Below are 72,089 nucleotides of genomic sequence, written 5' to 3'. Positions count from 1 at the left end.
CTTTTGCAAGTATTTCCTATTAAGAAGATATTCCTAATTAGAATTGTTTGCTATCATATCCCTGTAATTAGCTTCTTTCCTTTCTGTTTGTATTTTCATATTATTCAGGTTTGCCTTATATAGGATTCTTCTCCTATATAAATTGCAATTATTCTTTTCAATGAAAGTATGAATAATAATCTTTTTTCAAGTATTGTTATGGTATCAGAGCACTAGCCAAACGGCACGATCAATTTTTTTTTTCTTTCCCCAAGCCATGGCCAACATCACCCCTTCTCAACCTCCATCATCCAATCCAAACACCTCCACCATTTCTGCCACCTTCACCGAGACAATCATCTGATATTGTTCAACAGGTATTAGCATCAGACACCACATATGCAGTGTGGCAAACATTGTATAATTTATATGCAAGGCCATCCCGTGCTCGTTTACTTGGCTTAAAGGAATCTCTTGCCAATGCACAAAAAGGAACTCAATCCATGGTCACCACCTTAAACTCCGTAGGGTGTACCTTAACCATGGATGATATCACTCTTCACGTGCTCCATGGCTTGCCTTCCGAGTACAATGGTATTGCAGATGCTCTTCGTACATGAGATACTTCGGTCTCATTTGACGAACTCTACGAAAAGCTAGTGGATTATGAAGCATACTTACAATGCAAATCCATCTCAGTTTCTAATTCAGTCACCGTCAATGCAGTGACTTGTGCCAATAATTCCTTTGCTACTCGCACCAACAAAAATCCACGACCTTCCAATGGCCAAGGTCAATCTACTGGTTCTAATCATGCACATCAGTCTGGAAATCAACGTTCCAACAATAGACAGAATATAAATCGGGTTGTTTGTCAACTCTGTGACAAGCCTGGTCATGTTGTAAAGCAATTTCATAAACTTCAAGCAATCTTTCCTTGGCTTGGGAATCAACCATCTTCCTCATCTACCAATGTTCCTCAGGCAAATTTTGTTTCTACCAATAACACAATTGACTCTGGTGCATCCCATCATGTGACCAATGATCTACAAAATTTATCCCTTCACTCAGAATATGATGGAGCCGAATATATAATGCTTGGTGATGGTACAAGTTTAAGAGTGACTCACTCTGGCTCCACATCCTTACCCTCTTCTCATAGACCTCTACATTTATCACATGTTTTATGTGTTCTTAACATGCAAAAGAACCTTATTTCTGTTTATCGATTATGCTCTACCAATAATGTTTCAGTTGAATTCTCACCATGTTCTATTGTTGTGAAGGATTTCAGCACGGGAGCACCTCTAGTAACGGGAAAGCCTAAGGATGGAGTTTATGAGTGGCCTCTTCAGCATTGTTCTTTCTCCTCAAATAAAGGTTCTCTTGCACTCTCTACAAAATTGTCTAATTTCTCTCTTTGGCACTGTCAGCTTGGTCATCCATCGTCCCCTATTGTCCATCAAGTTTTGAAATTTTTAAAGTGTTTGTTCCTTCTAGGTCATCCAATTTTGTTTGCAGTTCTTGTAAATGCAATAAAATGCACAAACTATCTTTTGGTCAGTCTTCAATAAAATCAAAATTCCCTTTGGAATTTATTTATTTCGATGTGTGGGGATCTGCTCCTCTTTCTGATGTCAATGGTTACAAAAACTACCTAATTTTTATTGATCATTTCATTAAATATGTGTGGTTATATCCATTAAAGGCCAAGTCTGATGTTTCTTCTATTTTTCCAAAATTTAAAGCCACTATTGAAAAATTCTTCAATCGTCAAATTATTTCTCTATATTCTGATAATGGGGGTGAATTCATTCATCTACGTAATTTTCTTTCTTCACATGGCATTTCCCATTTCCTTACCCCACCACACACTCTTGAACATAATGGTATGGCTGAACGTCGTCACCGACATATCGTAGAAACAGGACTTACCCTGTTGCATAATGCAAAATTGCCTCTCTCTTACTGGTCCTATGCATTTCAGACTGCCATTTATCTTATAAATCGTGTGCCCACACCTATTTTAAATAATGACTCACCATATTTGCGCATCTTTGGGTCTTTACCCAATTATCAAAAATTACGTGTGTTCGGTTGTCTATGTTTACCTTGGTTCTGGCCATACTCCAAACACAAATTAGAGCCGCGCTCAAGGCCGTGTGTCTTCTTGTGTTACTCTCAAAATTAGAGTGCCTACTTGTGTCTAGATCCCTCTTCCTCTAAAATTTTTGTCTCTCGTCACGTGGACTTTGTTGAGGATCAGTTTCCATTTGCTCAGTTGACGTGTTTTCAACCTCGGGTCCATGAGAATGTTGTGCAAGATTGTGTTCCTCACTATGTGCTGCCTCTTTCTCATTCGATACCACCTGTTCTGGCCAGCTCCTCCACTCCTTCACTGTAGACTGTGGTGCCCAGAGGCATTAATAATTCTTCTGATACAACTGAGCAGGTATGAGCACTAATTTGCTTTCTTCCCCATATGTTGTTTCCTCTTTTGTAGATTCACCACCCACTTCTTTTCCTACTCCTACATAGTCTCAATCCCTACCCATCATTGAAGCTGCAATTCCTTTGTCAAGTGACTCCATTCCCACAAATAACCATCCCATGCTTACAAGAGCCAAAAACAATATTAGAAAACCAATTCAGAACATGTGCTTAACCACTCAAATAACCACCACTTCCCCTTTTCACAAAACCAAAAAAGAGCCCATAACAGTCACTCAAGCTCTTAATGATCCGGATTGGAGGTCTGCTATGCAAAATGAATATGATGCTTTAATGCGTCAAGGAACATGGTCTCTTGTTCCACCAGATTCCTCTCAGCATTTAATTGGTTCTAAGTGGATTTTTCGAATTAAAGAAAATTCAGATGGGACTCTTAACAAGTATAAAGCTAGGCTTGTTGCTCAGGGGTTCACTCAGAGGCCTGGAATTGATTACATTGAAACATTTTCTCCGGTTGCCGAGCATACTACTATTCGCGTACTCTTGTCCATTGCAGTGGCTGCTAATTGGCCTTTGCGGCAGCTTGATGTTAATAATGTGGTCCTTCACGGGCAGCTCATAGAGGATGTCTTCATGGCTCAACCAAAAGGCTTTGTTGATGTCTCTCGACCCAATTATATGTGTAAGCTTCACAAGGCCATCTATGGTCTTAAGCAGGCACCTCGGGCATGGTACTTAGAATTACGAGATTATTTATTATCATTGCTTATTTATTTGCTCCACTGCTAGTGTTACTGTAACACCCCCGTTGTATAGCCTGGTATATTTCACTGTTCCGGAGACCGGTGTCGGTCCAGACAATTAATGGGATTAGGGCCACACTTAAGACAATTTGAGAAGCCATAAACACAAATAATTAGTAATGTTTAATTAGTTAACTATAAATAAGAAAAACAGAACATAAGAAGTTAAACGAGCCGAGTCACGCGATGAGTGACCTCCTGAACGATCAAGTCGTTTTAAACTCAAATTTCGAACCGTAAAAAGTGACGCTGCGGTCCTTAGGACCCTTATGGACACAGTGGAAAAGAGAAAATCACGAAAAAGAACTGTTAAGTCAGTCAAATAATTAGGTCAGGGAGCCGAAAGAAATATGGAATTATTTGCAAACCGGGATGAACCGGCGAGGGGCGATTTGGTCAATTGACCAGAGTGACTCACCTAATCACAAATAAAATCGGAGAAAAGAAAATTTCTGAATCGAGAATTAAATTAAAGAACTAATAGAAAAAAATAAATAGAAAAAAAAAAGAAAAAGAAAAGAAAGAAGTTAGAAAAGTCAAAGATGATGTCATAAAAGATTAATTAAGTTATTTTATTAATTTGGAAATTTTGGTCTTCAAAAAATGGATAAAAATAAAAATTCAAAAACATTTTTTTTTGCTTCTTCTTTTGCTTTTCCCGTAGCTCTCTCCTCTCCCTCTCTTCTTATGTTGTTCCATCATTTTTAAGCAAGAAAAGCTTGGAATTCTTGGTTCCTTTCCATAAATCCTCTAAATCCCAACCTAGAAATTTTATTTACCAACCATAATAACTCTCATAAGGACTTCTTTAAAGCTTGTTATTACTACTTAAGAAGGAGATTTCAAGAAGAAAGAAGAGCAAAGGTTAGGGTTTTGAAGCTTTAAGTGAGGTTAGCATATCAAACCCTTTATTTTTCCATTTAAATGCATGTTTAGGTAATTAAGTGAGCTTAGAACTTGATTTAAATGAAACAAATATGGGAGAGGGACCAAACTGAAATTTGGGCAGCTTGATAGGAGTATGATTTACATGAAATTGATGCATTAGAATGAGTTTAAAAGCTTTGATTAGTTGAATGGTTAAGGTTAAGTGCACTAGTTATGGTTAAATGCAAGAGTTAGTGAGTTTAGGGTTTCAATGCAAGGGTTTATGAATCAAAAATTGGAGAAATGCATAAATGGCATATTTGACCTATTGTGAAATGAAATAATGATCAATTAGGACCAAATAAATTGTATGGGAATGGTGGAAAATTTAGTTAAATTCGTAGGTCAATGGTCATGCTGCTGGCAGCATGACCAAACCCACTTTGAAGGACCAAAACTCAAATTTTACAAGCCTAATGGATATGCCACCAATTGGAGATGAAAATAGACATAAAAGAGCACAACTTTCATTAAGGAACCATGACCAAAAACTGACTAAAACTTGGTGAAACAATTGACCAAAGTGAGTTGATAGCCGGCTGCACCAAACTGACCAAATGAACAGTAACTGTTCATTTGGTCATAACTCGAGCTAGGTAGGTCAAATTGACCTGAAATTTTACCAGCAATTAGATATGATATAGACCTAAAACTTTCATGAAGAACACCAACCCAAATTAGGCCATTAACTCATTCAAATCATTGAGCAAAGTTAAAATTACTGTACTGAAACTCTGCAGAATTTTCAGTGGAGCAGCAATGTTTGGATGGCTATAACTCTCTCTAGAAAACTCGGATTTAGGCGATTCTTGAACCGATGGAAACCTAAGACGTAGTAGAACATTTCATCTGAAGAAAGTTAGACCAAATTATGAACTTAACTTGATCAAATTACTGACCAAAGTTGGACCAAAAATCTGCCAGCACCTAAATTGCAGTATGAGCGATTGCACGTGAACAGTAAACTTATTTTGGCCATAACTTGAGCTACAAAACTCCGATTGAGGTGATCCAAAAATGAGAATACACTTTAGACAATAAGGAACATTTTCTATGAAGGAAGTTTTGTCAAATTCCAATAGTAGATCGACCAATGGAATAGTGCAACTTCGGAGCACAAAACCGAAAATTGGCAATTTTGCCAAAATGACCTATGCTTTGAAAAAGTGACCAAAACTAACAAGTTTAATGAACAAAATGTGGTATGTGGGTGAAGTTGAAGTTCCCATACCTATTAATCCTTAGAAAGTCAATTATTTGACTTGAATAGTGCAGTGAATAGTAACCCGAAACACAAAATTTCGAGAACGTCGAATTTAACACGTTAGAGCTAAGTAAATGCGAAGTTAAAATTTATTTTGGGATTTATGTTAAGTTCTAGTACTGAAACATTGTAAAATTTTGTGTTTCAGTTGAAAAGAATATCGGAAAGGAACCCGAGGAAACGAGTCGAGGCTAAGGGACGACTCGCTTGAGGTTTGTGCACAATAAACCCTATTTAAGCATTTTATCCTTGAAAAATTGATTTATTACGCATTATGAATTTATGAACTTTTGTGTTGCCACCTTGTGATCAAATTGTAACTTTGGAAATGGATTGATTTTTTGTATGCAATATTTGAATGAAATGTTTGAAATGAATTTTTGATTCACACTTAGCATGACAGTTACTTATTATTCCTCCTCCATTTATGGGGTTGAGATCGTTTATTTTCCTCCCTCTCTGGCTTGCCAGTTGAGGTTGTAGATCGGATGAGTACTCATTAGCTAGCTAGCCACCTCCCTCATTGGTTTCGATTAATGGGGTTGAGATTGCTTTGTCGTGGTGTACAACACGGCATTGATCGGAAATTTTGTGTCATGGCTTAAGTTGTGTACGACTTTGGCAACACTGTGTTTACGCAATTGTTTGACTAAACTGTTGTTTAATATATGATTTGACAAAATGAGTTGTTATGAGCTTGATATTTGTGAAATGTGATTGTGAAGTGTTCAAATTATGTTTCATCAATAAATGATTTATGTATCACATTTTAAATCTTTATTGTGCACCACTGAGTATGTTTATACTCAGCGATAGTTTAATTTACTGTCGCAGATAAGAGCAAGGAAAAAGCAGCAGAGTGAGCTGCTACTGAGTTGAAGATCACATCAAGCTTTTGTACGGGTATTGTTTTATACCCTTATGGTTATTTTGATGTAAATCAGTAATGTCATAAGTATCAATGTAAATTGAGCAGTTGTAAATAAATTGTAATAATATTATTTTGGGTTTGTTTCTGTAAATTTAATATTTGTAAACATGAATTTTCTACTTTATGTTTTGTAAATGAAGATATTAAATACTTTGAGATGAGAAATCTTGATTTGTATTGTGAAATTATTTGAAGTGCCTTGATTGAGTTGATTTGAGAATTATTGGTGGTTGGGAGTTGTGAAATATGTTTGGAAGTGCTTTTTACAGGTATTTGAAAACTGTTTCTCAAAATACAGAGGGAACTCACAAAATTTTTATAAAATTTATGCAAAATTTAAATGCACAAAAATTTTTACTAGTCCTTAAGCTTTGAATAAATGGTTTTTAATTCCTACCAAAATGCTCACCACTTCCAAAATGTAAGAAAATTGTTTTAAAATCCCTTGTAGGGTACTTAATGAGTTATCGGTAGGTGAAGTTCGGTAGTTCATTAAGTATTCTACGGGATCATGTTATGCCTTACGGAGGGGTAAGGTGTGACAGTTACTCTCTATTTAGTTGTCTATGTTGATGATCTCATTATGACAGGAAATGATATTAAGTTTATTAATCAGTTTATCAGCAAACTTGGGCATCGATTTTCTATTAAAGATCTTGGCTCTTTGAATTACTTTCTAGGTGTGCAGGTTGTTAGAATTGATCATGGTTTGTTTCTTTCTCAACGGAAGTATATTGAGGACATAGTTGATCGGACTTTAATGACTGGTGCAAAACCAGTTCCTACTCCGCTTGCTGTCGGTAACTCTTTGTCTCTCAATGACAGTGCCTTATTGGATAATCCCTCTGAATATCGTACAATTGTTGGCTCTCTACAGTATCTTGGGCTCACTCGACCAGATATTGCTTTTGCTGTAAACAAGCTAGCTCAATTTTCTACTACTCCTACTGTTAATCATTGGGCTGTAGTTAAAAGAGTTATTCGCTATCTTATTGGCACCATTGACAAAGGTCTGCAATTTCATTGTCATTCTTCTTAGCATGACAGTTACTTATTATTCCTCCTCCATTTATGGGGTTGAGATCGTTTATTTTCCTCCCTCTCTGGCTTGCCAGTTGAGGTTGTAGATCGGATGAGTACTCATTAGCTAGCTAGCCACCTCCCTCATTGGTTTCGATTAATGGGGTTGAGATTGCTTTGTCGTGGTGTACAACACGGCATTGATCGGAAATTTTGTGTCATGGCTTAAGTTGTGTACGACTTTGGCAACACTGTGTTTATGCAATTGTTTGACTAAACTGTTGTTTAATATATGATTTGACAAAATGAGTTGTTATGAGCTTGATATTTGTGAAATGTGATTGTGAAGTGTTCAAATTATGTTTCATCAATAAATGATTTATGTATCACATTTTAAATCTTTATTGTGCACCACTGAGTATGTTTATACTCAGCGATAGTTTAATTTACTGTCGCAGATAAGAACAAGGAAAAAGCAGCAGAGTGAGCTGCTACTGAGTTGAAGATCACATCAAGCTTTTGTACGGGTATTGTTTTATACCCTTATGGTTATTTTGATGTAAATACTGTAATGTCATAAGTATCAATGTAAATTGAGCAGTTGTAAATAAATTGTAATAATATTATTTTGGGTTTGTTTCTGTAAATTTAATATTTGTAAACATGAATTTTCTACTTTATGTTTTGTAAATGAAGATATTAAATACTTTGAGATGAGAAATCTTGATTTGTATTGTGAAATTATTTGAAGTGCCTTGATTGAGTTGATTTGAGAATTATTGGTGGTTGGGAGTTGTGAAATATGTTTGGAAGTGCTTTTTACAGGTATTTGAAAAACTGGTTTCTCAAAATACAGAGGGAACTCTGTCAAAATTTTTATAAAATTTGCGGCAAAATTTAAATGCACAAAAATTTTTACTAGTCCTTAAGCTTTGAATAAATGGTTTTTAATTCCTACCAAAATGCTCACCACTTCCAAAATGTAAGAAAATTGTTTTAAAATCCCTTGTAGGGTACTTAATGAGTTATCGGTAGGTGAAGTTCGGTAGTTCATTAAGTATTCTACGGGATCATGTTATGCCTTACGGAGGGGTAAGGTGTGACAGTTACTCTCTATTTAGTTGTCTATGTTGATGATCTCATTATGACAGGAAATGATATTAAGTTTATTAATCAGTTTATCAGCAAACTTGGGCATCGATTTTCTATTAAAGATCTTGGCTCTTTGAATTACTTTCTAGGTGTGCAGGTTGTTAGAATTGATCATGGTTTGTTTCTTTCTCAACGGAAGTATATTGAGGACATAGTTGATCGGACTTTAATGACTGGTGCAAAACCAGTTCCTACTCCGCTTGCTGTCGGTAACTCTTTGTCTCTCAATGACAGTGCCTTATTGGATAATCCCTCTGAATATCGTACAATTGTTGGCTCTCTACAGTATCTTGGGCTCACTCGACCAGATATTGCTTTTGCTGTAAACAAGCTAGCTCAATTTTCTACTACTCCTACTGTTAATCATTGGGCTGTAGTTAAAAGAGTTATTCGCTATCTTATTGGCACCATTGACAAAGGTCTGCAATTTCATTGTCATTCTTCTCTGGTTCTTCATGCCTTCTCAGATTCTGACTGGGGTGGTGATAAAGATGAACGGTCTTCTACTTCAGCTTATGTTGTCTTCTTGGGCAAAAATCCTATTTCATGGAGCTCTAAGAAGCAACGTGTGGTTGCCAAATCATCGACAGAAGCAGAATATCACTCCATTTCTGCCACTGCATCTGAACTTTGTTGGATTCGCAATCTTCTGTTGGAGCTAGCTATTCCATTGTCTAAGCCACCAGTCATTTATTGTGATAATCTTGGAGCAACTTATGTAACTACCAAACATATTTTTCACTCTCGTATGAAACATTTAGAGATCGATTACCACTTTGTTCGTCAACTGGTTCAGTTGGGTAAACTTCGTGCCTCTCATATTTCTAGTCAAGATCAATTGGCGGATGTGCTCACTAAAGTTCTTCCACGCTCTGACTTTGGGCGTTTTCGTTCCAAGATTGGTGTTTCAGATCAACCACCATCTTGAGGGGGTGTATTAAGGAGATCTTCTGACATATCCCTGTAATTAATATATTTCCCTTTTGCATGTATTTCCTATTAAGAAGATATTCCTAATCGGAATTATTTACTGTCATATCCCTGTAATTAGTATCTTTCCTTTCTGTTTGTATTTCCATATTATTCAGGTTTGCCTTATATAGGATTCTTCTCCCGTATAAATTGTAATTATTCTTTTCAATGAAAGTATGAATGATCACCTTTTTTTTCAAGTATTGTTAACTCTTACGTATCTTAAACCCTGTCAGATACTTTTTTTTATGAAATGTGATCGATAGACAAATTGGGTCATGACCTGAAGCAAGTTGGCTATGTCCCTGCATAGGTCCAAAGAAATCGGGATTTACGCTCAGGTGGATAAGTTGCCATTGCTGTTGCAAAATTTTTCTTGCTTGAATTGTAGAACAGGGAAAATTGAACAGGATCGAAAATTGGCTGTACATCCGTAACAGAATTGATGGCATGGTTAACAGTGTAGAAGTCTACAGTACTGGAGCAGGTAATTGTTAACAGAATTTATTATAGATAACGATCCCTCATCAATTTGCATCCACCACTGAGACTGTCAGATTTCAATTAATAGTTCTCAGCTGGCGGCCTGGGATGGTTGATCATAAATCTAGCACCGCAACCTGCAAGGCACTGCTAGCGCTACCCTTCAAAATCCTTGACCTTCTCTATTATCGCAATCGCCAAAAGTAATAGGATAAAAATGTCATTCATTGCAGCTAGATATCTAGCTCCATGCAGGAGTTAAAGTAAACAGAACTGTATTTTATATTCAGATAAATAAATTTATGCTGGCTTCCGTGCTAGCTAGATGATGTAAACTTGAGGTGTTCAGTTTCCGAAATCTTCAGGATTTTCTGTTAGATGAGTCATTTTATTCCAAGCGTATCAGGATTTTTGTAATTCAGATTTTTCTTTCAGTGATACTGTTCATTGACCAAACAGGAAAAAAAAATTTTACAATGTGGAATTATGGACATTCCCTTTAGTGGAAATCTGTAATACTATTAACTACAAGAAATGCACGACTATAACGCAGGGAAACTTTTTACAATGATCTATCTATCATTTTGTGGGATTTGAAGTAGTAAGAACTTAAAGCAAACTTCTCTTTTCCAAGGTTTGGAACATTTTAACCTAATTGACCTCGAATCGACTGCTTCTTGTATTCAAAAGAAAGATAAAAATTGATCTTATAATCCTAGCCAACAAGAACTGTTATCCATAGACTCGGAATCTTTATTCTTATAAAACCTATACCAGAATAACAATGAAAGTATTTATCCTCCTAAAACCACTTATATCCAGGGCTACCCAATTCTTCCTTCGAGTAGCCAGTGACAGTATGCCACATGGAGTAAGGGCAGATTTATGTCTGCGAGCACACTTCTTTGTCTGGAACTTTTAGAATAGTTGCGTCCACAAAGTTGTAGTGCTTCAACAAACAAGTTCAAGAAATAACTGGCTACAAGATTGACACTTCATTCAAAAAGCTACAGAAAGGTCCAAAGAACCCAAAATAAATAAATAAATAAAATATATCACATTCTCTCATACCATGACATGTGCAAGTCATATCCACGGGCATCTTTTCAGACTTCCAACTTGGATGGAACAGGATGGGACTGGGAATCACCTTGTGGTGCATATTATTCCTCACATTAGGCATATATTGGTGCCACCACAAGCCATTGCTATCAATCTACTCGCATTCATTTCTTGCACCAGGAAAAGTAACAGAAGAGCATGGAAACTAAACGCTTTCTCTCCTCTAACCCCTTTACCAAAGCCATTGAGCTTGCTCCCTCCATTAAAGCAAGAGTATTCTGCCACCCCAAGAGAAGTCCTACCCAGTTTCATTGCAAAAAAGTTGGCGTTTCAACTTCCATTTCATGTAAGTTGTTCTTTATCTTTTTTAACATTATGATACTGACATTCGAATAACATTTTGACTTGATTTTGTTTGTTTAAAATAGGTTGCCATTTATCATCATCATGGTCACCGGCTGGTGATGACAGCCAGCCTTACCTTGAAGCTGATTGGCGATCATTTAGAGCTAGATTAGTCGCCAATGAGCAAGCCTTTTGGCTCAATACTGCGCCTTCATCAATGGATCCTGATTCTGTGGTGGAAGTGGATCATCCTCTGCAAGTCGCAATAGGGTGCAAATGGGCGCATGCCATCCATGAGCCTGAAAAGGGATGCCTGCTAATAGCCACAGAAAAACTTGATGGGGTCCATATTTTCGAACGAACAGTGATCCTTCTATTATCAGTTGGGCCTGCAGGCCCATATGGGATCATACTTAATAGGCCATCTCTTATGTCCATCAAGGAGATGAGATCGACGGTGCTAGATGCAGCTGGGATGTTTTCTGAGAGGCGATTGTTCTTCGGAGGACCGTTGGAGGAAGGGTTGTTTTTAGTGAGCCCTAAAAGGGGCTATGATAATGATATGGTGGCCAAGAGCGGGGTTTTTGAACAAGTAATGAAAGGATTACACTATGGGACTAAAGAGAGTGTTGGTTGTGCAACTGAAATGGTGAAGAGAAATGTGGTTGGGATAGGGGATTTCAGGTTCTTTGATGGGTACTGTGTCTGGGAGAAGAAGCAATTGAGAGAAGAAATAATGGCTGGTTATTGGACAGTAGCAGCTTGTAGCCCAAGTGTAATTGGACTGCAAAATGTGGGCACTCATGGGCTCTGGGAGGAGGTCCTCGGGCTCATGGGCCCAAAAAAGGTTTGGTGACAACATATTGATGGTCCATGCTGTGTAGGTTTTAGGGCATAACGAGGGTAGATCGGGGAGCTTGTAAATGACCTGTATGCCCAATTCCATCCCAATTTCTTGGCTTTAGCTGCAAACTTAGCAGGAAAAAAAAAAAAAATTCTAATTGTTGATTCAGAACCCAGTTGAATGCTAATGTGTATTTATATACTTTTAGTGTTAATTCCTGCAATACTACTAGAAAAGAATAATCGCATCATATTTAATAGATATTATCAATTTTAAATGTAAAATATTTATTTCATAGAAAATGACGTCATCGAGTTGTATTTTGTTTCCAAAGATACAATTCACTTTTTTATTCATTTGATTTTGATTAGAATTTAAATTTAATATTTTATAATTTTAAATAAATTTTTAATATTATTAAATTAAAATTTATATATATATATATAATTATTATCAATTAAAAATTTATAAAATATTTTAAATGTTATAAAAAATAATAAATTTTATGTTTAAAATATTTTAATTAATTTTAAAATATAAAAATCAAGAAAAATTAATAATTTTTTTTAAGTTTTATATCGATTATAAAGTATATGTAAATGTGAATTATATAATAATAAAATTTTTATTAAAATTATTATAATTTTTATGGTGATTTATTTTTATTATTAATTTATATATATTTATATTTTATTTTTGATAAAAAAATAAAAAATTGAGGAAAGAACTAATATGCATGAATCTTTAAAAAAAAAATTGAAGCAAACCTATTTATTAGTGGACTAATATTTAACGGTAGTTTATTTTTTTATCATTAACTCATATTACAGTGTGTGTTATATCTCTGAAACAAAAAAAAAAAAAATCTCCCAAACGCTGGTAAAAAATTTCGAAAAAAAAAAATCCGATCAAATAAATACGATGTCGTGGCATTTTATTTAAGAAGAAAAAGGGCCACTTCTGCAATTACTTGAAAAGAAAATCAAAATAATCCATAAACGCTCCGTTTTATGAAGGTAAAAAAACAGAAAATACTATGTTTGAAAAAAAATAAAGTGGAAAACACGAAGTTGCGAATTCAGGTCTTCTTCCATGTCTCGATGAGTTCCATCGGCCCCATCCTTGAGCTGCCTCCAATTTCCACAGCTGTCCTAGCCTCTTCTCTGATGTGCATTGCTTGATGTCTCAACAATTCATTACCCATCATCTCCTTAATTTTTTCTGCAATATCTGTTCCGTTCACTGCCGTCTCTTCACCCCATCCCCAACTCTTCTCCCAAGTCCCTAATCCAATTTTCTCCGCAATATCAGCATTGATTTTCTGGTCTCCATGTTGGGGCCATGCTAATATGCGCACTCCATTCCATATAGCCTCTGTTATTGAATTCCAACCACAATGACTCAAAAATCCACCAACTGCTGGGTGGCTTAGTATCGCCTCTTGGTTTAGCCAGTACTTCACCACCAACCCTTTTTCCTTCAACTTCTCCATTAACCCACTTCCAATTACCTGACCTAAGTCTTCTTCATCCTCTCGATCAACTTTCTTATCCTTTACCATCCACAGAAACCTATGACCACTAATTGCCAGCCCTTCACCCAACTCTTTGAGTTGCTCTCTTGACATAGCAGTCCTACTACCAAAGCTGACATACACCACAGACCCCGCCGGTTGTTCATCAAGCCATGGTAATGGTTGGATCTTTTCAAATTCACAAGGTGCAAGTGGTCCAATGGCAATAACTGGTGGCAACCCTTCTATTACTTTTCCTTCATTTAGCTTTCTGAGTGGTTCGTGCTCAATACTCTCAAATGTATTGACAAGAATCCCACTTGATTCTGCCATTTTCTTGCCATTCTCCAAGAAATAGGTTTTAAGGAGATTATTCGTGTTCTGTAAAAGTGGCGGGGGAATCCATGATCTGGGTATCGCTTCTAGTCCAGGAATTTTGATGGCTTCAATCTCATCTAAATCAGTTGTGGCTTCTGAATCGATCAAGGCATGGAAGGACATAAAGAGTGTTGACATTTTAGCAGATGATGTGAAGAAAACATAATTAGGAAGATTAAGAGCTTGAGTGATTGAAATAGCAGGAGAGGCCAAGCTCATGTCTGTGATAAGAGCAGAGAGAGGTGGAGATAGTGAAGAAAGCAGGGAAGAAAGAAGGTGAGAGGATTGACAAATTCGTTCCATATGGTAATAGAAAGGGTCTTCTGAGTTGGAGGGATGCTTGTCAAGAGGAAGGAGATGAAACTGCTTTTGATTGATTTCCGGAAAGGAAGCGAAGAAGCGAAATAAGGTCTGTGACTCAGCCAAGGAGACTGTTGGACTAGGAGTGATGAATGTTACTTTGATATTATTGCCTGCGAGTAAAGCAGCAAGCCTAAAGAAGGGTGTGAGATGACCCATGCCTGCACTTGGGAGGAGAGCTATGTGAGCAAGTTTCTGGTCACTGGAACTTAACATTTTTAATTATATTGGCTTTGGTGGGAGAAACAGCTGGATTAATTCTGATCTGAAAATGCTAAGACTCTAAGCCTAAATATATGTGTGTGCATTTGCGCACATGTGTAGAGAAGAGTCAAAAATGGCAACCACCAATTGAACTTTTTTTATAGACAATGCCCTTCCTCAAGAGCAGCTGCGTTGAATTTGCCTACTTACTGGGAGTAAGAGACGAAAATAACAAAGACAATCATATTACGCATACTTGGAGGCCAAGAAAGTTTGAACTGAAATGATCTCCAAGCAAGCAAGCAGATTTATCCACTGTTCACTTCTGTCCAAAGAACAAATTGAGCCAAGCCTGCATCCTTGAATGGTATGTATAGATTTTGCACTATAGTTCCCTTTGGATCATTTGCCCTGTATTTAATCTTTTTATGTTAATTATTTGTCTATCAGTATTTTTCTGGCTCACTTTCATCTCTTTGGTCAAGGAAACATTCTAACTCATAGTTTGCTCTTTAAAAGAGACTCTACTCACAGTTGATTGCTAATGCTATTGGTCATGATTTTTTTGGTGTGAAGTGTAGTCTCTAGCCAAAATGCACATCAGATTTTTTATCCTAAATTATATTGCTTAGCCTCCTTTGATTCTCCCATTAAAATCAAAATCCACATTCTTCCATTACTTTTTTGTACTTCCATTAATTCCTCTCAGAAACAAACATGTTCCCGTGTGTAATTACTTATCAGATGGTGCATATGAGTTGCCCATTACATTGCTTATTTAAAATTGCTCTTTGGTTTCAATCTGTGTGAGTTGATCTGAGAAACTCTCTCTTGCAATAAGCCCTTGCATTCTGTTTTATCGTTGGGAAAAAAAAGGTAATAAACATAATTTCTAGTAATTAACTAATGCTAATATTTTATTCATTTGGAAGAACCTCTTCATACATTGATACCAGGAAGGGATAAAGGTTCCAAACTTCACCCATAATTCAGGTTAATTTTTCAATGATTTCCATGATGGCTTCATCAGAACTTCCTCCAAGTTCAGTAGATTTCCTAGCTTCTTCCCCAACCTTCTTGGCTCTGTTCCTGAGCTCTGCATCATCCATCAGCTCCACAATCTTTTTACCTATCTCTTCGTGCTTCACCAACCTTTCAGTCCCCATACCCCATGTCTTCTCCATTATTCCCAGCCCTGCCTTCTGCAAAACTTCCGCATTCACCCTTTGATCTCCATGCAGAGGCCATGCCAATACAGGTACTCCTCGTTCAGCTGATTCAGTCACAGAGTTCCATCCACAATGACTTATGAACCCTCCGGTAGCAGGATGAGCTAGAATCTTGTCCTGATTCACCCACCCCTTCACCACCATCCCCCTATTCTCTATTCTTTCCAAAAACGACTCTCCCAGCAGCTCTTCCAAACCTGCTTTATCTTCTTTGTCAACTTTGGTTGTCTTAACTACCCATAAGAATCTACAGCCACTTTTGTCTAATCCATATCCCAATTCTCTTATTTGATCATTAGACATGGCTGTCCTGCTTCCGAAACTCACATAAACTACAGATTTTTCTGGTTGGTCGTCAAGCCATAGCAGGTACGGGCTCTGGTCCTTCTGAAGCTCATAAGCTTGTACTGGTCCGATGGGTATAACTGGAGGGAGATTGCTTAAAACTTTACCATTGTTTAGAGCAGCAATCGTTTCAGCTTCGAACCAGTCAAAGGTGTTAACCATAATTCCTTTGGCTTCTGGGACAACTCCGACATTTGCTATTATACTTGCTGCAAGAAGATGATTTGGGTTCAGGAATGGTAGAGGAATACTTGCTATAGAAAATGGAGTCAAGCCTGGAATCTCTACTTGAACAATGCTACTATTGAATTTATCAGGATTGGACACAAGAACTGGAAGGTGAAGCATGAAAGATAGAAATCTAGCAGAGGTGGTGATGACTAGATAGTAAGGAATACGAAGATCAGCAGAAATACGGGCAACACTTTTAGCTACCAGCAAATCACAGAAGATGGCAGAGAGAGGCGGAGATGAGGAAGACAATAAAGGATGGAGAAGATGGGCAGAGCGGCTAATAGCGTTATATTGAATCAAGAAAGGATCTTGGGCAGATGGATTGGAGGAGTGAAGAGGAATAACATCGAATTCAAGATGCTTGACTCGAGGATGTGTGGTTAGAAAGAAAGAGATGTGGTCAGATTCTGCATTAGACACAGTGGATTTGGCAGTAACAAGAGTGACATTACAGTTTCGAGATAAAAGCAGCGAAGCTAGCCGGAGGAAAGGGGTGAGATGGCCCATTCCGGCAGATGGAATGAGCGCAATATGAGGGGAAGGTGTATGGGAAGGCAACATGATCGATGCTGTCGATATAATCTCAGGTTGTAAACTTGTAATCAGTAAGTTCATATGTGGAGTCTTGTCGATTGAGCATATGATAAATTTCACCAAACAGAAAGCAATTGAAAATTATACCCAACTTCCTGCTACCGCATTAATTCAGTCTAGCTAAAAATTTCATTTTCTATTAGAGATTTTTTTTTTTATTTGCATCCCATTAATCATAAATTTAAAATATAAAATATACTTTGGATCTAAATAATAATTTTTTTACTACTATTTAGATTTAATTACAAAAAAATCCACTAAGTTTTTTTTTTAACTTGAAAAAATCTTGTATGGACCGTGTTCTATTTATTGTGTTTAGCTAAAATTTATGATAATAATAATAATAATAATAATAATAATGATAAATTTAAGGAGAGAGAATGGAGATTTGTATGTAAAACAATATATATATATATATATATATATATATATATATGTTATTGTTGTTAGGTGGGTCTGATGGTTGTAGGTAGGTAGAGAGAACGATGGATATACCTTGTGGTAAGTAAGATGAATTATGTTATTGTTGTTAGGTGGGTCTGATGGTTGTAGGTAGGTAGAGAGAACGATGGATATACCTTGTAGTAAGTAAGATGAAAGGTAGACTAGATGTTATTGAAACCACTCAAATGTTCAAGCTTTTTAAATTCCAATATTTCTTTAATAATAATAATAATAATAGTATTGTTGAATATTATACTTCATTTAAAGCCCTTAAAAAAAAAGTATTATTCCTCCTTATAGTTAAGGTAGATTGAATAAGCTTCCACAAGTTTATTTTTTTATTTATTTTATTTAATCTATAATTTCTACGTACTAACTAATAAATATTTATCAATAATTATTCGCATTATATTAATTAAATTAAAAATGAATAAACACTTTTATTATGAAAAATAGTATATTTAATATAAAAATTTATATAAAAATGAGTTTAATAATTATCATATTAAATAAATAAGCAGATATTTATATAAAATTAGTTTATATATATATATAACACTAAAACTTACTATCATTTTATTTTTATAGGAAAGAAAAATAATAAGTAATGTACTTTTTTTTTTTTTTATAAATAAGTGCGTGCCTAGTGTTAGAGCATTTGTATTTGTAATAATTATGCCTACTACAATCAACATTCTTTTGGTAATTTTTAAAATTTGGTGTTGCATTAATTAAAATATAATATCTGGTGATTTTTGTTAATTTTAATATAAGAAAATAAAATAATATTTTAAATTTATTATTTATTTTAATTATTTTCTTATTTTTTATATAAATTAAAATTTTTATCTCTTAATTTTTTAATAAAAAATTTATTATAAAATAGTAAAAATATAATAATATAAAATAAATATTGATTAAAGATATAAAATAATTTGATGTTAGTTAAATCATATGATAACTTTCATCATTTTAAAATATTAATTTTTTTTTTTACATCTTAACATATTAAAAAAATATAATATATTTAAATATTATCTTTATTTAATAATATTCTAAAAAATAATATTAATAATTTAAAAAGCATATAGATAGTAAAAAAAGGATAAACAAATTTATATATATGTATTATATAAAATTATAAATTTATGAAATAAATACATTAATATATTATAATTTATCTAATAATAATTATTTGTTGTAATATTAAAAGGTTAATTATTAAATAATTTATTAATCTATTTATTGCTTAAAAAATAATTTATAATATATAATTAGAAAATTACTAATATAATTTTTAAAGACATTTTATTAAAATGCCACGTATAACTCTAAGACAAATTTGCCACATAACAAACTCATAAAAAGTTTTGTTTGTTTCATATGTAGGTAGATTTATCTTTGGAGTAATAATATATTTCACCATTAGTACATCGAGAATTATTTTTTTAAAATAATTATAATTATATATTTATTTTTATTTTATTAATTTATCATACTATAAAATGGGTTGACATGGCATATAGTTTTCTCTTATATTTGAGTTCTCACTTTTCAAGGATGATAGAGTAATTTTTACATGCATTATATGCCTAATTAATTTTGATTCAAACCATAGTGAGTTTTATTTTAAAATTAATAAATATAATTTTTTATTGATTAGGTATACATTGGTGTAGGTAAAAAATTTATAGGATGATAACCAAAACATTCAATGATTAGCCAAAATTAAAGGCATGTTTAATTTACTTGTTAGATATAATTGATAATTGTTAACTGAAAATTGTTATCGATAGTTGAGAGGTGATAGCTGATTTATATTAAGTGTTTAATATAATTATGTTTAACTGTTATTGTTAATATGTAAAATGACTAATAAGGACATATATTATATAACTTATTTTATTATTGAAATAAAAATAAAATTATAAATTTACTATATTATTTAGTTTATTATTAAATTAAATATATAATTTTTAATTTAATATATTATATCATTTATTATACTATTAAAATAAATATATAATTATTGATTTATTATATTATATTACTTATTTCATTATTGAAATAAAAAAATAATTAAATAACTTTAAAATTTCAATTATAAAATAATAAAGTAATTACTATTATTGATAAAAAAAAAACATATAGCTAATTTTATGTTTTTAAATGTAAAAAATATATATATTTTATAATAAATTAGTATTTTTATATTTTATGTTATTAATAAAAAAATATTTTAACAAAGTTGTGCATTTTAAGATTATAAATAAAAAAAATAAAAGTATTAATAATACTAATTTTTAAGTTACATAAAAAAAATAATATGAACTAAATAAAAAATAAATGGCCTGTTTGGTTTAGCTGTTGAATGCAATTGATAACTATAAACTAATAGTTGTTACTGTTAGTTAATAGCTAATAGTTGGCAGGTAATAATAGTAAATTTATATTAAATGTTTGGTAAATGTCACGACCCAACCTATGGGCCGGACCGGCACTAGGACCTGGGCCAGCCTAAAGCCCTCGAGGCCCGTAGTAAGTCTAACTATTCATTAACCCAACTCTAAGGCCCATTTGGGCCCAATTTCAAGAAATCAACCGGACAGAGTCCGGCCATAAAATAGACCTACCAACGGGGAGTTTTTGACTCACCCGACCTGTAAACACAATAAATACTCAATTGGGGAGCTCACCTCACCCTCCACATACTCATCAGCATAAAAATAAATGGGAGCTCAGCTCCCTCATCCAATCCATCAAACATGCATAGCATATTAAGTTTACAGGTCCAAAATAATAATTTAGTTTACAGACCCATATCAAATAAATATTTCTAACACATGCGGAAATTCTAAGATTTAACAAGTTTATACAAACGTTAATAATCGACCTGCGAGGAAGAAAGCAGGTTAATCTCAAAAATATCCTCCTGTGGCCTGAAAAAATATTGAATAGGAGTGAGCGTTCGACTCAGAGAGTAAAATATCAATTTTAACCATAATCTCTATAACTATCTAAAACTAATGCACCCTGTAGAGTGAAATGCAACATCAACAACATTTCCACATCATAACATCATAAAGGGAATTTGGAGCACTCACACACCCACTGATATCAATCATAATATATGGGAGCTGATCCCCTATACAGCTCTCTTAAATCCAACCTGGTGCCAGCGAAGAACTCAAGCCGGACTTTCGCTTAATAAACCAAATCGGGGGTCCCAGCGAAGAACTCAAGTCGTGACTACCCCCCGAAGGATCGGGTCCCAGCGAAGATCTCAAGCCGTGACTACCTCCCGAAGGATCGGGTCCCAGCGAAGATCTCAAGCCGTGACTACCCGTCCTATCCATAGTCCACACCACATCACACGCACGCCAACGCACGCACACTACTCCAAATTACCACAGCAACATACATGGCACTTTCACAGTTATGAATGCAACATAAATCGTGCCTAAAGTTTATCTACATAGATATATGCATATAAGTGATGCATGAGCATGCTTGAACATATAATAATAGTGAAATTACAATTAAAATTAATATTTTACTCACAGACTTGACAGCGGTCGCTGTGGTAGCTGGGCGGAGGAAGAAGGCTGTCCCGGCTCACCTGACAATCACATTACAATTATTTAACACAATTGACTCAATACAAATCATAAAAAGACCAAATACGTCCTAAGTCGTGCCGAAAATCCGGCAGAATCTCCCCTATACCTAGGACCTACCCAACCTGCAAAAGGGCTTAAAACACACTTTTATATTCGCAACTCATATATCCACAATTCAATCACATCACACAGCCCCTCTTGGGCCCATCAACTCAGTCATCCATCACAATATGTAAAATTTCAATTTAGTCCTTATAATTGATCATTTTTGCAAAAACTACCCAAACAAGTTCTAAAAATTCTAAAACTTTGCCCCGCGGTCCTTAGCAATATTACTAGGCTATTGCAAAAAGAATCATAATTTTCTGAACTACCAAGAATATTTTATGGATTTTTAATCCTATTTAAGCACTAGAAAATTACGAAAAAGCAAGGTTCGGGTTTACCTTTGCTGATTCTGACTTTGGGAACGCACTCGGGATGTCAGACAATGGTGGGGTAGCCAAAACCTCGATCCAGTTCGGAGACTTTTCCGGTGGCGGGTCTGTCTGGCCGAAAATTCACAGACCCAGACAACTGTCGAATTTCCGCGAATTGAGGATACCTACACGAAGCCCACAACACGGGGGTTAGTACATAAATTTTATGAAATTTTCTAAACTCATTTAATTCTCAGAAAAACACTGCGAAGTTCCATGGGACCCACTGAAAAACAGTGTCGGAAAAATTCAAAATTTATGTTGCCGCGAAGCTCTCGACGAGTGGAGCGCTCTGGTACTCTCAGTTTTCTCGTGGGGTTCACGGTTTGCGAGAAATCTAGTCCAAAATTCAAAATGGGCTAAAACTTCCCGGGCAAAAATTGGACAAACCGCTCAATGGATTTCAGTGTTCTTGGTGTCTATGGAAAGCTCTCGACGAGTAGATAGATTTAGACACAAGACCCGGTCCGATTGGTGGCCGGATAGGCCGAATTTTGGCCGAGAAGACAAAGCAGCGCGCTTGCGCGTCGCGTCGCTTCGGGCGCCGTTTTTCGGCATTCAGCGTGGCCGGTGGTGGGGACGACTAGGGATGGCGCCGCGGCTGGGTGGCAGGGGAGGCGGCGGCGCGGCAAGGGGAGGAGGGAGGAGAGAGAAAATGGGAGAGAAGGGGAGGGAGGTCGGGACGCTTGCGGGGAGGAGGAAGAAAAAGAAGAAGACCGGTCCGATTCGACCCGTCTGATCCAGTCCGGTTCGATTCGGTAGGTTCGATTTAGGATACAAAATTTTAAATTTTTACTCTGCCTTGGGACCGAAAACGAGGTTCAAAAATTCTAAAAAAATTCTAGAAAACTCAGAAAAATTTGTAGACTCCAAATATATTTTTATTTTTGCTACGTGGTTTTTAAATAAATTTTTAAAAATCATCAAAGTTTATCTTTTCGGAAAATCAAACCCGATTTTTAAAATCCGAAAAATCTCAAATAATTTCTTAAAATTTAAATAAAATTAAAATATCAATAATACTCATAAAATAATAAAATTTAAAATTTTGGGTTGTTACATTCTTCCCCCCTTACAGAAAATTCGTCCTCGAATTTTACACAAGGCAGAATAAAGTACATGATTACACATTGAACAGATAAGGGTACTTGCTACGCATGTCCCTTTCTGACTCCCAGGTGCACTCTTCCACTGACTGACTCCTCCACAAAACCTTAACCATAGGGATCTGTTTTGATCTTAGCTGTCTCACTTGGTAATCCACTATGGCTACAGGTTGCTCCTCAAATGTCAAGTTCTCTTTTAGCTCTATTACATCCGGCTGTAGTACATGAGAAGGATCTGGAATGTATTTCCTGAGCATGGAGATGTGAAACACAGGATGAACGTGAGAAAGGTTGGGTGGTAGGTCCAACCGGTAGGCAACTGCTCCAACTCTATTAGTAACCTCAAAAGGTCCAATATACCGAGGTGCCAATTTGCCCTTCTTTCCAAATCTCATGACTCCCTTCATTGGAGAAACCTTCAGGAATACATAGTCGCCTACTGCAAACTCCACATCCCTCCGTCTGGGGTCTACATAACTCTTCTACCTACTGAAAGCTGTTTTCAATCGTTTCCTGATTAAAGGAACTACCTCTGAAGTGTACTGCACTAGGTCTACATCATGCACCTTCGCTTCTCTCATTTTCGTCCAACACAGAGGAGACCTACACTTTCTTCCATATAGTGCCTCATAGGGTGCCATCCCAATGCTGGAATGGTAACTGTTGTTGTAGGCAAACTCCACCAAAGCTAGCTGATCATCCCATTGACCTCCAAAATCTAAAACACTCATGCGAAGCATGTCTTCCAGTGTTTGGATTGTCCTTTCGGACTGTCTGTCTGTCTGAGGGTGGAAGGCCGTACTGAAGTTCAACTGTGTGCCAAGTGCCTCCTGCAACTTTCTCCAAAATCGAGAAGTAAACTGGGGCCCTCTATCAGATATTATGGAAGCTAGAACTCCATGCAATCTGACTATTTCTCGAATGTAGAGTCGGGCGTACTGTGCCACCAAATACGTAGTCTTCACAGGCAAAAAGTGAGCTGATTTGGTTAGACGGTCCACAATTACCCATATCGAATCATATCCTCGCGTGGTACGAGGCAACCCGGTCACAAAATCCATAGTGATCATTTCCCACTTCCATTCTGGGATAGGGAGCTCTTGCAGCTTCCCTGACGGTCTTTGGTGTTCAAACTTCACCTTCTGACAAGTCAAGCACTTGGACACAAAGTCTGCTATGTCTCTCTTCATGCCATTCCACCAGTAGCTATCTTTCACATCATGGTACATCTTGGTGGAACCTGGGTGGACACTGTACAGTGTATAGTGTGCCTCTTGCATGATTTCATTTCTGAGATTGTCCACATCGGGCACACATATCCTTGAACCTTGCACTAGGGCGCCATCATTGGCAAATCCAAAGTCACCACCTTCACCTTGCTGTACTCTTTCTATGATCTTCATCAATTATTGGTCTCTGTGCTGGGAAACTCTAACTCTGTCTCTCAAGTCTGGCCTCACTGAAAAATGAGCTAGCACTACCCCCTCATCTGAAAGATCTAGGATTAAACCTTGATCCATCAACTCATGTACCTCCTGAATCAACGGTCTCTTCTCCACTGATATGTGCGCCAAACTGCCAGAAGATTTCCTGCTCAAAGCATCTGCCACTACATTGGCCTTCCCAGGGTGGTACTGGATAGTGCAATCATAGTCTTTCAGAAGCTCCATCCATTTCCTCTGTCTCAAGTTTAAATCCCTCTGTTGGAAGATGTACTTCAAACTCTTGTGGTCGGTGTATATCTCGCACACTTCACCATACAGGTAGTGTCTCCAGATTTTTAGTGCAAAGACTACAGCCGCCATTTCCAAATCATGGGTGGGGTATTTCTGCTCATGCCTCTTCAGCTGTCTTGAAACATAAGCCACTACTTTTCCATTCTGCATCAAAACACACCCTAGGCCAACTCTGGAGGCGTCACAGTACATGGTGTATCCTTCACCACTCATAGGTAGTGTCAACACAGGGGCGGTGGTTAGACACTCCTTAAGCTTCTGGAAGCTCTTCTCATAGTCATCTGTCTAAATGAATGAAACATTCTTCCGAGTTAACTTAGTTAGGGGAGCCGCTATCCTGGAAAAATCTTGCACAAAACGCCTATAGTAGCCAGCTAGACCCAGAAAACTTTGCACCTCAGTGACTGTTGTAGGCCTAAGCCAATCAGTTACAGCTTCAATTTTCTTGGGATCCACTTGAATGTCGTCACTAGAAACCACGTGTCCCAAGAATGAGATGCTTTCTAGCCAAAATTCACATTTTGAAAATTTGGCATATAGCTGGTGCTCCCTCAAAGTCTGCAACACCATTCTCAAGTGCCACACGTGTTCTTCCTCTGTCCGAGAGTATACCAAAATGTCATCTATGAATACGATGACAAAACGGTCCAAAAATGGCTTGAACACCCTGTTCATCAAGTCCATGAAGGCTGCTGGTGCATTAGTGAGTCCAAAAGACATCACCAAGAACTCATAATGACCATATCTTGTCCAGATTGCCGTTTTGGACACGACCTCATTCCTGATTCTCAAGTGATGGTAGCCGATCGCAGTCTATCTTGGAAAAGAATCTAGCCCCTTGAGGTGATCAAGCGGATCGTCGATCCGAGGAAGTGGATACTTGTTCTTCACGATCACCTTGTTCGGTATGCGTAGTCAATACACAACCTCAATGACCCATCTTTCTTTCTCACAAATAGAACAGGAGCGCCCCAAGGTGAAGTGCTCGGACGTATAAAACCCTTGTCCAAAAGCTCCTGTAGTTGCTCCTTTAACTCTTTCAATTCTGCTGGGGCCATCCTGTAAGGTGGCATTGATATGGGGTTTGTACCCGGAACAACATCAATGCAGAACTCTATTCCCCTTTCTGGTGGCAACCCTGGAAGCTCTTCAGGGAAGACATCCATGAATTCTCTGACAACAGGAACATTTTCCATGTTGACACCTTCTACAGATGTATCTCTCACCAATGCCAAATACCCTTGGCATCCACGCCTTAACATTTTTCTAGCACTAATTGCTGACACCAAGTTATATGGAGCCACGCTCCTGTCACCATCAAAGCTAAACTCTTCCACACCAGGTATGTGGAAATGCACCTTTTTGTTCCTGCAGTCTAAAGTGGCATAATGAGTTGCCAACCAATCCATTCCCAAAATTACATCAAAATCAATCACTGGTAGAGGAACCAAGTCTACTGGGAGGATCTTTCCATCCACCACTACTGGGCTATCCGGAAAAACCATATCTACATCTATGTTATCACTAAGTGGGGTAGCTACCGACAAAGGACATTCTAAGGTTGTAGGGTTTCTACCCAACCTCATGGCAAACACAGGGGAGACAAATAAGTGCGTAGCACCCGGATCTATTAAAACATGAGCCTCATAGGAACAGACCAGAAGAATACCTGCCACAACTGCATTTGAAGCTTGAGCATCTTGGTGGGTCAAGGTGAAAACCCGAGCTTGACCCCTACCCTGAGTGGCAGAACCCTGATACTGACTTCTACCTCCTGATCTGCCTCCAAATCCACGTCCCCCTTGTCCTCGGCCCTGTTGTACATCGATCGCTTGCCATGCTGGAAGCACCGGATACAATCGAGGAACATTTGCATGAACCACTGTGACCCCATCTGTGGCTCACTGAACACGGGGTATTTCCTAGCAAAGTGACCTGGTTGGCCACACCTGAAGCATACTCCTGAACCCATCAAACAAGGTCCTGAATGTCCTCTTCTACACTGTGCACAAGGTGCTAAGGAAGATCCTGAACCAGACCCATAACTGTTGTACCCTGAACTGTGACCACTGCTGGATCCGTATCTAGGTCTGAACCCTCGAGGTTTGTGTCTAAAACCACTCTTCTTGTTCCTACTTTTTCCTCTGTAATTACTCTGGCCACCAGCATGCGGAGTACCCATTTGGGAACACTGTAGAACCCTCTGCTCTGTTTTCTTTGCTCTTCCATTGTCATCCACGGCATAGCTAATCTCAATCATGCAGCTCGATCAACCACCACATCAAAAGACTGATCAGACATCATGGCCAGGTTCGCATACCTTCTGTCAAGCCCCTTTAGGAATCTTTTCACCTTCATAATTTCTGTAGCTACTGCTGTAGGGGCATATTTGCTCAATTCCAGAAATTCTGTAGCATATTCATCTACAGACCTGCCATTCTATCTTAAGGCCTCAAAGGCCCACTGCTTCTGATCTCTGAAGCTTTCTGGCACAAACCGATTGATGAACAGTTCCACAAACTGAGTCCACGACAAACCCTCCATCCGAGGTAATATGTAGTCATTCATCCATTGTCTAGGCATAGGCCCCATGACATGCTGCATACACTCTATAAGTCTTCTATCGATCCAATCGCAATTTTGTTCTGCACATGCGGGAATCCAAAAATCGATATGCATCATCTGACACATCATAAGTACCAGGCACCAACTTCTTAAAATTGATTATCTGTTTGTAAGGTTCCCCTCTTGGTGCGGTGGACTGCTGCTGCTGTGGAGGGTGGACCATATACTGCGCTATCATATCGATGGTCCTCTGCAAACCAGCTAGAGTAGCTGCCATGGGGTCCATGGGACCTTGTGCCATGAAAGACTGATCCTGAACTGTTGGCAGCTGCTCTTCTACTTGAGCAGCTCTAGGCCTCCTACCCCGCCTCCTCGGGGCAGGCGCCTCATCTTGTGCTGACACCTCGTCAGACACATCTGGTTCTGGTGTAGTGGCAGCTCTCCTGCTTCTACGCATTTTCCTGATATTCAGCAGCATTAGCCCACAAAATTCAAAATTACTCATTACACAGCTCTATAGACTCATATTTACACACAATATATGAAGCAGAAACTAGAAGCAAAGATGACAATGCAAGACGAATGTGGACCCTATTTTTCCGCATGTGACTCCTAGTAGACTCTTCCCAACACTTTAGATAAACATTCCCTAAGAATCTGGAGCGTAAGCTCTGATACACATTTGTCACGACCCAACCTATGGGCCGGACCGGCACTAGGACCTGGGCCAGCCTAAAGCCCCCGAGGCCCGTAGTAAGCCTAACTATTCATTAATTCAACTCTAAGGCCCATTTGGGCCCAATTTCAAGAAATCAACCGGACAGAGTCCGGCCATAAAATGGACCTACCAACGGGGAGTTTTTAACTCACCCGACCTGTAAACACAATAAATACTCAATTGGGGAGCTCACCTCACCCTCCACATACTCATCAGCATAAAAATAAATGGGAGCTCAGCTCCCTCATCCAATCCATCAAACATGCATAGCATATTAAGTTTACAGGTCCAAAATAATAATTTAGTTTACAGACCCATATCAAATAAATATTTCTAACACATGTGGAAATTCTAAGATTTAACAAGTTTATACAAACGTTAATAATCGACCTGCGAGGAAGAAAGCAGGTTAATCTCAAAAATATCCTCCTGTGGCCTGAAAAAATATTGAACAGGAGTGAGCGTTCGACTCAGAGAGTAAAATATCAATTTTAACCATAATCTCTATAACTATCTAAAACTAATGCACCCTGTAGAGTGAAATGCAACATCAACAACATTTCCACATCATAACATCATAAAGGTAATTTGGAGCACTCACACACCCACTGATATCAATCATAATATATGGGAGCTGATCCCCTATACAGCTCTCTTAAATCCAACCTGGTGCCAGTGAAGAACTCAAGCCGAACTTTCGCTTAATAAACCAAATCGGGGGTCCCAGCGAAGAACTCAAGCCGTGACTACCCCCCAAAGGATCGGGTCCCAGCGAAGATCTCAAGCCGTGACTACCCGTCCTATCCATAGTCCACACTACATCACACGCACGCCAATGCACGCACACTGCTCCAAATTACCACAGCAACATACATGGCACTTTCACAGTTATGAATGCAACATAAATCGTGCCTAAAGTTTATCTACATAGATATATGCATATAAGTGATGCATGGGCATGCTTGAACATATAATAATAGTGAAACTACAATTAAAATTAATATTTTACTCACAGACTTGACAGCGGTCACTGTGGTAGCTGGGCGGAGGAAGAAGGCTGTCCCAGCTCACCTGACAATTACATTACAATTATTTAACATAATTGACTCAATACAAATCATAAAAAGACCAAATACGTCCTAAGTCTCCCCTATACCTAGGACCTACTCAACCTGCAAAAGGGCTTAAAACACACTTTTATATTCGCAACTCATATATCCACAATTCAATCACATCACACAGCCCCTCTTGGGCCCATCAACTCAGTCATCCATCATAATATGTAAAATTTCAATTTAGTCCTTATAATTAATCATTTTTGCAAAAACTACCCAAACAAGTTCTAAAAATTCTAAAACTTTGCCCTGCTGTCCTTGTCACGACCCAACCTATGGGCCGGACCGGCACTAGGACCTGGGCCAGCCTAAAGCCCCCGAGGCCCGTAGTAAGCCTTAACTGTTCATTTACCCAATTCTAAGGCCCATTTGGGCCCAATTTCAAGAAAACAAACGGACCGAGTCCGGCCATAAAAATGGATTTTTCAATGGGGAGTTTTTGACTCACCCGACCTGTAAACACAATATATAGTCATTTGGGGAGCTCAGCTCACCCTCCACATACTCATTAACATAATAATAAATGGGAGCTCAGCTCCCTCATCCAATCCATCAAACATGCATAGCATATTAAGTTTCTGAGTCCCAAAATAATAATTTAGTTTACAGACCCAAATCAAATAAACATTTCTAACACATGCGGAAATTCTAAGATTTAACAAGTTTATACAAACAGTAATAATTGACCTGCGAGGGAGAAAAGCAGGTAAACCAAAATAAAATCCTCCTGTAGCCTGAAAAAATATTGAACAGGAGTGAGCGTTCGACTCAGAGAGTAAAATATCAATTTTAACCATAATCTCTATAACTATCTAGAACTAATGCACCCTGTAGAGTGAAATGCAACATCAACAACATTTTCACATCATAACATCAAAAAGATAATTTGGAGCACTCACGCACCCTGTAACATCAATCATAATATATGGGAGCTGATCCCCTATCTGACTCTCTTAAATCCAACTTTGGTGCGAAGAACTCAGCTCGGACTTCCACTTAATAACCAAATCGGGGGTCCCAGCGAAGAACTCAAGCCGTGACTACCCCCCGAAGGATCGGGTCCCAGCGAAGAACTCAAGCCGTGACTACCCATCCTATCCATAGTCCACACCACATCACACGCACGCCAACGCACGCACACTGCTCCAAATTACCACAACAACACTCATGGCACTTTAACAGTTATCAATGCAACATAAATCGTGCCTAGAGTTTAACTACATAAATATATACATATAAGTGATGCATGGGCATGCTGAACATATAATAATACCGAAATTACAATTAAAATTAATATTTTACTCACAGACTTGACGATGGTCACTGAGGCGGCTAGGTGGAGGAAGAAGGCTGTCCCGGCTCACCTGACAATTATATTACAATTATTTAATACAATCTGACTCAATACAAACAAAGAAAAAGACCAATTACGTCCTAAGTCGTGCAGAAAATCCGGCAGAGTCTCCCCTATACCTAGGACCTACCCAAGCTGCAAAAGGGTTCAAAACACACTTCTATACTCACAATCCATATATCCACAGTTCAATCATGTCACACAGCCCCTCCTGGGCCCATCAATTCAGTTATCCATCACAATACGCAAAATTTTAATTTAGTCCTTATTATTTATCATTTTTGCAAAAACTACCCAACAAGCTCTAAAAATTATAAAACTTTGCCCCGCAGTCCTTAGCAATATTACTAAGCTATTGCAAAAAGAATCGTAATTTTCTAAGATACCACGAATATTTTATGGATTTTTAATCCTATTTAAGCACTAGAAAATTATGAAAAAGCAAGGTTCGGGTTTACCTTTGCCGATTCCGACTTCGGGAACGCGCTCGGGACGTCTGACAATGGGGGGCTAGCCAAAACCTCGGTCCAATTCGGAGACTTTTCCGGTAACGGGTCTATCTGGCCGGAAATTTGCAGACCCGGTCAACTATCGAATTTTCACGAATCGAGGATACCTACACGAAGCCCATAACACGGGGGTTAGTACATAAATTTTTCAGAATTTTCTAAGCTCATTAAATGCTCGGAAAAACACTGCGAAGTTCCATGGGACCCACCGAAAAACGGTGTCGGAAAAATTTGAAATTTATGTCGTTGCGAAGCTCTCGACGAATGGAGCGTGCTGGTGGCCTCGGTTTTCTCGTGGGATTCACGGTTTTCGAGAAATCTAGCCCAAAAGTCAAAATGGGCTAAAATCTTCCCGAGCAAAAATCGGACAAACCGCTCGATGGATTTCGGCGTTCTTGGTGTCTATGGAAAGCTCTCAGAGAGTAGATGATTTTAGACACAAGACCTGGTCAATTGGTGGCGGATCGGCGGTTGACCAGGAAGCTGAATCGACGCGCAGCAGGGGCGTTGCGCGCGTTTTTCCGTCGTTTGGGCGCGCCCGGGAGGCTGGCGGCGCCGTCGGTGAGGGCTTGGCGGTGGTGGGGTGGGAGGAGAGAAAGAGAGAGAAAAGGAGAGGGACGACGCGAGGAAGAAAAATGGAAGAAGGAAAAGTAGGTCCGATTCGACCGTCCGATCCGATCGTTCGATTCGTAGGTTCGATTCGAATACAAAATTTTGAATTTTTACTCTGCCTCGGGACCGAAAACGAGGTCCAAAAATTCCGAAAAAATTCCAGAAAACTCAGAAAAATACGTAAACTCCAAATATATTTTTAGTTTTGCCACGTGGTCTTTAAATTAATTTTTAAAAATCATCAAAGTTTATATTTTCGGAAAATCGAACCCGATTTTTAAAATCCGAAAAATCTCAAAAAAAATTCCAAAAATTTAATAAAATTAAAATACTAAAAATGCTCATAAAATTAAAAATTTTGGGGTGTTACATTCTTCCCCCCTTACAGAAAATTCGTCCTCGAATTTTACACAAGGCAGAATAAAGTACAGGATTACACATTGAACAGATAAGGGTACTTGCTACGCATGTCCCGTTCTGACTCCCAGGTGCACTCTTCCACTGATTGACTCCTCCACAAAACCTTAACCATAGGGATCTGTTTGGATCTCAGCTGTCTCACTTGGTAGTCCACTATGGCTACAGGCTGCTCCTCAAATGTCAAGTTCTCTTTTAGCTCTATCACATCCGGCTGTAGTACATGAGAAGGATCTGGAATGTATTTCCTGAGCATGGAGATGTGAAACACGGGATGAACGTGAGAAAGGTTGGGTGGTAGCTCCAGCCGGTGAGCAAGCTGCTCCAACTCTATCAGTAACCTCAAAAGGTCTGATATACCGAGGTGCCAACTTGCCCTTCTTTCCAAATCTCATGACTCCCTTCATTGGAGAAACCTTCAGGAATACATAGTCGCCCACTGCAGACTCCACATCCCTCCTTCTAGGGTCTGCATAACTCTTACGCCTCTTGAAAAGTTTTGATCGTTCCACGATTAAAGGAACTACCTCAAGTGTCTTGCACTAGGTCTATATCATGCACCTTCGCTTCCCCATTTCATCCAACACAGAGGAGACCTACACTTTCTTCCATATAATGCCTCATAGGGTGCCATCCCTATCTTTGGAGTGGTAACTTGTTGTTGTAGGCAAACTCCACCAAAGCTAGCCGCTCATCCCATTGACCTCCAAAATCCAAGACACTCATGCGAAGCATGTCTTCCGATGTTTGGATTGTCCTTCAATTTGTCCGTCTGCATGCGAGGGTGGAAAGCCGTCTTGAAGTTCAAGCTGTGTGCCAAGTGCCTCCTGCAACTTTCTCCAAAATCGAGAAGTGAATCAGGCCCTCTGTGGATATTATGGAAGTCGAACTCCATGCAATCGACTATTTCTCGAATGTAGAGCGGGCATACTGTGCCACAGAGTATGTAGTCTTTACAGGCAAGAAGTGAGCTGATTTGGTCAAGCGGTCTACAATTACCCATATCGAATCATATCCTCACGTGGTACGAGGCAACCCAGTCACAAAATCCATAGTGATCATTTCCCACTTCCATTCTGGGATAGGGAGCTCTTGCAGCTTCCCTGATGGTCTCTGGTGTTCAAACTTCACCTTCTGACAAGTCAAGCACTTGGACACAAAGTCTGTTATGTCTCTCTTCATACCATTCCACCAGTAGCTATCTTTCACATCATGGTACATCTTGGTGGAACCTGGGTGGACACTGTACAGTGTGTAGTGTGCCTCTCGCATGATTTCATTCCTGAGGTTGTCCACATCGGGCACACATATCCTAGAACCTTGCACTAGGGCGCCATCATTGGCAAATCCAAACTCACCACCTTCACCTTGCTGTACTCTTTCTATGATCTTCATCAATTGTTGGTCTCTGTGCTGGGAAACTCTAACTCTATCCCTCAAGTCTGGCCTCATTGAAAAATGAGCCAACAATACCCCCTCTCCTGACAGATCTAGGATTAAACCTTGATCCATCAACTCATGTACCTCCTGAATCAATGGTCTCTTCTCTACTGAAATGTGCGCCAAACTGCCAGAAGATTTTCTGCTCAAGGCATCTGCCTCAACATTGGCTTTTCCAGAGTGGTACTGGATGGTGCAATCATAGTCTTTCAGAAGCTCCATCCATCTCCTCTGTCTCAAGTTTAAATCCCTCTGTTGGAAGATGTACTTCAAGCTCTTGTGGTCGGTGTATATCTCGCACACTTCACCATACAGATAGTGTCTCCAGATCTTTAGTGCAAAGATTACAGCCGCCATTTCCAAATCATGGGTGGGGTAGTTCTGCTCATGCCTCTTCAGCTGCCTTGAAGCATAAGCCACTACCTTTCCATTCTGCATCAAGACACACCCTAGGCCAACTCTGGAGGCGTCACAATACACGGTGTATCCTTCACCACTCACAGGTAGTGTCAACACAGGGGCAGTGGTTAGACACTCCTTAAGCTTCTAGAAACTCACCTCACAGTCATCTGTCCAAATGAATGGAACATTCTTCCTGGTCAACTTAGTTAGGGGAGCCGCTATCCTGGAGAAATCTTGTACAAAATGCCTATAGTAGCGGCTAAACCGTAAAACTTCGCACCTCGGTGGTTGTAGGCTTAAGCCAATCGATTCTGACTTCAATTTTCTTGGGATCCACTTGAATGCCGTCACTAGAAACCACGTGTCCCAAGAATGAGATGCTTTCTAGCCAAAATTCACATTTTGAAAATTTGGCATATAGCTGGTGCTCCCTCAAAGTCTGCAACACCATTCTCAAGTGCCACACGTGTTCTTCCTCGGTCCGAGAGTATACCAGAATGTCATCTATGAATACGATGACAAAACGGTCCAAAAATGACTTGAACACCCTGTTCATCAAGTCCATGAAGGCTGCTGGTGCATTAGTGAGTCCAAAAGACATCACCAAGAACTCATAATGACCATATCTTGTCCTGAACGCCGTTTTGGACACGTCCTCATTCCTGATTCTCAACTGATGGTAGCCTGATCGCAGGTCTATCTTGGAAAAGAATCTAGCTCCTTGGAGCTGATCAAACAAATCATCGATCCGAGGAAGTGGATACTTGTTCTTCACAGTCACCTTGTTCAGCTGTCTGTAGTCGATACACAACCTCAATGACCCATCCTTCTTTCTCACAAATAGAACAGGAGCGCCCCAAGGTGAAGTGCTCGGACGTATAAAACCCTTGTCCAAAAGCTCCTGTAGTTGCTCCTTCAGCTCTTTCAATTCTGCTGGTGCCATCCTGTAAGGTGGCATGGATATGGGATTTGTACCCGGAACAACATCAATGCAGAACTCTATTCCCCTTTCTGGTGGCAACCCTGGAAGCTCCTCTGGGAAGACATCCATAAATTCTCTAACAACAGGAACATTTCCCATGCTGACACCTTCTACAGATGTATCTCTCACCAATGCCAAATACCCTTGGCATCCACGCCTCAACATTTTTCTAGCACTAATTGCTGACACCAAGTTATATGGAGCTACGCTCCTGTCACCATCAAAGCTAAACTCTTCCACACCAGGTATGTGGAAATACACCTTTTTGTTCCTGCAGTCTAAAGTGGCATAGTGAGTTGCCAACCAATCCATCCCCAAAATTACATCGAAGTCCATTACTGGTAGAGGAACCAAATCTGCTGGGAGGATCTTTCCATCCACTACTACTGGGCTACCTGAAAAAACCATATCTACATCTATGTTGTCACTAAGTGGGGTAGCTACCGACAAAGGGCATTCTAAGGTTGTAGGGTTTCTACCCAACCTCATGGCAAACACAGGGGAGACAAATGAGTGCGTAGCACCCGGATCTATCAAAACACGAGCCTCATAAGAACAGACCAGAAGAATACCTGCCACAACTGCATTTGAAGCTTGAGCATCCTGGTGGGTCAGGGTGAAAACTCGAGCTTGACCCCTACCCTGAGTGGCAGAACCCTGATACTGACTTCTACCTCCTGATCTGCCTCCAAATCCACGTCCCCCTTGTCCTCGGCCCTGTTGGCCCATCGCTGCCATGTTGGAAGTACCCGGATACAACTGGCGAGGAACATTTGCAATAGAACCCTGTGACCCCATCTGTGGCTCGCTGAACACGGGGCATTCCCTAGCAAAGTGACCTGGTTGGCCACACCTGAAGCATACTCCTGAACCCATCAAACAAGGTCCTGAATGTCCTCTTCCACACTGTGCACAAGGTGCCAAAGAGGATCCTGAACCAGAGCTAGAACTGCCGTACCCTGAACTGTTACCACTGCTGGATCCGTACCCTGGTCTGAACCCTCGGGATTTGTGTCTAAAACCACTCCTCTTATTCCTGCTTCTTCCTCTGTAAGTAGTTTGGCCACCACTATCCGTAGTACCCATGTGGGGAACACCTGAAGAACCCTCCGCTCTGTTTTTCTTTGCTCTACCGCTGTCATCCACAACATAGCTAATCTCAATCTGTCTGGCTCGATCAACCACCACATCAAAAGACTGATCAGACATCATGGCCAGGTTCGCATACCTCCTGTCAAGCCCCTTTAGGAATCTTTTCACCTTCATAGTCTCTGTAGATACTGCTATAGGGGCATATCTGCTCAATTCCAGAAATTCTGTAGCATATTCATCTACAGACCTGCCATTCTATCTTAAGGCCTCAAAGGCCCACTGCTTCTGATCTCTTAAGCTTTCTGGCACAAACCGATTGATAAAAAGTTCCACTGGCGAGCCCATGTCAATCCCTCCATCCGGTAACACGTAGTCATTCATCCATTGTCTAGGCATAGGCCCCATGACATGCCGCACACACTCTATCGGTCTTATCGATCAAGCGTAATTACATTCTGCTGTCTGCAGGAATCTAAAAACCGATATGCATCGTCTGACACATCATAAGTTCCAGGCACCAACTTCTTGAAATTAATTATCTGTTTATAAGGTTCCCCTCTTGGTGCGGTGGACTGCTGCTGCTGTGGAGGGTGGACCATGTACTGCGCCATCATGTCGATGGTTCTCTGTAACCCAGCTAGAGTAGCTGCCATTGGGTCCATGGGACCCTGTGCCATAAAAGACTGATCCTGTACTGGTGGCAGCTGCTCTTCTACTTGAGCAGCTCTAGGCCTCCTACCCCGCCTCCTCGGGGCAGGCGCCTCATCCTGTGCCGACACCTCGTCAGGCACATCTGGTTCTGGTGCAGTGGCAGCTCTCCTGCTTCTACGCATTTTCCTGAAATTCAGCAGCATTAGCCCACAAAATTCAAAACTGCACATTACACAGCTCTATAGACTCATATTTACACACAATATATGAAGCAGAAACTAGAAGCAAAGACGACAATGCAAGACGAATGTGGACCCTATTTTTCTGCATGTGACTCCTAGTAGACTCTTCCCAACACTTTAGACAAACATTCCCTAAGAATCTGGAGCCTAAGCTCTGATACCACATTTGTCACGACCCAACCTATGGGCCGGACCGGCACTAGGACCTGGGCCAGCCTAAAGCCCCCGAGGCCCGTAGTAAGCCTTAACTGTTCATTTACCCAATTCTAAGGCCCATTTGGGCCCAATTTCAAGAAAACAAACGGACAGAGTCCGGCCATAAAAATGGACTTTCCAACGAGGAGTTTTTGACTCACCCGACCTGTAAACACAATATATAGTCATTTGGGGAGCTCAGCTCACCCTCCACATACTCATTAACATAATAATAAATGGGAGCTCAGCTCCCTCATCCAATCCATCAAACATGCATAGCATATTAAGTTTACAGGTCCCAAAATAATAATTTAGTTTACAGACCCAAATCAAATAAACATTTCTAACACATGCGAAAATTCTAAGATTTAACAAGTTTATACAAACAGTAATAATTGACCTGCGAGGGAGAAAAGCAGGTTAACCAAAATAAAATCCTCCTGTGCTTTGAAAAATATTGAGCAGAGTGAGCTTTCGACTCAGAGTAAAATATCAATTTTAACCATAATCTCTATAACTATCTAGAACTAATGCACCCTGTAGAGTGAAATGCAACATCAACAACATTTTCACATCATAACATCAAAAAGGTAATTTGGAGCACTCACGCACCCTGTAACATCAATCATAATATATGGGAGTTGATCCCCTATACAGCTCTCTTAAATCCAACCTGGTGCTAGCGAAGAACTCAGCTCGGACTTCCACTTAATAACCAAATCGGGGGTCCCAGCGAAGAACTCAAGCCGTGACTACCCCCCGAAGGATCGGGTCCCAGCGAAGAACTCAAGTCGTGACTACCCGTCCTATCCATAGTCCACACCACATCACACGCACGCCAACGCACGCACACTGCTCCAAATTACCACAACAACACTCATGGCACTTTAACAGTTATCAATGCAACATAAATCGTGCCTAGAGTTTAACTACATAAATATATACATATAAGTGATGCATGGGCATGCTGAACATATAATAATACCGAAATTACAATTAAAATTAATATTTTACTCACAGACTTAACGATGGTCACTAAGGCGGACGGAGAAAGGGCATCGGCTCACGACAATTATATTACAATTATTTAATACAATCGACTCAATACAAACAAAGAAAAAGACCAATTACGTCCTAAGTCGTGCGAAAATCCTGAGTCTCCCTATACCTAGGACCTACCCAACCTGCAAAAGGGTTCAAAACACACTTCTATACTCACAATCCATATATCCACAGTTCAATCATATCACACAGCCCCTCCTGGGCCCATCAATTCAGTTATCCATCACAATACGCAAAATTTTAATTTAGTCCTTATTATTTATCATTTTTGCAAAAACTGCCCAACAAGCTCTAAAAATTATAAAACTTTGCCCACATCCTTAGCAATATTACTAGGCTATTGCAAAGAGAATCATAATTTTCTGAGCTACCACAAATATTTTATGGATTTTTAATTCTATTTAAGCACTAGAAAATTACGAAAAAGCAAGGTTCGGGCTTACCTTTGCCGAATCCGACTCCGGGGACACTCTCGGGACGTCTGACAATGGGGGGGGGTAGCCAAAATCTCGGTCCAATTCGGAGACTTTTCTGTAACGTGCATGCGGCGAAATTTGCAAACCGGTCAATCGCCGAATTTCGCGAATCGAGGATACCTACACGAAGCCCATAACACGGGGGTTAGTACATAAATTTTTCAGAATTTTCTAAGCTCATTAAATGCTCGGAAAAACACTGCGAAGTTTCGTGGGACCCACTGAAAAACGGTGTCAAAAAAATTCAAAATTTATGTCGTTGCGAAGCTCTCGACGAATGGAGCGTGCTGGTGGCCTCGGTTTTCTCGTGGGATTCACGGTTTTCGAGAAATCTAGCCCAAAAGTCGAAATGGGATAAAATCTTCCCGAGCAAAAATCGGACAAACCGCTCGATGGATTTCGGCGTTCTTGGTGTCTATGGAAAGCTCTCGCCTAGTAGATGATTTTAGACATAAGACCCGGTCCAATTGGTGGCCGGATCGGCCGGATTTAGCCGGGGAAGCTGAATCGACACGCGCACGCAGGGGGGCATTTCGCGCGCTTTTTTCGGACGTTTGGGCGGCGGCCGGGAGGGGGTGGCGGCGCCGGGGGTCAGGTGGTGGCCGGTGGGGTGGGGAGGAGAGAGAAAAGAGAGAGAAAAGGGAGAGGGACGACGCGCGCGGGGAAGAAAAAGGGAAGAAGGAAAAGGCCGGTCCGATTCGACCGGTCCGATCCGGTCTGGTTCGATTCGGTCGATTCGATTCAGAATACAAAATTTTGAATTTTTACTCTGCCTCGGGACCGAAAACGAGGTTCAAAAATTCCGAAAAAATTCAAGAAAACTCAGAAAAATACGTAGACTCCAAATATATTTTTAGTTTTGCCACGTGGTCTTTAAATTAATTTTTAAAAATCATCAAAGTTTATATTTTCAGAAAATCGAACCCGATTTTTAAAATCCGAAAAATCTCAAAAAAATTCCAAAAATTTAATAAAATTAAAATACTAAAAATGCTCATAAAATTAAAAATTTTGGGGTGTTACAGTCCTTAGCAATATTACTAGGCTATTGCAAAAAGAATCATAATTTTCTGAACTACCAAGAATATTTTATGGATTTTTAATCCTATTTAAGCACTAGAAAATTACAAAAAAGCAAGGTTCGGGTTTACCTTTGCCGATTCCGACTTTGGGAACGCACTCAGGATGTTTGACAATGGTGCGGTAGCCAAAACCTCGATCTAGTTCGGAGACTTTTCCGGTGGCGGGTCTATCTGGCCGGAAATTCCGCAAATTGAGGATACCTACACGAAACCCACAACACGGGGGTTAGTACATAAATTTTACGGAATTTTCTAAACTCATTTAATGCTCGGAAAAACACTGCGAAGTTCCTTGGGACCTATCGAAAAATAGTGTCAGAAAAATTCGAAATTTATGTCGCCGCAAAGCTCTCGACGAGTGGAGCGCTCTGGTACTCTCGGTTTTCTCGTGGGGTTCACGGTTTGCGAGAAATCTAGTCCAAAAGTCAAAATGGGCTAAAACTTTCCGGGCAAAAATTGGACAAACCGCTCAATGGATTTCGGTGTTCTTGGTGTCTATGGAAAGCTCTCGACGAGTAGATGGATTTAGACACAAGACCCGGTCCGATTGGTGGCCGGATCGGCCGGATTTTGGCCGGGAAGACGAAGCGGCGCGCTTGCGCGTCGCGTCGCTTCAGGCGCCGTTTTCCGGCATTCCAGGCGGCGGCCGGTGGGCTGGGACGGCTGGGGATGGGCGCCGGCGAGCTGGGGTGGCAGGGGAGGCGGCGGCGCGGCAAGGGGAGGAGGGAGGAGAGAGAAAACGGGAGAGAAGGGGAGGGAGGTCGAGACGCTTGCGGGGAGGAGGAAGAAAAAGAAGAAGACCGATCCGATTCGACCGGTCCGATCCAGTCCGATTCGATTTGGCGGTTCGATTTAGGATATAAAATTTTAAATTTTTACTCTGCCTTGGGACCGAAAACGAGGTCCAAAGATTCCGAAAAAATTCTAGAAAACTCAGAAAAATTTGTAGACTCTAAATATATTTTTAGTTTTGCCACGTGGTCTTTAAATAAATTTTTAAAAATCATCAAAGTTTATCTTTTCGGAAAATCGAACCCGATTTTTAAAATCTGAAAAATCTAAAATAATTTTTTAAAATTTAAATAAAATTAAAATATCAATAATACTCATAAAATAATAAAATTTAAAATTTTGGGGTGTTACAGTAAAATTATATTTAGGTGTTATTGTTGATATGTAAAATAATTAATATGAGTATATATTATATAATTTATTTTATTATTGAAATAAAAATAAAATTATAAATTTATTATATTATATTATTTATTTTATTATTAAAATAAAAAAATAATTAAATTCCTTAAAAAATAATTAAATACTTTTAAAAATGTAATTTTAAAATAATAACGTAATTATTTTTGTTTATAAAGAAAAAAATCTTATAATTTTATGTTTAAAAAAACTTATTTTTTATAATAAATAAATATTTTATGTTATTAATAAAAAATTAGTTAAATAAAATTGAAATGCTAATTAAAGTATTAAGATTGTAGAATAAAAAGATAAAAGCAATCAATATTAATAATATTGATTTTTGAGTTACATGAAAAAGGATAATACGGTTTAAATAAAAAATAAAATTAAATAAGCTATCAGCTAACGAGAAACAGCTCTAACAATAGAATTGATATAAATTGCAGCTATCAGCTATCAGCTCAATTTTTTTAAAATTACCAAACACTTTAGTTTACCTATTTGGTGCCTATTAGCTATCAGCTGCACCCAAAAGATAAATCAAACACCATCAAAATCAGATCAGAAATGGCTCTAAAAAGAGCTAATACAAACTACAGCCGACGTGTATTATATCAATTATCCATTAGCTAGTTCTATTTTTTAAAATTTACCAGACTTTAATTTACTTATTTAGATGTCTATCAACTATCAATTACACCCAAAAAAGTAAATCAAGTACTCCCTAAATTTGATTGGTTCAGCAACCCTAGGAATTTATCAAACAATGAGATTTGTATATTTAGACTCTCACGCCATACATCCATACATATGATAATGCACAGAAAACCACCAAAAACGACATTGTTTCAAGCAGACTTAATCTTCTATCCATAACCATAAACCCTCCCCTCCCCTCCATTATCCTTGACGCCAATATCCAAAAAAAGAGATCCTGCAAAACCCTAACCCTAATCCTTGCATTCATCTCTTCCATCGAAAAATCCAAACCACATTTCTTCTATTCCAAGCCCTTCTTTCCATCCCATTCCCTCAATTTCCATCCCCTCTCTCAATCCCTTGGAGGTCCGCTCTATGTTTTCTTTGCAAGTTTTTATCATTTGTAATTCATTTTTCATTTCTTTTCTTCATTCCTTGTTGTTGCTGGGCGCAGGATCTAGTTCCTACAGGGTCCATACAAGGCCTTATGGGACTTTGTAAGGAGCGCTTTCACTAGAATTCACAGAATTTGCAGCAGACGAATCGCGAGATAACTCCAAGGAAAATGACACAGTTGAGCGCTTGCTGAACCATTGTGATGATGTTTCGAGGCTGATGAAAATGGAGAGGATGTCGTCGGTTTTCGACAGTGGAGTTAAGCCCGCATAACCCGCGAGACAGTGGTTTCCTTACTTGGATAGGTTCAAGTGTGGGAGTGGTGTGTATTTGATAGGTTCAAGTGTGGGAGTTGTGTGTATTTGACTAGCGAGGAAGTGTTGGAAGCGGTTTTGCTGTACATAATGGAGGAGAGTGTTGACCCCATGAGCTCAAAGGAGCATAGATTTTGATGATAATAAAACTCAACTAGAATCAAACTAACCTTGTTTTAAGTGTTGTGCTTCTCTAAGGATAAAGAAAAAGATTCATGGAGTTGATGATGAACTTGTGTTTTAAAGAAAGGTTGACGTCCTAAGATAATACAAGATGAATCAAAGACAAAGAAGAAAGAAAAGGTTACTTTCCAAGCTGCATTGAAGATTAAAATTGAAGGTAAATAGTTTAGAAGTTAGTTTAAACTTTAAGGATTACTTGTAAAAAGATTTGAGGAGTAGAACATAGTTTAAAAGTTAGTTTAAACTTTAAGGATTGCTTGTAAAAAGATTTGAGGAGTAGAAGCCAATGATACCTATTTTTAATCTCTCAAATTCTTATCCTAAGTTTTCAAAACTTGTTTCTGAATCATCAATGACCTAAAAGTATTTTATTATAATTTGGTGTAAATTTTTAAAGTTTTCAAAGTTATGCAGAAAAGTTTTTCTGATATGTTAACTGATTTTCTACTGGTTCTGGTATGCTAACTGGTTTACTAACTATCTCAATTCTGCACAACATCCTAGAAAATGACAAAATAATGGCTATTTTCTTGAAATTTGAAATTGTAATATTCAAATGAGTTCTCAAATAGTCAGAAATGATCCAAAACTATAAATACACTTACCCTTGGCCATTTTGGACTTAATGAAAGTCTCTCTACTGTTCCTAACCTTTTAAGATCATTAAAACTTTCATTCAAAGTGCTCAAATTGTTTTTATTGCTCATCATTGGCTTACCTACTCATCTCTTCTTTATAAATTCTGTTGTATTGAGTAAGATTGAGTTTTTAAACACTTTTTTAGCATTTATGATGCACCTATTGAAAAGTGTTTGGGATAACACTTGGTAGAAGTGTGAAACTACTTGTAAAAGTTTTGGTGTGAAGATTTATAAAGGGCTTTTGTCTCTTACCTTTAAAAGAGAAGATTAGTGGAGTGAAGACTCAAAGAGGAATCTTTGAGAGAGTGGATGTAGGCTTGTTAGGCCAAACCACTATAAAAATTCAGTGTTTAATTCTCTCAACCCTTACTCTTTAAACTTATGTACTTTAATTTTCTGATTGAAGTATTTTTGCTGAATTAAAAATTGATACTGTTTACTGAGATAATTTATTTATTATTGAATCTGTTGATATCTGAGATAATTTGCCTACTGCTATATCTGCTGTCAACTGATATATTCTGTTTACATTTCTTTGTCTTTGTGATTTTATTCAGACATCAAATTTTACTGAGTGCCAATATATTCTGTTAGATCAGTATATTGAATGCTTATGAGCTAACTCTGCATAAATTAATTATTTGAGTAGTATCACACACATTTCACAGTAGAAAAATTATGTTGAACTAATATACAATTTTTCAAAGGTTTTGAGCAAGAACCAAAAAATTATTTTAAGTCCAATTCACCCCCTCTCTTGGAGATATTTTGAGACATCAAAGAGGAAGGAGAAGTGTAGGAGTGCTGTAAAGAACCGAAGCTACTCGGTGTGTCTGGTGGTGGAAGGATTGAGTGATTTTGGGAACGTTTCAGCTACGTTTCGGTCTGCTGATGCATTAGGATTCCAGTCGGTTCATGTGATCTCGTGCGATAGCTTGAAAAGGTGCATTTTACGTAGATTTGGTAAAAATTAGGGTTCTTCATATTCTGTCTGTTTGATGCATAAACAACTCAAGTTTTGCATTAAGGACCAATGACAATAGCATGTCATATTAAAGAGATTTTTGTGATATTGATTGGTTGAGATGCGCGTTTTAGTTTTTTTAGTTTTAAGCTTAGAAGTTCATTGTGTTGACTGGTTTGCTTTGACATGAAAGGAAAATGGCGGCTGCTTAAATCAGAGCAAGTTTTCAGTAAAATTCGATGCTAGACCAGATTAATGATCTTTTTAAATTTGAATATTTGTTATACAAGTTACTTGCTTATTCAATATCCTATATAAAATCAATAGGATGTCATACTTGAATCTGTTTTAGGTGTGAAAACATCTCATTTGGACTGGGGGGGCGCGGGGGGTGGGCCGCATCTGCTAGGCTAATTTCCATAGAATTGATTATGTGTTTCATGAACTGGTGCATAACTCTTGCTATGGATTTTATACTTTCTAATGGGTTTGTTCACGGTGATAAAAGGTGCAATTTAGTTTCATGCAGCTGCTTTTGATTTTCGAGAAGTTTTAAGGGAGGTGTGATATGTTACTTTACCAACACCGAATGAATTCTTGCAAGTACAGAGACAATCGCCATGTTAGTATGGGTGCAGAGAAATGGTTGGACATTGAACTCTGGGACTCTACTCAAGAGTGCTTTGAAGTTATAAAGTCGCGGGGTTATCGAAGTGCCACACCACATGTTGGAATGGAAGCGGTAATGACCTATTTTTGTCTATTTTGCAAGCTTTCTTCAGATGGAAGATGGTATTTAAAATAAATATTTAATTGTTTAGGTTTCTGAGGGAATACAATTTATCCTTTAAACTGTGTAGATATATTTCTAACTCTCTCTCCTGCCATGCACAGGTATCTGTTTATGACATGGATTGGTCATGCCCAACTGCAATAGTAGTTGGAAATGAGAATAGGTAACTGTTTTTCAGATTTTACTATTGTGTACTTAAGTCAGCTTGAGAATAGCCATAAAGTTTAAGTTTTTCTTATTTATTTTAAGGTGTATTCTATGGTTATTTGGCTTAAAATAGAGTAAATATTACTTTGTTACTAAATATAGAGTGCTTTAATGAAATTTCACATTTCACCTTGTTAAATTTTGTAAAATGATTCCTTTTTTTTCCGTAAATAGTAAATTACAAAAAATTTATTAATTTAACAATAAAAAATTTCCTCAAATAAAAGAATATATATATATATAAATAAAATTAAATAAGATATACTTATTTAGTATTTCATATTTAACATCTATTATTTTAATTAATATTTAAAATATTACAAAAAATATAATAATATAAGACATTGAAGAAATTTTATTTTTCTCATCAAGTTAATAAATCTTCTGTAATTAACTACTTTTCAAAAAAAAAAATATCATTTTACAAAAACTTAATGAGATAAATTATAAAATTTTGTTAAATCACTTTATTTTTTGTAACAAAGTAATTTAAATCAGGTAACTATAGAATACACCACTAATGTTGTTGGTCCTGATTGCAGGGGGATAAGCGATGAAGCCCTGAAACTGTCGGATTTGCACTGCAGTATTCCAATGAAAGGCATGGTAGACTCATTCAATGTTTCAGTTGCAGCAGGCATCCTCATGCACTATGCTGTTTGTGACAGAAATTCTCGCCTGGTAATGATGGATGCTTTAGTTTCTTAGGCAAAAGAGAGACACCCAACTAATCTTTATTTTGGAAATAATACAAGAATCAATTGTTCTTTTTTATTTCTTATTTTTTACTTTTTATCTATAAATGAGCTGTCCCATTCTCCTCATTCTCTGATGATAGTCTTTAAAAGAGTGTAAACTCAATTAATAGCCTTGTTCATCCTTCATGAACCTGGATGAAAGTTTTTGTACTATTTTCACAGCTCTTTGAGGAGCCAAATTGGATTCCTAGCTTCAAACTTGACATGCGTGTCAATCCTCGTACATCCAGTATTTGTTGTCAAATGTTGTAATACAACTGTTGATAGTACAAGGCAGATTCAAATGCCAAAACAAACCTTTTTCTTCCTGCATGTATTTGTCTATGTGACTATCAGAGTGCATTTTTTGCGTTCATATTCATGTCAGTTGTATACTCCGGTATATTCAAATCCCGTGTTGCTGAAATGCTTACATTTTCATCGTTCTAGATTTTTCTGATTTACCTGTTTGATCTTTGATTGTTTTCTTTGAGACAGCAAAGAAAATTCATTGAACTTTAGGCAAGTTCACGTTCATCCTTGAAATGAGGGTGATCAGATGCTCTTGTTCTTGGAACCAACTGATTTGCTTATCGAAAAAGAGAATTTTGAGGGGGCAAGGACCATTATTTTGTCTGGTATACTAGATTTATAAGTTCATTGCATCTGTTGGCACTTGACATATGTTGTTAAAATGTTATGTTTCTGATAATTACAATGGTTATCATCAATTCTGATGTTCACAGATCCAATAATTTATGCGATTCAATTTAAATTTGATTCAATTAAGTCTCTTTCTTAAATTAGTAAAGGTTGATTACTAGTCCTTTTCGTTTCTTCCCTGGCCAAACTTCTCATTAGCTGTTGCAATTTTATTTGGAAATTAATGAAAACCTAGCAGGGCTGTCATGGTGATTTGACATCAGAAGAAAGCCAGATCCTACTAGCGGAGTTCTCTCTGCGTCATAGCAAGAGTGCAATAAGCATTGCTCATGAGTATGCGAAGCGCAAGGCAGCTACACCCGTGCCAAAGTTTTGATAGAAACATGAAACTCGTAATGTTTGATTTGTCCGCTATCCGACTTTAGCATTTGTAAATGGCAACTTCACAACCAGATGGAGTTCTGACAATTGGTGCAAATGCTATTTTGGATCCATTTTAAGCCAAACCAGACTAAGCTAATTGATTCAAATTTTACACTGGCGAAAACCCCAGCTTGCTGCAACATCTGCTAATGGAAAAAGTGAGCCCAATGGTTCACTTAGTAGCAAGGAATACCTAAACTTGCATATTTGCTGAAAATATTGATCGAGGACATTTTTATTTATTAGTCTGGGCTTCAAATAATTTTAGCATCTTAATTGTGTTTGTCATGAATAGGAGAGAAGATCATTTATACTATTATTTTGCACGAATAAATGCCAATTTAACTATGATAAGTTTCCAGGCAATGTGCTAACAGGTTTGTGTATCCATCTTTATGGTGTTGTAAACATCAGCAAACTCGTCACCTTGAATCAAATTGTATTTCCTGTTCTTAAATACTGTTTTGTTGTTGTTAAGCTATGCTATTATAGAAATAATTATTCTCTTCGAAGAATATTTACTGTTTAGCACTAAGCTAAGCATCACAATATCTAATAATAACTTCTAACATTACTGGAATATACAATGAAAAACTGGAATATATTTAATAATTTTTAAAAATTATGAAAAGATTTTACAAGATTTAAAAACCAATCAAATAATTTAAAAATCATAACTATAAGAATAATTAAAGAAAAACCTAGACCAAATGAAACTGGTCATTGATTCAGTTTCCAATCAGATTGATCGGACTCTGAAAACACTGCCCTGGGACCAAACATGCTTACCCTAGTAAGGAAGACTGTTCCCTCTCTAATCGACATGCCCGATCGAGAAATTCTCAGGTGAAGAGGGAGGGGCAGTTGAATTAAACATTAAACACATATCAAAGTTCAGATTTTTTTTTTTTTTTGACAAAAAGATTATAAGTCAAACAAACATGAAATAGATTCTGCGATTAACAGCAATTTAAGAAAAAAAAAAAAACAAATAAAGACAATTTTTAGGATTCACCATGGAGCCGAGCGACACCCGTTTCACAAATATCTTTGCCATCGACAAGTGATTCTTCCAAGTTGGCTGATGGCTTGCTAATTGGTATTAGATAATAAATTAACAAGTAATTAAAAGAGCTCCCTTTTGTTTAGCGATTTGAATTTTACATTTGGATGTGGCAACTGCGAACTAAGATTTTCCATGGTATGAGCTCTTGTTAACTTCCATAAATATTTTCTTTCCTTGGCTGCGTACAATTGGCGTAAGAATGCTTACGATCAATTTGCAGTACATCGATTTTTTGAAACCTTCCATCATTTCCCAAGATATCAAACCCCGTTTCCCTTTCACCATTCCAAATCCAAGAATCTCAACAGCAATGTCCTAATCAATCAGCATGTCTCCAGTTGTTCTTTGTATTGTCGCTTTAGAGCTCTGCATACCTAAGTCGTCCCCATGCCTTCTCAATTCTTGGGATCTAACGAATTCCTCTATTCTTACCTTCAACTCAATATTTGGAATCAGCATGTCTGCAGTGAGATGAGAGAGGATGAATGGATCAGTCTGCAATTCACATTAAATCAATTTGCAAGCCTGATAAAATTGAATAAAACAGTATGAAAAAAGTGGAAAATTTACGCTGTCACTAAGCAGATGCCTTTGATTGACAGGCCTGTCTACTGTGATTCTTGAAGAAGGTAAGATCACCGGATCCTTCATCAAAGTGTACTGTAAAATACAAATATATATATATATATATATATATATATATATATAACATTAGTGTTGTTATACATCCTCAACCACTGCCACCTAAATGGCAGGATCATAATCACGCCTCACCCAGTAAGCTATTGGCCTTGATATAGTTTCAGAGAAAAAAACAGAGAATAAAAAGGGTGGTGCACAGAACATACTTGAATTGGGTCAAGAAATTCATCTGGTATCTCTGCAAGAGCAGCTTCAGCGTCCATTGCTTCAGAAGCTGCCACTTTGGCTTTGGTACCAAGCTCAATGAATTCCCGTATAACCCTCCCATCCTCACCAATTCTCCTAAGCACATCAGCTGCAGCACTAAATAACTGGACCAAGCAAATAATGTCAGATTGTGTTCAATCAACTATAACAGATTCTCCCATGAACTTTGGAATCAAATTGCATTAAAGCAGTTTGAGGAAGCTTTACAACAGTTAGTCAGTTACCTGCTCATTGTATGATCGGCCATCCTTTGAGATGGCAGCTGGGAATATGTTTTCTGTATCACCCCTTGCCAGATGAACGTATACATGCACAAACTTCAAGTGAAAGAATAAAAAGAAAGTAAGAGAGCATTTTTGAAGAGGCTGCCACAGCATCATTAATTATAGCAAGATTTGTTATTTTTTAGAATATTATTATAGCTAGATTTTGGTTTAAAATGATTGTTGTCAATCTTGAAGTAAAATAGTGATAGCAAAACAAAAATGTATGTACAATAATTTTCACCCAGTCATCCTGGTAAGATATCAAAAAATTTCTCCACTACAGCAGAACCGGTTGATCCAGGATTAAAAATTCACTTGTGCAATGCTAAGTTGCTAACCTGTTTAAGTAACTGTTTTGGACTGAATTCATACTTTTCTGGGTCTCTAAGACTTAGAGATTTTCTTTGGAGACCCACAAGTTTTAACAAAAAGTAATTGAGCATGCTGGCCACTCTTTCAACCTGTAAACAGGGAAACATGAATTAAGCAAAATTCAAAAAAGGGAAATAACATTCAGCATTCAACTGCTGATTGATAGTAGCATAGATAAGCAAGCTGGAGAGAAAAAAAAAAAAGTACCATCTCAGGAAGTAGGAAAGGTGCTGTAATTTGCTCTGATGTAAATGCTAGCATGCTCATATCTTCATTTGCCAATTTCATATCAATCCGGATGACCTAAAACAACAAAAGTTTCTACCCATTTAAGTACTTTGGCCATATAAAGATTTTTACATAAAAAGTCATGTGCATGAATATATAATGACATTCTCTTGGGAATGGAACAGACGGGTCCTCTCCTGCCTCTCTTGAGCAGGTCTTCGCTCCCATTCTGCAGTGTTTGACATCTCAGCTTCCAACTCTTTAAGTTCACGAATTTTGTTCAGACTTTCATCAAGAAGAGAGATGCTATCATTGATCAGGAAGTTTAAGAAATTCAGATAGACACCCTTCTCCTCTTCCTTAGCAATCTGAAGTGACATAAAATAGTGAGAGTGAGAGAGAGAGAATACCTCAGACTAGAGAAATGAAGTAAATAATTCAAGCCGTTGCTACTCTACCTGTCTCCAAGCATTTCGATCACTAGGCACCTGCCATAAGTATTCGAGAAGTTCAGCAATATTATGTCGGATGTTGAAGTTGTCACAAAACTGCACAAGATAGAAAAGAGAACAAATATAGTCCATGTAAATAAAAACTTCCAATATTTGACATTGAAGACAGATTAAAACAGTACCTGATAATTCAATTAGATAATAAATGCACATGAAAATAAAAAGGATGAACTGAGAACTACTCCCCATAAAGAAGAAAGCAAAATGCCTGATTAGCATATTCAAGAAAGAAAATAGATCATATTTTTCCCAAAATATGACCATGCCAGACAAAATCAAGTGAATCAGTCCCCCACCACCATTGACTCTAGCTTATTAGTCAAGTCTATGTCAAATAAAAAAGAAATCCCTGCTTGTGGGATTATAATATAATCTAGAATAAATGCTTTGATCTAAAAGTGTCATAAAGCACGTTTAAGCAAATCAGCTAGTTGCAAAGGATCAAATGCTACAAATCCAGCCTAGAGTTGGAAATGATTGTCTCTCAGAAGTTCAAATTTTATGGAAATCACTTGGGTGTGAGAGCCAGTAAACTCAACGTCCATATAAAGCTTCAAGAGGTTCCTCACAAGATACTTGAGGGACAATTGATGCCCTTCAAACAGAGTAGCTGTAGCAGATGAGCCACTGCAATAACCCAATGTTGTGAATGCCCAAGCTTCCAGGTTTTCAAATTTAATGGAAATTTTCGAAGCAATCCTTGTGTGCAAAATGCAAGACATTGAATCACCTTCTACGAGGCATCCAGCAGTTCAATACTTCAACCATCTTTGCTCTTAGATAAGGGTTTCTTATATATGTTGGACTTGCCATGAACATGATAATGAAGTTCATAAAATCATCCTGCCAAGCAATGATCATAGAGAAAAAATTTCACATCAATGATTTGAAGTTAGTGGAAAATTCAAAAGGCATAATTTCAGTATAGAGCATTTTAATATTAAGCCTACCAACAAGACCCCATCCAAAGCTTTTGGAATCCGAGAAGCAAAAACAAGCAATTCCACGGCATCTTCCACAAAGAGTTCAGGCAAGGATGCAAATTCCATAGGGCATATTAGTGGCAGAGGCATTTTAAATCCACCAACCAGAACAACCAACCAAACCACCATTAACCGGTAGAAAGAAAGTGCACGCTGAATAAGTGCTTCATCCTTTTAAAACGAACAGAAAATGGAGATCAGCATAATCAGAAAGAAAAAAAAAATAGACATTTAATTGTCACATTAAATTGGTAAATTCCATACACAATGGATTAAAACATTACTTAGGCAGAGGACAGTAAAGCAGGGAGAAAGGATGATAAAACACAAGGATTGCAAACATCCTGGTCACAATGCTACATAGAGCTTAACAGTTGGCCTAAAACAAAGATTCCTGAAATAAAGTAACAAGTCATCTTGCAGAAGCAACCATCTGTTCTCTAGAAAGTTGATGAGAAAAGTATAAAGGCACTGAACACACTATTACAATCTTCTTCCGCAACAACATGATTACCCTTTAGCACTCAATACACTATTGCTCTACATGAGAGACAAAAAATAAACCGGGGTAATTAGAAGACGTCAAAGCTTAGCACATTTTGTTCAAATGTGTACATAAATAGGTCTATTCCAAAGATGAGGTAGGGATTTGGGGATAGGTGAGGGGGAGGGGTACGGGAAGGGGGAGGGTGGAAGGGGATAGAGACAATGAAGGAGAGAAGAGATCATGTACCCTTAGCATCTGAGCTTCATAGCAAAGTTTTTCCTGTGAATACAACTCTAGTTCTTTCTCAAAGCGAGCAATATCCAGCTGCAGTTGTAAAGAAGATGACTGCTCTTGCATGTTTTTTAACGTAGAGAGAGTGTCTTCACACCTTGAAATGTCCTGTAATGAAGTCTATCAGTAAAGATAACTCATCTCTCTCTCTCTCTCTCTCTCTCTCTCTCTCTCAAACAGACACACACATACACATACTCTCTCTATGCACAGATACAAGAACTGCATAAAAGATAACTATTACGAATGTGGAATACATCTGCCCAGGTATAAAAGATGAACTCATTACCTGAACTAGATGCTTAAAGTCCGAAAATGCTTTTAGAAAACCCAAGTTGAGCACTCTTGCAGTCATAAAGAAGCATTCACATATATATGTGTATTTAGCCTTTTTATCATTACTTGATGCAGAGTTATCAGCGCTGCTACCAGAACTGGTCGCTTGTTGAGATTGAAGAAAGCGGTTTTCACCTTCATTGGGTTGTGAAGAGACAACTGTTTTCCCATTATTATCTTTATTAATCCACTCAGTAACCTCTTCTGATGATGCATGTAAGGCAGTCAACCCCCTACGATATGTTGAAAATCAATGGAAGACTAATAATTAGGACAGAAGGATAATTATAATATCATAAAAATAATTCAACTGCACTAAGCACTGCATCACCTTAGATCCAAACGGTTACTGTGAAACATATATTTTGGATCAATCTTATCCCTTTTTGTCAAATTTGGATCTAAAAATGGTTCACAAAGTCGATTTGTAGGAATTTGGATCACCTTATGAACTTTTGCTTTTCAAAAGACTGCTGATTTGTAGGAATTATTATTGACCAAGCTAAAGAATATGATAAAACTTTGTTAAATCATAAGCATTGTAAGCCCAACATAAATGATTCCATGTACGTAAGAAATATACCTGTATATGGGCTCTTGATGAATTTCTATTGATCGTCTCAGCAAGATACCGAAGAACATGTTCATGGGTATCACTGTTTCTTAGCAGAGTGACGAGAACCTTTTCTAGATCATCATATAAATTATTCATAAGAGTTTTGATTGTGGTGAATGAAGACAACAAATCAGCTTGTCGACGAGTTGATACTTCAGAGAAACACTGCTGTCTGGTGTTTTCATGAGATCAAAAATCAGTGAGATGCTCTTATTTGGTAATAAACATCCCATCCAAGAGCAGCAGAAAAATCTAAATTGAATTTTGAAGCAATGCAGGAATAGACAAAATTTTCTTAAATACAATTTAGCATACATGACACAGTTTTATATTTCTGAATAACTACATTTTTTGCATTCAAATTGTAAGGGGAAAGAAGACAACAATTAATGAATCAAACAACAAGAGCACTGAAATTTAATTTGACTAAAGCATCTAAAAAGCACTGTGCTAAGGCCTTTTCTAAGAATGAAAGAGGTCCTCTCCCCAATCACTTAAGTTAAACCCTTAACAACTCTCAGACTGCACTGATTCTTAATAGACCTAAGAAAAGCACCCAATATCAGCATCTCCAACATATACCTCCGCCACATCTCAACTTGTAATGCTCTGAGAGAGAGAGAGAGAGAGAGAGGAATAGGAATTAAGAGAAGAAGAAGGGAGGGGACCTCCTTGGGTAAAGAAATAAAGACCTATTGTCCAACTAATTACTAGAAAAGACCACGTCAATTGAACAGGCAGAAGCCAATAAAAATGAAAAATAACATGCTCTATGAAGTCCAGAGAAAATTTTCACAAATTGCTCCATCAATACAAGCATAGCCTTGGCTATACTCTGCTAAGTCTACTTATCAAAAAGTCATGGAAACAAGCTACCAAATCATCCAATCAATCATATAACAGAAGGCTATAATTCACTACCCACCTCAAGACCATTAAAACTCCTCCCAGGCTTGCAATTCTAGAACAAACAGGAGCTGATGGGCATCTATTGTAATTAATTTATAGTGCTAATTTAAAGCCATAACTTCAGTCTGGGGGAAATTAATTATTTCAAAAATAATTTTAGTAACATTTTAATGGAAAAAGAATGATTTGACACAAAATTTTAAGAGAGCTAGGCTCCAAGCTGGGTTGTCAGAGGCACCTAAAACTAATTATCATTGCAAGTAATACTCAATTGATTAACCAATGGTTAATGCATATATAACAAGGCAAACTAAATCTAATTAACATCATTACTGAACTTCTTCTTCGCAAGAATCTTTCATTAATTCACATGCAACACATGCTGTCATCTTATTCTTTTCAGACAGGGCAAATGATATATATAACCTCTCATTTGTACAGATTTGCTAATTAAGTGTGGCTTCCATGTATTTATAATAAAAGAGAAAAAAATACAAACAAATCTCCAAATGGTGACAGTTTAGGACTTCCTACTTAAATATTACTGATTCACAGAAGCCTAAGGAATGCATTTTTTGTGGCTGTATAGTGTACGTTCCATTCCAAATTCAATGCTACACCTCCAAGTTTAGCAGCAAAATGAGGTTTAGCTTGACTGTCATTTATCTTAAGAGATTAAAATTCCAACCTTTGATCAAAGTTACGATTTTTGTAAATTGTATACACAATCTTTTTCAAGTTTTTGTCAATTGTATACCTCTTTCCTCTCATTTTCCTCTTATTTTCCTTGTTTTTAGTTCTCAAGAAATGTATTACATCAATTCGAGCTAACTTCACTAGATACTAGATAGGCTTTTAATTTCCTTCCTTCACTTTTAGACATCATTCGTTTCCTGTAACATCCTCACTTTAGCTAGACCGTCTACTGTTTCGGTGACCAATGTCGGTCCGGGCAGCTAGAATGTTTGAAATTATAAATAGACTAGTGTGGGGAGTTATTAAGTAACTAAATGATGCTCATAAAAATCAAAGAAAAATTTTAGAAACCAAATACACTAAGGTTAAACGAGCCGAAACACCAGGGATGGGTAACCCGAAAGGGAAGTGACGGTGAAGGCCATTAGCAGCCCTAGACCAGGGGGAAAAATTATAAAATAATTTTTTAAGACTCCAGAGAAGGGTTATTGAGGTTCTTATGGCATTAGAATGCCAAGAAAATACTTAGAAAAATTTTTCTATCGGTACACACAATTTTGGCTCGGTAAGCCAAACGGAGGGCATTTTGGTCATTTCGTCTTCAGAGATGATTTTTGACCAACTTGTCCATTTATGTAAATGAATTATATGACATAAAATATAAATAAATGTTGTTAAAAATTTAATTGAAATTAAATAAACAAGAAATGGTGAGAAATTGAAAGAAAATGGAATAATGACATCATAATGATGTCATTAAAATTCTCCCCACCAATCAAAACTTGACACATGGCATAATCTTATTTAAAAGAGGCTAAATGGGCAGAAAATGAAAAAAAAAATCAGAAGACCTTATCCTTTCTTCTTCTTGGCGTCATCACCTCCTCCATAGCTAACCAAAACCAAGCTTTTCAAAGCTTGATTCCACCACTTTCTACCCAACAAAACCCTAACCTAGCAACACAAAAAAGTGTTCTTACACCTTGACAAGTCTTTTGGGAGCAAAAAGGAAAGGAAAGGAGGAACCCTAGCAAGTGAGAAATCTCATTCCATAAGAGGTTAGTGACCAAAACATTAAATTTCAATTCAATTTCATGTTTAAGCACTATATTGGTGATTAAATGACAAAAAACTTGATGAAAGACATTGGTATGCCATCCCTTATTTTTGGCAGCCATGGTTAGGGTTTGATGGTGTTGAATTTAATGAAGTTAAAAGGGTATTAGGGCTGCCCACAATATGTATTTGCTAAGTAGATTGATGAAATAAAGTGAAAATGCATGATTTTGAAATTGTTGAGTTAGGGTTTGGGTTGAAGAATGAGATTTGATCTTGTGATGATGGAAGTAGGTTTTAATGGTCAATTAGTGACCATTTGGTTTGGTTTGAACCAGAAATGAAGTGAATTGGGTTGTGGGATTTGAGGTTGGAGTGGCTGCCTTGTGTAACCTGCAGGTTTGGCTATGAGTCCAGCCTGTTTGGACAGCCATAACTTGACTTGTAGAGGTTCAATTGGTGTTTGGCTAATTGGACATGAAACTAGACACATAATGGCACAACTTTGATGAAGAAACCATGCCCAGAAAACCAAACCAACTTGACCAAAAGTTTGCCCTAATCCGGGTGACCTGCAATCTGCCTAGGCAAAATGACCAAATGAACAGTGTTTGGTCATTTGGCCATAACTCAATGTAGAAAGGTTCAATTGACCTGAAATTTTACCAGCAACAAGGTGACATATAGACCAACAACTTTCATGAAGAAACCTGACCCAAATTATGACCATAACCTAGTCAAATTGTCAACCAAACTTGAGTCACCAAATCTGACAGAACCAGTTTTGCCCAGAAATTTGGAATCTGTCCAATCCGCCCAGTTATGGTATTTAGGCCATAAATTGAGCTACAAAACTCCAAATGGAGTGATTCAAAAAAAGAAATTCATCTAGACAAAATAAGGAACAACTTTCATGTTGATCACTTTTCCAAATTTTCACTATAAATATGACTAATGAAACAGTAAAGACAAAGCATGAAAACTGAAATTTTTGTCTAATTATCATTAAGCTTAGAGATGGTATTGGCAACCAATACCAACAAGTTTTAAATGCAAAATGTAGTTTATTGATGATAATTAAACTAATTTATCTATTATCAATGCAAAAGTCAACATTTTGGTTGACTAGTGAAATGAATAGTAGTCATAAAAATTTCAATTTCAAAGAATTACACAAATAAAAAGTGTTAAATGCCCTAGTAGGCCTAATGTGATTGGTTGGATAGTTTGGCATGCCAATAGGGTTCTGTTAGCAGTACTGCATATGGCTTCATGCCATTCTGTATTTCATGGCTTCCCATGCCATTTTGTGACATAATAGCCTTTGGCTATGATATTGAGTTGTTATACTTGAGTTTAATCCCCGATAATTATTACAGCTTATTAGCTGTTCTGTTGCACACCGGGAGACACAATGTGACCGATGGTGTGATGGTCCGAGGTACTTGGTACCCAGTGCCAGTTTACCCGTTTATCCAATCCAGTTGACTTAATTAGGTTGCTCGGGCAATGTTAATAAATCTTACCTAACTTAAATCGAATATCACTGCAATAAATATCAGAAACTAAGTCTACCCAGAAATGTAAACATACATTCTGCATAATTTATTTTATTTTTTTTATATTGTCACCACTAAGCAGAATTGCTTAGCGCGTTGCTTTTGCCACGCGCAGGTACTGGAGACATAGCTGGGGAGTCCAGCAGGCCGCACACTGGGTGAGCCTTCATATCTGCACTCAGAGTTCAGAGTCACCTCACATTGTAGTGCATTTGGTAGGACATTAGGCCATCTGGGATATTTTGATATTTTGATATTTTGTATTTTGTAAACTTTTGTTATATACGTTATAAACTCATGTAATCATATTTTTGCTGTAATTATTTATGAACTGTGTTCAGAAATAAATATGAGTATTTCTCATTGAATTTGGTATGATATAAGATGAATGTAAATTTTGAGATATTGAAGTGAATTGAGAATATATTGTAGGTTGACTGAGAATAATATGATGATATTATTGGAAGTGTTTTTAAACAGGTTCAGAAGAACTGTTTTCCAATTTATAGCCGGTACTCTGTCAGATTTTCTATAAAATTTAAGAAAAAATTTAGATTTATCAAAAAATTATAAATAAATGAATAAAAAGGGATTAATTGAAATTGAAACATGAATTGATGTTCCGACACACTGAGTGACATAACTTGCTTGGCTACACTGTAGACGGGTAAGGGGGTAAGGGGTGTCACATTTCCTCTCCTGAACTTCTCAACAGCCAAAAATAAACCTCAATAACAAGCAAACATGCAAAAAAAAAAAAAAGAAAAATAATATTCAACGCACCCAACATCCGGCTCGCTTTAGAAAATGGTGTGATCAGGCAATGCACTAACATGAAAGAAGGGCCACAAAATACTCGTCATTTCGATAACTCTTCCATTCAAATAAGCCCCTTTAGGAATCCACCACGGATGATTCACAAAGGACTTAACTCCCACAGGAAAACTAAGCAAAAACAGCAGCGCCCTTAATGGCTGCTGAAAATTCCCCAGAACCGATACCTTTATATCATTCCCTCTCAAATCCTCGTAAAGCCCTTTCAATATGGGGTCCAAACTATCAAAATCCCCTTCCTGAAACAAATCCTCCAAAAACCTGGGAGGAGGCGGCTGGGTTCCGCTGATGTTAAACCCATCTACAGCCGCAAAAATGAGGGGAAGAAGCGGAGATACATTGGAATTTTTAGGATCAGAATTAAAAGGGAACATGTCTGGATTCCCCCAGTGAGTTCTACAATAAGAAACGAACAATTTCTTCGCTTGCTTGATTGAGGATCCCACTTCCAATTTGACATTTTAGTCCTCCATAATAGCAATTTTCTTCTCCTCTTCCGAGGCGCGACGATAGCAGCCAAGGAGGTGCTGGACCGGAGGAACAGCTCCAGGGAATTGTCCAGATGACCGATCAATCAGCACACGCTCCACCAATTCGCGATTGAGCTTCAAGTCTTTCCCTTCACTAAGGATCTCCGCTGCGGTCATATCCAAGTAGACGATTCGAGAATCAGTAACCATGGAGTGGGTTAGGGAGACAACCAGGATTTTGCGGAGGATGATGTCCTCGACTTCCTCGAGAGACCTTTGAGGCTTATTAGAGGAGGCCATAGTAGATAGATAACTAAATTACGTAAATGAAAGTGAAGAATAAATAAAAAGGGGGTTATGAATTAGAAAATTTTCTCAGTAAACAAACGGAAAAGGAGGGTTTAGGGGAGGACCATGGTCGGCAGAGGAAGGAGGAGGTTGGTGGAGAGCTGAAGGAAACTGTGCGGAGCTGACAGCTCAAGGGCTTATTTGGATTAATTAATAACTTTATTGTTAACCGGTAGCCGATAACTGATAGTTAATGATAGCTGTTTTAATATATTAAGTGTTTGGTAAAATTATATTTAACTGTTAATATGTGAAATGACTAATAAAGGTGTATATCATATAATTTATTTTATTATTTAAATAAATATAAAATTATAAATTTATTATATTATATTATTTATTTTATTATTAAATTAAATATATAATTATTAAATTAATATATTATATTATTTAAATAAATATATAATTATTAATTTTTTATATTATATCATTTATTTGATTATTGAAATAAGAAAATAATTATTTTTTAAGATAATTAAATAATTTTAAAAATATATATAAAATAATTATTATTGTTAATAGAAAAAATTATAATTAATTTTAAATTTTTGGATATAAATAAATATTTTATATTTTATGTTATTAATAAAAAATATTTTAATAAAGTAGAAATACGTTAATTAAAATATTAAAATTATAAATAAAAAAATAAAAATATTAATAATATTAATTTTCAAGTTAAATAAAAAAGGATAATATGATCAAAATAAAAATAAAACCAGATCAGTTATCAGCTGATGAGAAACAGCTCTAAAAATAGAGCTGATACAAACTGCAGCTGATGGGTATCATATCAGCTGCCCATCAGCTATCAGCTCTATTTCTTTAAATTTGTCAAACACAACAATTTACCTATTTGAGTATCTATCAGCTGCACTTAACAGATAAACTAAACACCCCCTAAATATAATTTTATTTTTACAGCCCTTTTGTAGTTTTGCATAATATTTAATAAATTATAAAAGTTTTTAGTTATAGGATTTTTTTATTAGTTAGTTAAATCCGAGAACGAGAAGGTAAACGAAAATACCCTTAACTTTTATATTATTTATAATAATAATAATAATAATAATAATAATAATAATAATAATAATAATAATAATAATAATAATAATAATAATAACACCATAAAAATAACTAAATTAAAATATTAAAAATAATTCTTATTTAGTTATAATTTTATGAAAAACAGTACAAATGATATATTAACTATATTATATATATAAATACCTTATATATTTAATTTAATTATTATAAAAAATATTAATTAATTATAAAAATTTAATTAAATAAAATTTAGAAACATTAACTTAATAGAAAGTCTTCGTATTAATAAGAATTCATATCAAAATGAATTATTAATTAAAAATTATAAAAAAAAAGCTTAACAAAAACTAAAGTAAGGGATTTTCCATAAATAATCGTAATAAAAAATTTTCATAAAAGGAAATTCTTTTTTATACTTAATTTACCCATTCACCTAAAGGAATTTTATTTTTAATTGCTGGGTTGACAAAGTTGAATTTAATTTTATGAAAGTTGGAATCCAAATTATAAATTATAGAAATTTCTACATTATTAATCGACAATGATATAAAAATTATATTCAAGGAAGTAAATTGGGTAATTCTCAAGTGCCACAGTACTTATATCTTGAATCACACTATGGATTCTTGATCCATGCTTTAATTTGTAAGGTTTAGCATCTGAAACAGATTGTCAAAATGATTTACTTACATTGTCAGTATAATTGAATTTTATCGAAGGCTTTTGTGGAAAATTATATATTTAATACAATTACTTAATTTAATTATTATTATAAAAAAATTTATTTATATCAAGACTCCGATCCCACTAGTCAGGCCAACACTAGGATTACTAAACTCTTGTCTCACTTTACTCCTCTATAAGGCATAACATGATCCCGTAGTATACTTAATAAATTACCGAGCTTCACCTATCGATAACTCATTAAATACACTGCAAGGGATTTTAAAATAATTTTTTTACTTTTTAAAGGTGGTGAGCATTTCTAGCAGGTATTAAAAACGTTTTATTGAAGTTTAAAAGTTAGGTAAAATTTTTTGACCATTTTTATTTTTTCATAAATTTTGTAAAAATTTCGGCAAAGTGCCGACTGTAATTGAGAAAAAATCAAAATTTTTGACCTATCGAAAAGCACTTCCTATAATTCACTTTATCAAAATCAACCATCATCACAACTTAAATCAACACAATTTTTTTCAACTCCACAATTCAAGTCAATTCTCAACTCAATTATTTTCAAAACTAATACTAAAGAATTTCATTCACATTCCATTAAAGAAAATTGATTTATATTCATCGATCTGAATTTACATTAAAAAAATTCAAAATAATATTATTACAAGTTCTGTACAACTGCTCAATACTAATTTACAATATGTACATACAGTTATATACATCAAAATAAATATGTACAGTAAGGGTATAATGTTATACCTGACAAAATCCAAAAGAGTAGCACTGTGGTCCTTAGCAATTTACTCTGCTGCTTTACCAATCTCTCTACCTGCGATAGCAACGAAAAGCTATTGCTGAGTCTAATTACTCAGTGGTGCACAACATAACAAAATACCATTTTATGCATATATTAAATCATGATTAGTCCAAATATAGTACTAGAATTGATAAACAGATACACAACATAACTTAAAATTTTAATCAAATAAATTTTCACTTCAGAAGTCATAAAACAATTTTTATAAAATCACACAGTTATATCATGCCATCAATATATTTTTCATCTTAATAGCCAAAGGCTTATGAGGAATACCAAGGCTAGCTAGCTCAAATCTATAGGTACCCATTCAAATTTCTTCTTCTACTGCCACACAACTCAACACTTCAGCCAGAGAGGGAATACAGAACTAATTCCTCCCACTAATCAGGCTAGTGAGGCATTCAGATATGTGGTCATGACACTGTGGTTTTAAAACTATCTTAACAATTTTCTAAACATTACTTTGCAATTCAAACACACACAATTTATTTTTCCAACAGTTTAGATCAAAAGCATATTGTTCCTTTCAATAATAATTTCAATACAAATAAGTCACAATTTAATATCACAATTCATTCAAAACAATTTGCAGAAAAAAAATTTATAGAAATTTCTATGTTGTGCACAAACCTCATGTGAGTCGTCTCTAGGCCTTGACTCGATGTTTCATTTCCTTTCTCTGTATTCTTCTCAATTGAAACACACAATTTGTAGTGTTTCAGTATCACAACTTATAATAAATCCAATAAATAAATTCATGTCTACTTAATTCTAATCTTAATATGCTTAAAATCATGTTCTTAAAAATTTGCATTTTGGGGTTACTATTCATGATACTATTCAAGTCAAAATGTTGACTTTCTCATGCTTAATAGGTATGTGAATTCCAATTACACCCACATACCACATTTTGGATGCCTAATTTGTTGGTTTTGGTTGCCCCTTCAATTTTTAGGTCTCCTAAGAGAATTCTCAATTTTTCGGTTTTGGTCCCCCGTTTTGCACTGTTCCATTGGTCTGGTTACTGTAGAAATTTGGCTAAGTGTTCTTCATCAAAGTTATTCCTTATTGTCTTATCTTTAATTCTCTTTTTGAATCACTCCATTTGGAGTTTTGTAACCCAAGATATGATCATTTTTCTAAGGCTGGCCGAATTGGTGTTACCTAGAATTTCTGGGTAACTTTTAGGTCTGACAGTTTTAAGATACCAACTTTGGTTAGCAATTTAACTTGGTTATAGTCAAAATCTGAGATTAGGTTCTTCATAAAAGTTGTAGTACATTGTCATAGCTTTCAAATGGTATAAAATTCAGACCATTTGGACCTTCCTAGACCAAGTTATGGCCAAATGAACAAATACTGTTTATTTAGTCATTTTGGTACAGTAGCAGTGCATAATATCCGGATTTGACCTAATTGTTCACTATATTAATGTCATTTTCAGGACATAGTTTGTGAATAAAAAATGTGTCATTATATGTCTATTTTCATTCCCAATTTGCCTCACACCAATTGGGTTAGCAGAATTTTAATTTTGGTCTCTGAAATAGACCTAGGTCAAACTGCCAGATTGGGACCTCTAACCAATCCGAATTGCATTTCAATTCTACCAATTCTAACACATCTCCATTGGTCACAATTGACCATTTCTAACCTCAATTAAGGTCATTTGCATCAATTGACCATTTTCTCTAATTTTTCTCTCAATTTCTAAAGCTCAAGGATCCTAATTTCTTAAATTTGTCCAACCAATGCAATTAAAGTACATAGACATTGTCTACATGCTTAATTATACTCAATTACATCTTTAATTTTATCAAAATCATGCAATTGTACTCCCCCCTTATTGCTGGCTGAAATTCATAAGTAGTCTCCCATAATTGTTTTTGTTCGAATTTCACTTTCATTCTAAGTTAAATTAACTAGAAACATAAGCATTTAACTAAAAATTTCAAGTTTACATCACTAACCTTACCTTGGATCTCAATTCTTTAATTTCTTCTCTTTTCTTCCTTTTTCTTCAATCTTCTTCTTAAGTTGAACTAGCAAGGTTTATGGGGGAAATTTGGGAAATTTAGGGTAACTTATGGGTTTAAAAAGCTTGCAATCAAGCTTTAATAGAGTTTAGTGAGGGATAGTGAGGGTGGGAGTGAGGACGGCAATTGAGGGATGAGGAAGAGAACATTTTTTTTTTTTCCTTTAAATTTTTGACTTAGTCAAATTTTCAACAAATTTAAAAATCCATTTATGATGTCATGGGTGAGGTAATCTTGATGATGTAATAAGTCCTTTTTCTTTTCTTTTTCTTTTTCTTTTATTTTTCCATTCTTCTTTAATTTAATTCTATATTTCAAAATTTTTATTTCTCCGATATTATTGGACAGTTAGGTCAGGAGTTATCTCTAGGGGTGAATTGACCAATTTGTCTATCGCCAGTCTGACCCAGTTTGTAAATAATTAGATATTTCTTCCGGATCCCTCACCTAACTATTTGACCTACTTATCAGCTCTTATCTATGAGTTTCTCTTTTCCACTAGGTTCACAATAGTCCTTAGGACCGTGGTGTCACATTTTCCAATTCAAAAGTAGGGTTAGGACTGACCTCGCAGTCATTTCCCGGTAAGGTCACCCATCATTGTGACCCTCGGCTCATTTAACCTTTTATGCTCTGTTTTTCTTATTTATACTTAACTATATGGCAATCACTATTTATTTTCATTCAGGGTTTTCCTAGATGTCTTAAATGTGGTTCTAATCTCCCTAATTGTCTAGACCGACACCGGTCACCGGAACAGTGTAATATACCAGGCTATGCATATAGGGGGGTTACAATTCTCTCCCCTTAAAATAAATTTCATCTCGAAATTTTACCTAATATCAGTCTCTGAACAGCTGTGGGTGCTATTTCCTCATGTCCTCTTCTCGTTCCCAAGTAGCCTCCTGGCCTGAGTGATGGTTCCACAACACTTTCACTAGTGGTCTCTGCTTATTTCTCAGCTGCTTCACCTCATATGCCAGAATCTCTATGGGTTCTTTCTCATATGTGAGGTCTAGATTCACCTCAATCTCTTCTACTGATAACACATGAGATGGGTCGGATCTATACCTCCTCAACATAGACACATGGAAGATATTATGTATCTTCTATAACTCTAGAGGTAGTGGTAGTTGGTATGCCAAGGGACTCACTCTGTCCAGAACCTCATATGGTCCAATGAAACGTAGACTCAGTTTCCCTTTTCTGCCAAATCTCATAATTTTCTTCCAAGGGAAAACCTTGAGGAATACTTTCTCACCCACTGCATACTCAATGTCCCTCCTCTTCAGATCAATATAGGACTTCTGATTATCTGATACAGCCTTGAGTTGATCTCTGATCAATCTGATTTTCTCCTCTGTTTGCTGAACAATTTCTGGCCCAATCATCTTTTCTGGCCCAATCATCTTTCTTTCTCCCACTTCATCCCAACACAAAGGAGTTCTGCACTTTCTACAATACAGAGCTTCATATGGAGGCATCCCAATGCTTGATTGGTAGCTGTTGTTGTAAGCAAACTCAATCAAATGCAAGTGTGTATCCTAATTACTCTCAAACTCAATCACACAAGCCCACAGCATATCCTCCAATATTTGTATTACCCTCTCAGACTGGCCATCTGTCTGTGGGTGGAATGTCATGCTGAAATTCAATCTAGTTCCTAAGGCTCTCTGAAGACTACCCTAGAATCTAGAAGTGAACCTAGGATCTCTGTCAGATACAATCGATATTGGCACTCCATGTAGCCTTACAATATCATCTATGTACAATTTGGCCAATTTCTCTAAGCTATAGTCCATCTGGACTGGCAGAAAATGAGCATACTTAGTTAATCTGTCCACTATAACCCATACTGCATCATGGCTCTTCTGTGTCCTCGAAAGTCTCATCACAAAATCCATAGTTATCCGTTCCCATTTTTACTCAGGTACTGGTAGTGGATGTAGTAAACCAATTGGTACTTGATGTTCTGCCTTCACTTACTGACAAGTTAGGCATTTGGAGATAAAATCAGCTACATCTCTTTTCATACCCATCCACCAGTAATGCTCCTTTAGCCCTCTGTACATTTTAGTGCCACTAGGGTGCATAGCAAAAGGAAACTCATATGCTTCCTTTATAATGATCTGTCTCAAGTCAACATTAATAGTAACGCACATTCTACCCTGGTATAGTAGTAGACCATCATCTTTCATAGAGAATTTGGTTTTCTTGCCCTGCCGGACTTCTTCTAGTAGTTTTTGATATCTTTCATCATTCTGAGCAGCCATTCTAATCTGATCAATCAACACTGGCTTTACATGCCATACAACTACTGTCTGCCCCTCTTCATTAATCTCTAAGCTAGCATGCAATGCTCTCAACTTATGTACCATAGACAAAGAAGAAACTCTCAAACTTGCCATAGTCTTGCGACTTAAGGAGTTAGCCCCACATTTGTTTTCCCTGGCTGATAGTCTATCAGACAATCATAGTCTTTAATTAATTCTAACCATCTCCTTTGTCTCAAATTTAACTCTTTATGGGTGCTCAGATACTTCAAACTCTTATGATCTATGTAAATGTAACACTTCTCCCTATACAAATAGTGTCTCCAGATCTTAAGAGCAAATACAATAGTTGCAAGCTCCAAGTTATGTGTCGGATAATTCCTCTCATGCGGTTTTAGCTGGCTTGATGCATATACAATGACATTTCTATCTTGCATCAGTACATAGCCTAACCCATTGTGAGAAGCATCGCTGTAAACAATATACTCTTTACTCGGGGTAGGTAAAGTCAGGACTGGAGCTTCAGTCAAACACCTCTTTAGCTCATCAAAACTCTGGTGGCATTTATCCGTCCACTGAAATTTCACATCTTTCTGAAGTAGCTTGGTCAGTGGAGAACCCAACATAGAGAATCTCTTCACAAATCGGTGGTAATATCTACCTAAACCCAAAAAACTGTGAATTTCTATAACATTCCTGGGTGGCTTCCAATTAAGGATAGCTTCAATCTTGCTGGAATCTACCTTAATGCCTTCTATCGATATTATGTGCCCCAAGAAGGATATTTCCTTCAGCCAATATTCATACTTTGATAATTTGGCATATAGTTGTTTCTCCCTCAAAGTCTGTAGTACAATCCACAGATGTCTATCATGCTCCTCTGCACTCCTCAAATACACCAAGATGTCATCAATAAACACCACCACAAACTGATCTAAGAATGGTCTGAAGATAGTGTTCATCAAATCCATAAATGCAGCTGGAGCATTAGTCAACCCGAATAGCATGATCAGAAACTCATAATGGCCATATCGAGTTCTAAAAGCAGTTTTTGGGATGCTCTACTCTTGTACCTTCAGCTTATAATAGCCCGATCTCAGGTCAATTTTGGAGAACACAACTGCACCCCTCAACTGATTAAACAAGTCATCAATGCGGGGCAATGGGTATCTATTCTTTATTGTCACCTTATTCAACAACCAGTAATCAATACATAAGCGGAGAGTGTCATCTTTCTTCTTAACAAATAACATCAGCGCTCCCCAAAGCGACACACTAGGGCGAATAAAGCCCTTATCAAGCAACTCTTACAACTGCACCTTCAACTCTTTCAATTCTACTGGTGCCATTCTGTATGGTGTTACGGAGATTGGGTCCACACCAAGTATTACATCAATCTCAAACTGCACCTCTTTTTTCGAAGGTAATCCTGGCAACTCATCAGGGAACACATTCGAAAAGTTGCATACTGTAGGAATGTTCCTCAATGCTGGACTCCCCACTTGGTTGTCTATCACATGTGCCAAGTATGCTTCACATCCTTTTCTGATCATTTTTCTGGCTAGTGCAGCCGAAATGATATTTGATGGCAATAGCTGCCTCTCCCCATGTATCACCACATTACCGTACTAAGGGAGACAAAAAGTGACTGTCTTCAGTCTACAGTTAATCATGGCATAATGCCTGACTAACCAATCTATGCCCAAGATGATGTCATAATCTCTAAAAGGCATTTCAATCAAATCTGACAGAAAAACATGTCATTGGATCACCAAGGGATAATCTCTATACATTCTATTGACCCGGACCTCTCATCCTAACGGACTAGTTACTAGCATCTCAAAACCCATTTTGACACATGGAATAGCAAGGGAACTAACGATGTTAGCACTGATATACGAATAAGTCGAGCTCGGATCAAATAGTACAAATACATCTTGATCAGAGATAAAGAATATATTGGCCACAATGTCAGAAGTCTCAGCTTCTTCCCTCTGTCTCATCATGTAGACTCTGGCCGAAGCACTACCTTGTTCTGACTGGTTTACTGTACCCTGGCTAACTGAGGTACTACCCCGACCTCTACCTCTACCTCTGCTAACTGGTTGTGAACCTCTGGTAGTAGAACTCTGAATAGATTCTTTTGCAGTAGTAGGTGGTGGCCCAAATCTACAGGCACTGATACAATCTTTATTTAGATGTCCCGTACCCCCATAGTTAAAACAGGCTCCTGTAGCCCAGTAACATATCCCACCATGGGTCTTGCCACATGTCTCACAAAGGCAGGGAGGGTGAGAACTCCTAATCGTCTGCTGACTAGACCAAGGGGGTCTCTGCTTAGAAAATCTACCCCTACTAGACCTGCCACCTGTGCTTGATCCCCCAAATTTCTTTCTTTTTCCAGTATTGCCACTAGAACTTTGATCCGTTGACTTTCCACTTTTCTCTTTTTCTGATTTCTCTGTCTTCTCTATTTTCTCTTTCACTGGTGTCGCTTCTGACTCAATTCTTTCTAACTCAAGTGCTTAAGAAATAAGTTCAGAGAAGTTATTATGTCTGAATCCAACTACTTGCATCCTTAGACTAGGCTTCAAGCTAGTTTCAAATCTCTTACGTCTTTCTCTGCTGGTAGAAAAAAGACTTCCAACATAATGGCTCAAGCGGGAGAACTCCCTTTCATATTCTGTCACTGATCTGCTTCCTTGTTTCAGGCTTAAGAACTCCTGTAGCTTCTGGTCTACATAAGCATCTGGGACATATTTTTGTCTGAACTCTCTAAGGAAGTCATCCCATGTCAGCACTGGAGGTTCCAACAAGCTATGGGGGATGGTTTTCCACCAATCATACACATCCTCCTGCAGCAGTGACACTGAATACTCAAATTTCAATTCATTCGTGCAGTGTAGTTTTTTGAACACTCTATCCATTCTCTCCAACCACTGCTCTGCCTCTAAAGGGTCCACTATACCCTTAAACTTTGTAACACCATACTTAAGTAGCTTGTCATACTGCCTGGCTGGAGGTTGTGGTTGTACCATAGGTGTCTAAAGTGGAGCTTGAATAGGCATGTTTTCAGCTATTTATTGAAACATTGCAGCCATTTGTTGAGCAAATTGTGTAGGAAACTGCGCATTTGTGGGGCTGGGGCTGGGGCTTCCCCTTGTGCCTCAGCCTCTGTAGATTGCTCAACTAAGCGGTCCGCTTCTTCCATTTCAATTCGAGGGTATTATACCTCCTGAACAAATAACACAAGGAGATTTTCCTCCGTTAGTTCATATTTATGATGTAATGCACTGTATGTATCAAATAAGGACATTGAGCAGTTGTACTTATCAAAGAAAATATACAAATTCACAAGTTAAAACATACTTTAAAAACTTGCTCTGATACTACTAAAACATGTCACACCTTACCCCTCTGTAAGGCATAACATGATCCCGTAGTATACCTAATAAATTACTGAACTTCACCTACTAATAACTCATTAAATACACTACAAGGGATTTTAAAATATTTTTTTTACTTTTTGAAGGTAGTGAGCATTTCTAGCAGGTATTAAAAACGTTTAATTGAAGTTTAAAAATTAGGTAATATTTTTTGACCATTTTTATTTTTCCATAAATTATGTAAAAATTTCGGCAGAGTGTCGGCTGTAATTGAGAAAAAACTAAAATTTTTGACCTGTAGAAAAGTACTTCCTATAATTCACTTCATCAAAATCAACCACCATCACAACTCAAATCAACACAATTTTTCTCAACTCCACAATTCAAGTCAATTCTCAACTCAATTATTTTCAAAACTAATACTAAAGAATTTCATTCACATTCCATTAAAGAAAAATTAATTTACATTCATCAGTCTAAATTTACATCAAAAAAATCCAAAATAATATAATTACAAGTTTTGTACACTGCTCAAGACCAATTTACAACATGTATATACAGTCATACACATCAAAATAAATATGTAAAATAAGGGTATAATGTTATACCCAACAAAATCCAAAAGAGTAGCATTGTGGTCCTTAGCAGCTTACTCTGCTGCTTTACCAATCTCTCTACCTGAGACAGCAACGAAAAGCCATCGCTAAGTACAATTACTCAGTGGTGCACAACATAACAAAATACCATTTTATGCATATATTAAATCATGATTAGTCCAAATATAGTAATAGAATTGATAAACAAATACACAACACAATTTAAAATTTTAATCAAAGAAATTTTCACTTCAGTAGCCATAAAACAATTTTTATAAAATCACACAGTCATATCATGCCATCAATATATTTTTCATCTCAATAGCCAAAGGCTTATGAGGAATACTAAGACTAGCTAGCTCAAATCTATGGGTACCCATTCAAATTTCTTCCTCTACTGCCACACACCTCAACACTTCAGTCAGAGAGAGAATACAAAACTAATTCCTCTCACTAGTCAGGCTAGTGAGGCATTCAGATATGTGGTCATGACACTGTGGTTTCAAAACTATCTTAATAATTTTCTAAACATTACTTTGCAATTCAAACACACACAATTTATTTTTCCAACAGTTTAGATCAAAAGCATATTGTTCCTTTCAATAATAATTTCATTACAAATAAGTCACAATTTAATATCACAATTCATTTAAAACAATTTGCAGAAGAAAATTTATAGAAATTTCTATGTTGTGCAAAAACCTCATGTGAGTTGCCTCTAGGCCTTAACTCGATGTTTCATTTCCTTTCTCCGTATTCTTCTCAACTGAAACATATAATTTGTAGTGTTTCGGTATCACAACTTATAATAAATCCAATAAATCAATTCATATCTACTTAATTCTAATCTTGATATGCTTAAAATCATGTTCTTAAAAATTTGCATTTCGGGGTTACTATTTATAGCACTATTCAAGTCAAAATGTTGACTTTCTCATACTTAATAAGTATGTGAATTCCAATTACATCCACATACCACATTTTGAGTGCCTAATTTATTGGTTTTGGTTACCCCTTCAATTTTTAGGTCTCCTAAGAGAATTCTCAATTTTTCAGTTTTGGTCCCCCATTTTGCACTGTTCCATTAGTCTGATTACTGTGGAAATTTGGCTAAGTGTTCTTCATCAAAGTTGTTTCTTATTGTCTTATCTTTAATTTCCTTTTTAAATCACTCCATTTGGAGTTTTGTAGCCCAAGATATAGTCATTTTTCTAAGGCTGGCTGGATTAGTGTTACCCAGAATTTCTGGGTAACTTTTAGGTTTGGCAGTTTTAAGATACCAAATTTGGTTGGCAATTTGACTTGGTTATAGTCAAAATCTGGGATTGTGTTCTTCATGAAAGTTGTAGTACATTATCATAACTTTTCAATGGTATAAAATTCAGACCATTTGAACCTCCCTAGACCAAGTTATGGCCAAATGAACAAATATTGTTTATTTAGTCATTTTGGTACAGTAGCAGTGCACAATATCCAGATTTGACCTAATTATTCACTATGTTAATGTCATTTTCTGGGTATGATTTCTAAATAAAAATTGTGTCATTATGTGTCTATTTTCATTCTCAATTAGCCTCACACTAATTGGGTTAGCAGAATTTCATTTTTGGTCCTTGAAATGGACCTAGGTCAAACTGCCAAATTGGGATTGCATTTCAATTCTACCAATTCTAACATATCTCAATTGGTCACAATTGACCATTTCTAACCTCAATTAAGGTCATTTGCATGAATTGACCATTTCTTTCAACTTTTCTCCCAATTTCTAAAGCTCAAGAACCCTAATTTCTTGAATTTGTCCAACTAATGCAATTAAAGTACATAGGCATTGTTTACATGCTTAATTACACTTAATTACATCTTTAATTTCATCAAAATCATGCAATTCTAACCCTCCCCCCCTTATTGCTGGCTAAAATTCATAAGTAGTCCCCCATAATTGTTTTTGTTTGAATTTCACTTTCATTCTAAGTTAAATTAACTAGAAACATAAGCATTTAACTAAAAATTTCAAGTTTACATCACTAACCTTACCTTGGATCTCAATTCTTCAATTTATTCTCTTTTCTTCCTTTCTTTTCTTCTTCAATCTTCTTCTTAAGTTGAACTAGCAAGGTTTATGGGGGAAATTTGAAAAATTTAGGGTTAACTTATGGGTTTAAAAAGCTTGCAATCAAGCTTTAATGGAGTTTAGTGAGGGAGAGTGAGGGTGAGAGTGAGAGTGAGGACGGCAATTGGGGGATGAGGAAAACAACATTTGTTTTTTTTTTCTTTAAATTTTTGTATATTTATCAAGCTTTTGACTAAGTCAAATTTTCAACAAATTTAAAAATCCATTTATGATGTCATGGGTGAGGTAATCTTGATGATGTAATAAGTCCTTTTTCTTTTCTTTTTCTTTTTCTTTTATTTTTTCATTCTTCTTTAATTTAATTCTATATTCCAAAATATTTATTTCTCCAATTTTATTGGACAGTTAGGTCAGGAGTTATATCTAGGGGTGAATTGATCAATTTGCCCCTCACCAGTCTGACCCAGTTTGTAAATAATTTGATATTTCTTCCGAATCCCTCACCTAATTATTTGACCTACTTATCAGCTCTTTTCTGTGAGTTTCTCTTTTTCACTAGGTTCGCAATAATCCTTAGGATTGAGGCGTCACATTTTTCTGTTCAAAAGTAGGGTTAGGACTGTCCTCGCAGTCACTTCCCAGTA

At 37.0% G+C, this 72,089-nt stretch overlaps 4 protein-coding genes and 1 pseudogene across 4 annotated transcripts; 2 read left to right on the top strand and 3 right to left on the bottom strand.

Moving 5' to 3' along the window:
* Positions 1 to 10,277: 10,277 nt before the first annotated feature.
* LOC110666188 (uncharacterized) lies at positions 10,278 to 12,472 on the top strand. The gene has a single exon (XM_058138039.1). It carries the CDS (start codon positions 11,607 to 11,609, stop codon positions 12,243 to 12,245), a length of 639 nt encoding a protein of 212 aa, XP_057994022.1. The 5' UTR covers positions 10,278 to 11,606; the 3' UTR covers positions 12,246 to 12,472.
* A 674-nt stretch (positions 12,473 to 13,146) lies between these two features.
* On the bottom strand, positions 13,147 to 14,700 carry LOC110666183 (UDP-glycosyltransferase 708G1). The gene has a single exon (XM_021826594.2). The coding sequence runs from the start codon at positions 14,698 to 14,700 to the stop codon at positions 13,312 to 13,314; it is 1,389 nt and encodes a 462-aa protein (XP_021682286.1). The 3' UTR covers positions 13,147 to 13,311.
* An 877-nt stretch (positions 14,701 to 15,577) lies between these two features.
* On the bottom strand, positions 15,578 to 17,111 carry LOC110666182 (UDP-glycosyltransferase 708G1). Its single transcript, XM_021826593.2, has one exon. The coding sequence runs from the start codon at positions 17,109 to 17,111 to the stop codon at positions 15,678 to 15,680; it is 1,434 nt and encodes a 477-aa protein (XP_021682285.1). The 3' UTR covers positions 15,578 to 15,677.
* Positions 17,112 to 44,369: 27,258 nt separating this feature from the next.
* Positions 44,370 to 46,556, top strand: LOC110666200 (uncharacterized). The gene is made up of 4 exons (XM_021826614.2): positions 44,370 to 44,522; positions 44,675 to 44,736; positions 45,323 to 45,461; positions 46,419 to 46,556. The coding sequence occupies exons 1-4, from the start codon at positions 44,370 to 44,372 to the stop codon at positions 46,554 to 46,556; spliced, it is 492 nt and encodes a 163-aa protein (XP_021682306.2).
* Positions 46,557 to 47,564: 1,008 nt separating this feature from the next.
* Positions 47,565 to 58,658, bottom strand: LOC110666185 (probable ubiquitin conjugation factor E4; annotated as a pseudogene).
* Between the last annotated feature and the right edge of the window lie 13,431 nt (positions 58,659 to 72,089).

The sequence above is a fragment of the Hevea brasiliensis genome, chromosome 16 (assembly GCF_030052815.1).
Source record: "Hevea brasiliensis isolate MT/VB/25A 57/8 chromosome 16, ASM3005281v1, whole genome shotgun sequence".
NCBI classification, from domain to species: Eukaryota; Viridiplantae; Streptophyta; class Magnoliopsida; order Malpighiales; family Euphorbiaceae; genus Hevea; species Hevea brasiliensis.
Note: the sequence above shows the minus strand (reverse complement) of the source record. Positions and strands in the feature narration are given on the sequence as shown.

Excerpts from the sequence above, each read along its gene's own strand:
- LOC110666182 (XM_021826593.2), bottom strand. The coding sequence starts at position 17,111 with ATGAACTTACTGATTACAAGTTTACAACCTGAGATTATATCGACAGCA.
- LOC110666183 (XM_021826594.2), bottom strand. The coding sequence starts at position 14,700 with ATGTTAAGTTCCAGTGACCAGAAACTTGCTCACATAGCTCTCCTCCCA.
- LOC110666200 (XM_021826614.2), top strand. The coding sequence starts at position 44,370 with ATGAATTCTTGCAAGTACAGAGACAATCGCCATGTTAGTATGGGTGCA. Across the intron at positions 44,523-44,674 it reads CACATGTTGGAATGGAAGCG|GTATCTGTTTATGACATGGA; the intron begins GTAATGACCTAT and ends TGCCATGCACAG. Across the intron at positions 44,737-45,322 it reads GTAGTTGGAAATGAGAATAG|GGGGATAAGCGATGAAGCCC; the intron begins GTAACTGTTTTT and ends TCCTGATTGCAG.
- LOC110666188 (XM_058138039.1), top strand. The coding sequence starts at position 11,607 with ATGGATCCTGATTCTGTGGTGGAAGTGGATCATCCTCTGCAAGTCGCA.